Source organism: Moschus berezovskii, chromosome 4 (assembly GCF_049115385.1).
Source record: "Moschus berezovskii isolate FMDL1 chromosome 4, NW_MosBer_1.0, whole genome shotgun sequence".
In the NCBI taxonomy this organism is placed as follows: Eukaryota; Metazoa; Chordata; class Mammalia; order Artiodactyla; family Moschidae; genus Moschus; species Moschus berezovskii.
Window position 1 is genome coordinate 107,891,595 of NC_142463.1, and position 69,602 is coordinate 107,961,196.

The window sequence follows — 69,602 nt, forward strand, 5'->3', positions numbered from 1 at the left end:
AGCCGAGCCACTTTGGGTTCTTCATTGGCACTTATTGAGAGCCACTTGGTTGCCTATTTTCTGAGGCCACTTGATCTTTTAAGAAAATACCAAAATATTAAGAGAAGTAGAAATACATTAGCTGAGACTTTTGAGTTCAGTAGGAGGAGAAGGTGGGATGATTTGAGAGAATAGCATTGAGAGATGCGTTCAGTTCAGTTCAGTTCAGTCGCTCAGTCGTGTCCGACTCTTTGCGACCCCATGAATCACAGCACGCCAGGCCTCCCTGTCCATCACCAACTCCCGGAGTTCACTCAAACTCATGTCCATCGAGTCGGTGATGCCATCCAGCCATCTCATTCTCTGTCGTCCCCTTCTCCTCCTGCCCCCAACCTTTCCCAGCATCAGAGTCTTTTCCAATGAGTCAACTCGTCGCATGAGGTGGCCAAAGTATTGCAGTTTCAGCTTTAGCATCAGTCCTTCCAATGAACACCCAGGATTGATCTCCTCTAGAATGGACTGGTTGGATCTCCTTGCAGTACAAGGGACTCTCAAGAGTCTTCTCCAACATCACAGTTCAAATGCATCAATTCTTCAGCGATCAGCTTTCTTCACAGTCCAACTCTCACATCCATACATGACCACGGGAAAAACCATAGCCTAGACTAGACGGACCTTGGTTGGCAAAGTAATGTCTCTGCTTTTTAATATACTATCAAGGTTGGTCATAACTTTCCTTCCAAGGAGTAAGTGTCTTTTAATGCATTACCATATGTAAAATAGACAGCCAGTGGGAGTTTGATGTATGACCCAGAGCATCCAAAGCTGGTGCTCTGTGACAGCCTAGAGGGAAGGACCTGGGAGGGGGTTACAGGATGGAGAGGAACCATGTATGCCTATGACCGATTCATACTGATGTATGGCAAAAACCATCACAATATTGTAAAGTAATTATCCTCCAATTAAAATAAATAAATTATATATCTATATATATACATATATATGTATACTAAGACCAACAAACAATTTCCTTTTGCTAAGAAGGTTGTCACTCCATCATTGTGGAAAACAGAACAAATTTCTCACAGCCATCTTATAGACACAAATGAAGTTAAGGCCTAGAGAGATTAGCTAAGCTCTCCAAAAGCAGCAGGTTTATTTTTATTTCTATTGTTATTGTTGTTTAACAGTGGTCATCACCTTAAACTCAAGGAAAAACCCATAATGTTACAGGAGGGGTGGGTAGGTGCAGAAATAGGAAGCAGAAGGAAAAGCCAGGAATCTGTTTCCCATAGAAGAAGGCAGTTCTATTCCAGGGGACCCCCAAGAGAGTCTCTGCTGCTGCTGCTGCTGCTGCTGCTGCTAAGTCGCTAGCTAGGGACTAACACAGACTGAGCCCCCACCCACGAAGTATCAGCCAAGCAGTTTTAATCTGAGGGTACCCTGTGTCTTTATCCATGGTGACATTCAGCTCTCATTTCCCCATTCACTCACGCAAGCTATTAAACAACTACGACACTCAGGAGCTCAGCTAGACACAGAAGACACGAGAGTGAATGGCACACAGGCCTTAGCCCTTTCTAAGTCCAACTTCCAGCGGGAGGACAGTTAAGTAGACCCACAATACTTTTAGTCCATTAATCATGCCGCAAATGTTTATTGATCCCTTAGAAGCTGAGGCTGTATTACGAAATATGACAGAATGCAGTCTGTCCTCAAAAGCTCACAGGGAAATTAGAGAAATAAGTCAAAATCCAACACAACTCAAGAAACATAGCTCCCAGGGTCTCAAATGAGGGCATTTCTGCCTTGGATGACTGAGGAGGGATGGACAGGGATGAACAGCACATTCAAAGCACAATTAGAGGCACTGACCTGAAGGGTCGGTAAGTTCAGGGGAAAGTTATGTCGGCTGAGCCAGGAGAGAAACAAGGGGATGAGGAAGGCAGTGGACGCGGGCTAGGGGAGCTGAGCGCGCAGAGAAGGGCCTAGAAGGGCCTGCTGTGCCAGGACAGGATGTGTCAACTTCCTCCTGTGGGTAAAAGGAAACAGCAAGGCCTAACAGAGTGTTTTTTGTTCCTTTGCTTTCCTTTTGTTTCTAAGAAAGGTTATATCATCCCTAGGATGAGAAATGAATAGCCAATAATATGACTCATGAAGTACTTGGGTGAGAAATGATGACATTAACTCAGGCCTTGGCACGAGAAAGTAAGGGAGTAGAATCAGGAGACATTTCTGAGCTCAAAACCAGAAGACTTGCAGCTCATTGCTGGTAAATACCAGTTCCTATTTGTTGAGGCTTCTTATGCTCTTGGTTGATGTTAGCACTCCAGCTGCATTACCTCGTTCAGACCTCACAGTAGCTTAGAAGTCGTGCACTAGTATATTCTGTTTTGCAGATCTGGGAACAGAGGTTTAGATTTGGCTCCAGCTCTGTCCAGCGTATATGTATTGAACCAGTAACAATACTGCCTCCCACAGTGGATGTGGGTGGGAAAGAGGAGGAAACAGTGATAAGGATTTTCCGGCTTGTAAAAGGCTTTGGGAAAGAAGGTGCATTCACTGTTGGGCACAGGCCAGCACATGTGTGCACCTGGAGCTCAGCAAAGGATCTCGGCTGGACCCGTAGGATTAAGCTTTCTCAATAGAGAAGAGGTTAAAACTATGACAACAGGTGAGCTAGCCTGTGGAACAAGAGAGGAAATAGACAAGAAGGACCAGGACAGAACTCTGGAGAACGTTGATATTTCAAGCAGCCAGAGGACAGGACCCCGCGGAGGAGGAGGGTAAGAGGTGGTCAGCGAAGCAAGAGGAAACACAGAAGTGTATCCCCTTACTGGGACTCTCGTCAGTTTGGGTTTTCTTTGCCAAGGAAAGTTTGCTATAATCTGCAAACCTGGATTTCAGAATACAATTCCAACTATCAATCAAGTGAACAAAAAACACACTTGGCCTGTAAGTCCCTTGATGTTTCTCTGTTACTCCCAAGATAAAATTTCAGTGAAAACATTGAAATTACACCATTGTAGGGCTGATCTCAGAAATGCCACCTTCCATACTTCCCCTTTCATAAGAGCTTTGATTTCTGTTCTTAGGACCAACCCCCAAAAATGACAAAAATAAGTCTCCCCTGGTACCACATTTAGTCATTGGTATAGAATGCTGTCAATATGTGCTTCAAAGCCAGAAATACAATGTTTTCCTCAAACACAGAAAAAAAAAATGTCTGTGTTCACAAATGTTGGGACTATCTATGTAGAAAATCCCAAAGAATTGACCCAAGAAAATAAATAAATAAGCATAGCATAGTCACAGGATATAAGGCTAATATACAAAAGCTAATTGCTTTCCTATACCAGAAATGAAATGAAAATTGAATTTTACAATAGCAGCAAAATGGAGAAATCATTTAATTATAAATCTACTACGTAGGCATAGGATGTACATGCAGAAAACTGCACAACTCTGATGAAGTAAATCAAAAAATGACCTCAATAAATGGAGAGACATTCTGTGCTTATAGATTAGAACACTGTTAAGATGTCTATCCTTCTCAATGTGATCTGTAGATTTAATACAATCCCAATCAAAATTCAGCAAGCTAGTTCAGATGTATTGCCAAACTGATTCTAGGGTTTAAACAGAAAGGCTGAAGACCCAGAATAGTCAACATAATAGTGAAGATGAATGAGGTTGGAAGAGTTACACTACCTAACTTCAAGATCTGATATAAAGCTACAGCAATCAAGACCGTGTGGTACTTGCAAAAGAATGGATACATAGATCAATAGAACAGAAGACAGAGCCTAGAAGTAGACCCACGCAGGTATAGTCAGCTTACTTTTAATAAAGGAATAAAGACAATTCAATGAACAAGAGATAGTCTTTTAAAGAAATTGTGCTGGCACCATTAGATAGTCTATATGCAAAAAAAAAAACCTAACCTAAATACAGACTTGACACCTTTCACAAAAATAACTCAATATGAATCCTCGACCTAAATGTAAAATGTGAAGCTATAAACCATCTGGAAGAAAATAAAGAAAACAATCTGTATGACTTTGGGTTTGGCAATTTATTTAGACATGACATCAAAAGCACAATTCACAGAAGAAAAGTTGAAAACTGGACTTCATTAAAATAAAAAATTTCTACTTGAAGAAATGGGCTTCCCAGGTGGCCCTAGTGGTAAAATACCTGCTTGCCAATGCAGGAGACCTAGGAGATGAAGGTTCAATCTCTGGGTTGGGAAGATTCCCCTGGAGAAGGGCATGGCAACCCACTCCCGTATTCCTCCCTGGAGAACCCCATGGACAGAGAAGCCTGGGGGGCTACAGTCCATGGGGTCACAGAGTCGAACATGACTGAGCGACTTAGCACTCTGTGAATGACAACGATAAGAGAATGAAAAGACAAATCCCACACTGGGAGAAAACATTTGCAAGCCATATATCTAATAAAGGACTCATACTCAAAATACCCAAAGAACTCTTAAAACTCAACAAGAAAACAAACAATCCATTTTAAAATGGGCAAAATACCTAAACAGACATTGCATGCACTAAAAAAGAGATACAGATGATGAATAAGCATATGAAAACATGCTATCATTTGTCATTAGGGAATGACAAGCTAAAATAATAACAATGTATCACTACACATCTAATGGAATGCCTGCTGCTGCTGCTGCTAAGTCACTTCAGTCATGTCCGACTGTAGTCCATGGGGTCGCTAAGGGTCGGACACGACTGAGCGACTTCACTTTCATTTTTCACTTTCACACATTGGAGAAGGAAATGGCAGCCCGCTCCGGTGTTCTTGCCTGGAGAATCCCAGGGACGGGGGAGCCTGGTGGGCTTCCGTCTATGGGGTCACACAGAGAATGGAATGCCTAGAATCCAAAAAACTAAGCTGGTGAGGATGTGGAGCAATGGGAACTTTCACTCATTGTTCAGCGTATTGGGAACACAAAACGATATAGCTCTTTTGGAAGATGGTTTGGCAGTTTCTCACAAAGTTAGGGCTTCCCTTGTGGCTCAGCTGGTAAAGAATCTGCCTGCAATGCCGGAGATTTGGGTTTGATCCCTGGGTTGGGATGATCCCCTGGAGAAGGAAAAGGCTACCCACTCGAGTATTCTGGCCTGGAGAGATCCATGGACTGTATAGTCCATGGGGTTGCAAAGAGTCGGACACGACTGAGTGACTTTCACTCACTCTCTCACTCACAAAGTTAAGCTTGGGCTTACCATATTATCTGGCAATCACTTATCTAGGGATCTATCCAATTGATTTGAAAACATATCCAAACAAAAACTTTCATGAAAATATTTGTAGCAGTTTTGCTCATAATCAGCAAAAACTAGAAGCAACCAAGATGTCCTTCAATAGGCGAATAGTTAAACAAACTGTGGGATGTCCATACAATGGAATATTATTCAGCAATTAAAAAGAAATGAGCTATCATGTCAGGAGAAGACATGAGTGACCCTTAAACATATTTTAATAAGGGAAAGAAGCAGTGGGAACAGTTTCAGAGGAAAGAGCGAGGAGTTCAGATTTAGACATCAAAGTTGTCGATGCTACTAGAGATTCAAGTGGAGATACATGCAGTTAGAATTTGAACCTAGTCTTAAGGAAAGGTGTTTATTCTATAAATTATAAATTTGGGAGGTATAGGTGATGAGTTAAAAGAAGAATTCCAAAAGAGCATTACCAGGAGGAGACAGAGAAGAAGCAGAGAGCTGGGTCTTGATAGCAGAGGGGACTCATCACCTTCTGAGGCTGATGTGAAGGAAGAAAAAATGTGAAAAACAGTAGGTGGGAATGTGGTTGCAAGAACACTTTTTGCAAGGTCACAGGAAGTTGAAAGATCTCTTGCAGGATGGGCCCCAGTTTTCTCTGCTGAGAGTAAAAGGATGGGGATGGAAGCCTGGGGAAGGAAGTGAAACATGGGAGTATTTGTGACGACAGTGTGAGCAGAAGCTGACCAAGAGCAAGTAGGAAATTTGTCTCAAGGCAGTGCTGGAAACCCCTCCAGGAGCTTGGGCAGGGCTCCTCTCCAACCTCCAGGTCTCAGGACATGCTGTCTTGCCACTCCGCATCCTGATGTGCCAAGATTGGTCTTACAACCAGAAGAACCAGGACTCCAACACCCAACACACCTGTGCAACCAGCACTTGCGTTTCCAGCCCTCTTCCCTTCCTTCCTGCACCTGCGCCAGCTGGGCAACCTGCCTCCTCACCCAGCAGGCCCAGGCATTCAGCCCTGGCCAAGATGCACCAACTCCACACCCACCAGGGACTCCCCATGCCCCAGCTCCAACCAGGGAGTCACCTACTGGCCCAACCAGAGCAGAACTCCAGTTCCCTTCTGTTGCGGTTTCTTCATGCACCTTCCCCCGCCAAGAACCTCTGGAATTAGAACCTTTGCTGGGACCCTTAGACCCCAAAACATCTCAGATCTGGAAAATGCCCAGGTCATCTGATTCAACCCTACAGTCACAAAAAAGATACTGAGGACATTCATTCAGTCCCCTGGCATTTATTAGGCTACTATTATGTGCCAGGGGTACACCAGGGAGGTCCCTGCCCTCATAAAGCTAACATCCAGTGAGGAAGATGGGTATAGAACAAATAACAGTAGAATTAAACATTCAGTTCTGAATGGTGCAGTGCTGGAAAAGGGCAAGTTTCTGAATGAGTGTATAGCTCATGGGGAGCGGGGGTGGGGGAGGGTTTCTCTCTGAAGGCATGATATTTAGACTGGGAGCTGAAGGATGAATAGAATTTGATGGAGGGGTGGAATGGAGAGGGCAGGGAGGACATTTTAGACAGAGTTAAGCCCTGAGGTCCATACCCCATGACCACCTCACGTCAGTTCCCTGATGGGTCTCCTCCCTTACCTTGTTCGCACCTATCTCCTGATGAAGACCTCCCTAAGCTGAGGGTTAGGGGGGTGGCAGGAAGGTAATATTGGTTGCCTTTAGCTTGCTCAGTGTGAGAGCTTAGATTAGTCACTAAGTCGTGTCTGACTCTTTTGCAACCCTGTGGACCGTAGCCCACCAGGCTCCTCTGTCCATGGGATTTTCCAGGCAAGAATACTGTAGTGGGTTGCCATTTCCGTCTCCAGGGGATCTTCCTGACCCAGGGATCAAACCTGCATTTCCTGCATTGCAGGCAGATTCTTTGGTAAAGAATGGGTATTTTATACGTCAGCCTATGTGTAACGTTGCAACTTCTCCCTTTTTCCTTTAAATACTAATCTAGAAATTTTCATTATTACCTAAACTTGACAGGGTATAAAACCAAGATGATTAAATAAGTATCGTTGGATTCACAGGAACTAGAATCTAAGCCAAGATTTCCTGTGATTTTTAAGCAACAGCATGCCTTTAACTTCCTCAAACACTAGAAGTGTACAGATCATGAAGCTCCATCAACCCTCTACATGCCATGCATTCATCAGAAAAGTCTCTGTACATTTCATATTTAGCTTATTATATAAATAAATGCTATGCCCGTGAGCCTGCTTCAGTAACAGGCGGGCGTGCTCATAGTTAACTTGAAGAATTAAGGAGCCATGGTACTTGCGATGTGAACCCCATCACATGCACGTGGAAGCACTAAGAGAGGGAAGCTAATTAAGAATAGAGTTAAGGCATATGTTTGCCTTTAGTGAAAAACAAGAATAAAAATTCCAAATTTGGGGTGCATGAGAATATTGGTGGTTATTGAAATGATGCCTGTGTGTTCTCGAAAATGAAAACAGACGAATGATAGCGATGAACAATACTGTCTGCACACCACACATATGCACACCCCCCACAAACACACACATTCACACATCGCAGCCATAATGCCTCTCTCCCTCCAGCAGAGACTGAATGAGGGTATCTTCCAGCGTGTCTGTGGTTGTCGTAACGAACAGCAGAGACTTGCAGCCGGTGGAGGTAATTCCTGGAGAGACTCTACAAGGCAGTGGTGGTGCAGGCAAGCGGGCACTCAGGTTAGTTCTGGGGCAGGTCTTCTCAGTCACTCATCTGTGAAGTGGGGGTCACAGTGCCTCCTCACAGGTGCCAATGGGGCCCTGTAGGTAGGAAGGCCTGGGGCTCATCGCCCACTACACATGGATGTTTGGGGAATGATACTGAAGGATTTGAATGAAAATGCTGATGAGGAAGAAGTAAGTGATAACTCACAGTGGATGATAAAGTTAAAATTCAAAAAGATTTCAACAGAATTTTACTATGAAGAAACACTTTTAAGAGGACACTATATCAAAGCGCGCTAGAGTTCTGCATTTAGGTTGAAAAAATGGGCCTGCTGAGGGCATAATGGGGTGAGAGGTGGGTTAACAGCAGTTGTGATGGAACAGCCCAGTGGGCCAGTGGGGCTGACAGTGTGACCGAAAGGTAATGCAGCCTCGGACTGCAATGTTATTATTGATGCTGCTACAACATGGATTCAGAACGACATCATTTACATAGTTTTACATGTGTCACCCTATTAATTGAAGGGTATTGTTAGATCAAGGGAAGGAACTGCTCCAGTGAACCCTGAGTCAAGGGACCCTTGGGTGTTCTGTCCACTTCTAGTCACTAGCTGTAAAAATAGTGTGAGCACCCGGAGGATAGCCTGATTTGTGCAGACAAAGGAACAGAAACTCAGCTCAGCATCACCACGCATTAGCCGTGTAATCTTAAGAAAGTGACGACCTCTCCAAGCTGAGCCTCAGTTCCTTCAGCTGTCAAACAGGAATGACAGCTCCTATCCTAGTGACCTGTCTCGGGGATTAAATGAAATCACGTGTATCAGGTACCTAGCAGAGTCCAGAGAAAGGACCACTGAATGTTACTGGGAACCCAGCCCTCTCTAGCAGCCATGTATGGGTATTTGTTTCCAGGGTCTACTGTAATCTGGTTTGATCCCAGCAAGTTGCCTCCTGGTCTTCACACTCTGCATCCCCACCCCAATGTGATGAACCACTGAGAGCTCAGTGGGGCCAGAACAGACAAACCAGCTACACTGGCCACCTGCTGCCAGACAAGTCAATAGACAACCACACCTCCTGTCCCCCCCAGACCTTGGGATTCCACTTGTCTGGATGTTTCCTGAGCACCTGTTGCAGGGAGAAGGCCAATTCTGACTGCATGTTGGAAACTGTTTCTTTGGCTTGCTTGTATTATTATAATCATACTCAGTGGCTTGCCTGGAGGACCCTGCCCCTCTGCTTGTCTGTAAACTAAAGTGCCTTTTTTCATCTTATGGACAGATAGCTTGTCCCCGCCCACCTGTGAATAGAAGAGTCTAACACAGCCCTTCTGAGGGCTGGGCATGCCCTTGGAGATGTTTTGCAAGACTGAAGACCCTTTCACTTTACTTCCCCACTGCATCTCCCTCTCTAGTCTGCCTTTTGACTTGAGTTCCTCCTTGTTCCTATCTCTCTGACCTATAAAAGAAGCTGGCGTCCAGATTCCAATAAGAAGGTTATTTTGAGGTGCGGGCCTGCCATCTTCTCAGTCTGCTGGCCCCAATGAAAGTCTCTTCCTTGCCTCAACACCTCGTCTCGGATTCATTGGCCTATCGTGCGGCGAGCAGAGAGCATGGACGTGGCAACACAACTGCTACGCACCAGGAGCAGACAGACGCGCATGCAGTAAGCATGATCTCCGCTATCACGGCCCCTGTAATCTAGTGGGGAAGAAAGACAGATAATAAGATATGACTTGACTGATGCCGCTCAGTCGTGTCCGACTCTTTGCGACCCCATGGACTGTAGCCCACCAGGCTCCCCCATCCATGGGATTTTCCAGGCAAGAATACTGGAGTGGGTTGCCATTAGAAACACACAAAATAAATAACGACAGAGTGCCGAAGAAGAAGAGAGTAGATTACTAATTTGGGGGCCTCGAGAGATGGACTCTGAGAAGAAGGGACACGTGAGCAGATGCTGAGGGTGCACAAGAGATGCCCCAGCCCCCCTCTGTTGACTAAAAAATACAGTCACAACCTGAGAGTAGAGAGTTGTATTTTATTTGGTGGGATGTTTAGGACTCCACCCCATGGAGACAGCATCTCAGTAGCTCTGAGAAAACTGCTCCAAGGAGGCGGGGAGAAGTCAGGCTAAATACAAGTTTGCAACAGAGGGAGCAGGCAGTCTGAACATCAAGTATCAGGAATCAAGTTAAGGAATTTAGCATTCTATTTGGAAAACTGCAGGCCTCTGGGCTCACAGAATCCATTCCTTTCATATGCACCTCAGCTATCTAGGGCCAAAGCCTGTTTCCCTATTTACCTTGCTTCTTGCAATCACCGTGGAGGGGATGGGAGTGGGTAGGGTGGCAGCGTCCACTGGATCACAGTTTGGGGAGCTCTCATTCACATTTGAAGGCCAGAAATTGCTAATGGCTGTGCCATTTCTTGTTTATTAATATGTGAAGAGATATTTTCATTTCACACCTCTCTGCAGGCAGCTTCATCAACCTTGGGTGCAAAAGCTCTTGACCACCCTGAGAGAGAACCCCCAGCTTCCCACCATGTTGACACACTTCTTAATCCAGCCCACTGCAGAAAGTCCCTCAAAAGTCCCTGCCACCCCTCTCAGGGTCTCCCACCCCCGCCCACCACTCCTCCCAGCTAATCACACCTTCCTCACCCAGAGCTGACTTCTCTAATTAAAGCCCTGTCCTAAATCAACTTCTCTGGCAGAACCTGCTGGGCCAGAAACTCACCTGTCCATTCTTTGTGGCTCTAAGCTTCCAAAAAATGTGTGCCTTCCCCAGAGCCACCCCACCCCAGCCTTCCATCCTGACTTCCCCTTCCCCAGCAGGGTGCAGCCCTGGGACACAGCAGAGCTTGGGGGAGGGCAGAGTCTGCAATACTACAGCACACAGCCCACCATCTCCCCCACGCTGCCTGCCACAGCCTAGATGTTAATGAGAGCAGAAGAGAAAGGGCGAAGGCAGAGAGATACAGCAGTAGAAGGGCTATCAGAGAGAAAAGGAAAGGTACTGAGGGATGAAGAGGGAGGCAGCATGAGAGAAAGCAGGAGAAAGAGAGGGAGGGGAGGCAGGAGGGAGACAGAGGGACACTAGAGAGACAAGAGTGGGAAGAAAGACGCCAACGAGGCAGGAAGAGCCAGGGAGCACAGGAGGGGCTGGGCAAAGACCTCGGGGAGGGAGCCTTTCCTGCAGGGCCAGCTTGTGGGGAGCAGCCTCAAGGCCCCCACAGGGAGAAGGTTACAGAAGCCTCCAAGGACTGGGGTAGCACTGGTGCTGGAGAATCTCTTCCCCCCAATCTCACACGAATGGAGAGGCCACCAAAGTGCGGGAGCCACGGAGGGCTGAGAATTAAGATGGGATTAACCCGTGGCCTCTGATGTGCTACAAGAGTGGGCGGGTTCCTGGCAGCAGGCAGACACGGGGATTTTCCACTCTGTGACAAACATCCCAAGACCAGCCCAGGGAAGGGCTGCCGCCCTTCTGGGCTGGGAACGCTGCCTCTGCTTGCCCTGCCCTGTACAGATGGGGCTCCTCCCCTACCAGCCTGCAGACAGGCAGGTGCCACACCCCCACCCCAGTGCACCAGCTCTGGGCCAGGGAGGAGCAGGCACAGCCCAGAAATCCAGGTCAGAAGGGAGAAGAGAGGGGAACTGCGATGAGCCACCGAGAGGATCAAACAAAGGCCCCGGGCACCCAGTGGCGGGAGACGCCATCTCTGGGCTGGAAAACTGGTGGAACTGGGGGCGTCACAGGAGGGCAGGGACAGGTGGGCAAAGGCCCCAAGGTGGGCAATTGCGGGAGGAGAATCTGCAAATTGCCACCTAAGTCTCATTCTGTGCAAAAGGGTAAGTTGGAGTGATTGTGGAAAGCCCTAAATGCTGTGCATGCTAAGATGCTTTACTTTATTCTGTCGGAAAGGAGGGGTCCTATGTGATTTCAACCAGAGAGGGGCAAGGATGGGGCTGTGCTCAGAATCTGAGGATTCCTAGGACTTCCCTGGTGGTACAGGGATTAAGACTCCGTGATCCCAGTGCCAGGGGTCCAGATTCAACCCCTGTTCCGGCAGCTAGATCCTGCATTCTGTAACTAAAGATTCTGCATGATGCAACTAAGACCTGGCACAGCCAAACAAATAATCTCATCCCTTAAAGAAAGATCAACAAAGTTCTTCAGATTAAAAAAACAAAATAAGAATCAGGGTTCCTATTTAACTCACTGAGTGAACTTAAACAAGTCATCTGCCCTCTTTGGTTTCAGTTTTCTGGAAAATAGGCTTAAATCGAATTAGAATTCCAGAATCAAATAAAAGTTTTGTGACATATTTTTTCTTTCCAAGCTTACAGTTGTGGAAAACAGCTAACAAGATGGGCTTAGAGGCTCTCCAGCCCTGAAAGTCCAGGGTCGTGAAGCCACTGTGTCCCTCCCGTTCCAAAGGCTCCTTCACCTGTGCCCGACCTGTGGGGTTCCTCCCTGCTCTCACCAGCCTTCGCCAACTCCCCAGGAGGCTGAGACTGATGCCCACAAGGGTGTATCCTTCCTGCCAGAGCCAAACAGCAGTAACAGATTGCAACCACCATGACAGCAGCAGCAAGAACCACGATACTGTTGTAGGAAAGGGGACCACTTCCAGGGCCCGAAACTGGGCTCTTGTCTAACACTCAGAAAAGAATTGTCTGAGGAGACACGTGCTGACAAAGCAAGAGATTTTATTGGGAAGGGCACCCGGGCGGAGAGCAGTAGGGTAAGGGAACCCAGGAGAACTGCCCTGCCGCAAGGCTCGCGGTCTCGGGTTTTATGATGATGGGATTAGTTTCCGGGTGGTCTTTGGCCAATCATTTTAATTCAGTCTTTCCTGGAGGCACACACATGGCTCAGCCAAGATGGATGCTAGCGAGGGGGATTCTGGGAAGTGGACGGACACCCTGTGTCTCCTTTCCACCTTTCCCGAACTCTTCCGGTTGGTGGTGGCTTATTAGTTCCATATTCCTTATCAGGATCTCCTGTCATAAAACAACTCATGCAAATGGTTACTATGGTGCCTGGACAGAGTGGGCGGTTTCAATCAGTGTGCTTCCCCTAACAATACCACCACTCAACTTTGGCAGGGTCACATTATATGCAACCACGAGTCACAGGACTCTAAATTCACTTAATCCTCACAGCTAACCTCTGAGGAGGGATGTTAGTATGAGCTCCACCTTTTTTTTTTTTGGCCACCCCTCACGGCTTGCAGGATCTTAGTTCCCTCACCAGGGATCAAACCTGGGCCCCAGCAGTGAGAGCCAACCATCGGATCACCGGGGAATTCTCCGAATCCCACTTTAAATAATTAAAGGGGAGCTGGAAAGAATTTCTGCACACAAAGGACTCTGAAGAGACAACCGAATGGAATTGGCTGCCTCAGGATTGACCTTGAAAAAGGATTTTCCTACCGAGTACTCTGGTTTCACCTAGATTATGTGTATTTAAGACTAATAAAAGTAACTAATCTTGAAAAGACAATAATTCAGACCCTGCAATAATGCTGATTTGAGGAGGCTTGTCACCCTGCTTATTTAACTTATATGCAGAGTACATCATGAGGAACGCTGGGCTGGTAGAAGCTCAAGCTGGAATCAAGATTGCCAGGAGAAATATCAATAACCTCAGATATGCAGATGACACCACCCTTATGGCAGAAAGTGAAGAGGAACTCAAAGGCCTCTTGATGAAAGTGAAAGAGGAGAGTGAAAAGGTTGGCTTGAAGCTCAACATTCAGAAAACAAAGATCATGGCACCTGGTCCCATCACTTCATGGGAAATAGATGGAAAAACAGTGTAAACAGTGTCAGACTTTATTTTGGGGGGCTCCAAAATCACTGTAGATGCTGGTTGCAGCCAGGAAATTAAAAGACGCTTACTCCTTGGAAGGAAAGTTATGACCAGCCTAGATGGCATATTAAAAAGCAGAGACATTACTTTGCCAACAAAGGTCCGTCTAGTCAAGACTATGGTTTTTCCCGTGGTCATGTATGGATGTGAGAGTTGGATTGTGAAGAAAGCTGATTGCCGAAGAATTGATGCTTTTGAACTGTGGTGCTGGAGAAGATTCTTGAGAGTCCCTTGGACTGCAAGGAGATCCAACCAGTCCATTCTAAAGGAGATCAATCCTGGGTGTTCATTGGAAGGACTGATGCTAAAGCTGAAACTCCAATACTTTGGCCACATTATGCGACGAGTTGACTCACTGGAAAAGACTCTGATGCTGGGAAGGATTGGGTGCGGGAGGAAAAGGGGACGACAGAGAATGAGATGGCTGTATGGCATCACTGACTCGATGGACATGAGTTTGAGTGAACTCCAGGAGTTGGTGATGGACAGGGAGGCCTGGCGTGCTGTGGTTCATGGGGTCGCAAAGAGTTGGACACGACTGAGCGACTGAACTGAACTGAACTGAACTGAACTGACGAGCACTGTTGGGCGTCTACAACCCACCACCACCACCACCCCTGGGAAATCCTGCCTGGGGCAGGGGCTGGGGAGCCTAGTGAGACCCTGAGGCCAGGAATGTGCTTTGAATCAAAGGCCAGAGAACCCTCCACTTTGGAGGGTAGTAAGAAAGGGAAGGATTGGGGGCGGGAGGAGAAGGGGACAACAGAGAATGAGATGGCTGGATGGCATCACCGACATGAGTCTGAGTGAACTCTGGGAGTTGGTGATGGACAGGGAGGCCTGGCATGCTGTGATTCATGGGGTTACGAAGAGTCAGTCACGACTGAGCGACTGAACTGAACTGAACTGAAGAAAGGCAGAGAAAGCTGGAGGGCAGCTCTGGGATCATTTCTCATCACACATCCACCTTTTTGGCCACTCCCTGTAGGAAGGGCTCTGAAACTCACCCTGGACGTTGTAAGAGAAGGGAAGACACACTGTGCCAAGTAGGGGAGGTTTCACCCCTAAGAAAGGACTGGGTTGACCAGAACTTCTGGTCCAGTGACTCCCATCCCAAGGGGCTCTCCCCCTGGCTCTGTAAATCAGAAAGGGGCATTGAGGCCCCCAGGCCTACTCGACTCTCTAGATAAACAATTCCTTCCCCTGCTTATGTGCCCAGGTGGCCTGAGTATAAAGTGAATCCAGTGAGACTGGGGGACAGTCTTTGAAAAGCACAAACAGCTGTGAAAATATGAGGTTGAACCTGCTTTGTTCCAAGAGATGTGAAACACTCTAAAAGCAAAAAGACTCCTGTGAATACCAAAGGAGGGGGTAGGGAGTCCATGTTTCTCCCCTTCTTCCTCCTTTCCAGATCAGGAAAAACTACCACTAGCAGGTAGTTTCCAGTTCCAGTGCTTCGAGTAAACAGCAGTAGGTTGTTTCCCCCATCTGAAAGGCTGAGGCTTCACTTTGGGCAGGAGGAGCCCAGGGAGGGGAGGCTGCAGAGCCCCCGAGCTCTGAGTCCCTGCTCAGCTTGATGCCTAGCGGACCCAACCAGGAAAGGACAGAGAGCAGCGCTGTGGGGACACAGCCTCTGCCCTCAGGGAGCTCTGGGAGGATGGGGACATGGGACTCTGGAGACACAATAACCATTGCAGTTGAGCAGCCAGAGCAGCTCTGAGTCTCAGACTGGGAGGCAACAGAACAGGGAGAATGCTGGTGGGACAAGGTATCATCCAGCAAGTCTTCCCCAAAAGGGGGATGATAAGCAAATTGGAATGGGAAGCAAGGACTTGGCCCACTCATTCATTTATTCTGAATGAATAAATGAATCCACTTGGTCCACTAATTTATTTATTCATTTATAGCTCAGTTGGTAAAGAATCCACCTGCAGTGCAGGAGACCTGGGTTCGATCCCTGGGTTGGGAAGATCTGCTGCAGGAAGGATAGGCTCCCCCCTCCAGTGTCCTTGGGCTTCCCTTGTGCCTCAGCCAGTAAAGAATCCACCTGCAATGCAAGAGACCTGGGTTCGATCCCTGGGTTGGGAAGATCCCCTGGAGAAGGGAAAGGCTACTCACTCCAATATTCTGGCCTGGAGAATTCCATGAACTGTATAGTTCATGGGGTCACAAAGAGCAGGATACAGCTGAGTGACTTTCACTTTTCTGTATTCTAGACATTGCTGAAGAACTGAGGACACAGACATGAATGAAACTGGACAAACTCACAACCCAGTGGAGAGAATGTCTACAATCACTGCCCTGAAATGAGGGCTGCATCCAAATATGGACAAGGTAGTGTGTGAACAGAGAGGAGGGGCTGGGATGTTGACCTGGGTCACGTGTGAGGCTGGGAGCTGCCAGGCAGACGGTGAGCGAGGAAAGGAACAGGCCAAGCTGACTCCATCTTGAAACAGAAGGAAACTCCATCTTGCATTTTCAGTGAGCTTTGGACTATGTGCCTGGTAGCCATGGGGATAACACACCTATGGCCGAACTGGCCTCCCAGACTGATAAACACCAGATTCCACACCAAGATTTCCCGTCACCAAAAAGAATGTGATAATCCCCTATGTAGTCAATCACCTTAATCTTTATGGCACCCATTGGTGTAGGCTATAATGCATAGCCAGCTGACCCTTCTGATTGCGAATCATGGCTGCAACCTGATTGCATCTCCTTTTAACACTTTCCAGGCTAGTTTAAGGAATTTGGGGATGTGGGCTTGAGTAGTACACATAAGGTATGTAAGGTTTTCACAAAAGTCGGTCAGAGTCCTTGGCTCGGGCCCCCGGTGCAATAAACTGTACTCCACTATCTGCATTGTCATTCTGAGTGAGTTTGTTTCCCAGGTGGGTGCTGGGGAGGGGACGGTGAGGAGGGAAGGAGGCTGGGTGCAGACTCAGAGGGCCAGAATGCCCCGCTATGGGGTTTGATCATATGGAACTGATCATACTAGTTAGGAAATGATCATACTAACCTGAAGCAGAAGAAAGAGGATGGGGCTGGCAGGGAGGGGACGCAGGTGTTGAGTCAGGATGGAAGGTGAAGAAGGGGAGGCTCAGAAGCCAGGGTTGGGGAGGGGGTGGTATTGGAAGGAACTGGGGTTCCCTCATTGTCTGAAATGAGGCCAAGTCTTAATGATGTTGTACAAAGCCCGTCCAGGAGACAGAATATTGGTCACATCACTGTGCCCCACCAACAGGTAGTTGGGGACCAGATGCCCCTTGACCACGGAACACTGGATCAGGTTCTGAGCTGCCTCCAGCGCTGCGGCATTGGGTGGTTTTTCTGCAAAACACAGTTAGTCCAGCAATCACTAGGGTCTCAAGGTTACTTGCTTTGGGCAGGGACAAGCACCTAGCCCCGTCTCCCTCTATCCCCATCACCACCATAGCCAACAAATTCCTGTAAGTTTCTGCAGCCAGGCACATTGGGAAAACATGGTCATTGCACTCCCTGATTCTGCCTTCTAGAAAGTTCAAAACCTCTCTGAAAAGTAACCGCAGCTCAACACACCACTTCTCAACAGTCACCACGGGGCAGACGTGGCAGCACCAGACCATTCATCGCTTATGCATAAGAGAGTGGTGCTCCCCAGTGCTGTTGCCATGGTTACCAGGGAAGAAGCTACATTTGCCAACAGTGCTATGAAAACACCAAAGTTTGCAAAAGATTTTTTTTCTCTCTTGCTCCATGCTTGCATTGGGCATGGCTCTAAAGACAGATAGAACTGGGTATTGGTACAGGTGAATTTGAAGGAAATGTTCTGCCTGAGAGGGACTCCTGGGGACCTGCCTCTTGCACTGAGAGTCCCACTGACACTGTCGGGCACCACAACGCATCTTATCCCCATTGCTTCCCAGATATGTCACATAATACTTCATCATTCAGAGTCCCTCTGCCCCATGTTTACCCCTTACCTACAAAGTTGCCTATGAAGGCAATTCCTAGGCCAATATCGTTGTATCCATATGTGTGAGAGCCTTGGGTATGCCAGCCAACTCCTTCATACACACCACCATCCTGGCCCACCAGGAAGCTAAGGTCAGGCAAAGGGAAAAGGAGAAAATTACTCTGGGGAGAACTGGCTTCATTCACTCCCTGAATCACTAATTCATCCACTTACTATTACCATTACCATTACTCTTACTGTGTGTGCCAATGTGAAGAAAACAGTCCCTGAACCTAAGAGATGAAGACAGACAGTGACAAGCAATGACGCCAGCAGCATCAGCCCACTGCCACACGGTGACACTAGTAATGAAAGCTGATTTGTATTCTGACCCTGTTGGCCATGAATTTCTTGACGTGTTTTCATCCCTGGTTCTCCTGCCCTGGGACTCTGGTCTCAACCCTTCTCTCTTCTCACTCAACATATTCTCCCTGGACAACCATCCGGTCTTATAACTCCAATTGTTTTTTAGTAGCTTAAGTCATGTCCAGCACTTTTGCCTGCTTTTGACTCATAACCGCTCATGGACTGTAGCCCCCCAGGCTCCTCGGTCCATGTGATTCCCTAGCCAAGAATACTGGAGTAGGTTTCCATTTCCTTCTCCAGGGGATCTTCCCAACTCAGGGACTGAACCCGCGTCTCCTATGTCTCCTGCTTGGCTAGCAGATTCTTTACCACTGAGCCAGCTGGGAAGCCATAGCTCAATTACAAGCTCTAAAAGCCAACATGTCCAAACAAACCCATCTTCTTCCACAATTTCCTTCAGTTCAGTTCAGTTCAGTCGCTCAGTCGTGTCCGACTCTCCGGGACCCCATGAATCACAGCACACCAGGCCTCCCTGTCCATCACCAACTCCCGGAGTTCACTCAAACTCATGTCCATCGAGTCGGTGATGCCATCCAGCCATCTCATTCTCTGTCGTCCCCGTCTCCTCCCGCCCCCAATCCCTCCCAGAATCAGAGTCTTTTCCAGTGAGTCAACTCGTCACATGAGGTGCCCAAAGTATTGGAGTTTCAGCTTTGGCATCAGTCCTTCCAATGAACACCCAGGATTGATCTCCTTTAGAATGGACTGGTTGGATCTCCTTGCAGTCCAAGGGACTCTCAAGAGTCTTCTCTAGCACCACAGTTCAAAAGCATCAATTCTTCGGCGATCAGCTTTCTTCACAGTCTAACTCTCACATCCATACATGACCACAGGAAAAACCATAGTCTAGACGGACCTTGGTTGGCAATGTCTCTGCTTTTTAATATGCTATCTAGGTTGGTCATGACTTTCCTTCCAAGGAGTAAGCGTCTTTTAATTTCCTGGCTGCAATCAGCATCTGCAGTGATTCCCAGCCCCATCCAATCAACATTCACAGCTTGTCAACCATTTCTCCTGTTTTAAATTTCTCCATTTACCTCTACGCCAACAGCTGCTGTGCTGCAGTTCCAGGTCACCATCACCTGCTGTCTGAATTACTGCAAAAGCTGTCTGCCCAGAGTTTTACCTCCTTCCAATCCATGCTTAAAACAGCCCTCAGAGTGGTTTTGCTAAATACAGATCCCATCACAGGGCATGGATTTCCAGTTGTCTTTCAAATAGAGTCAGCCTGTCAGGACCAATGCCCAGGTCCCTGTGCTGTGGCTCCTGTCAGCCTCTCCAGCCTTCCATCTCACCAGTCGCCTCTCTATAGTCTGTTTTAGGTAGGAGTTAAGTTTCTTTGTGGGCGTCCCAGGTGGTGCTAATGGTAAAGAACACGCCTGTAAATGCAAGAGATATAAGAGACGCGGGTTTGATCCCTGGATCAGGAAGATCCCCTAGAGGAGGCCATGGCAACCCACTCCAGGATTCTTGCCTGGAGAATCCCACGAACAGAGGAGCCTGGTAGGCTACAGTCCAAAGAGTTGCAAAGAGTCGGACATGACTGGACAACTTAGCATGCAAGCTTCTTTCATTTGCGCTCTGTCTGGACTCCAGGCCCTTGTATGTGCTGCTCCCTCTTGCCTGGAACACTCCATACCCTTCTTTGCCTGACTGACCCCCACTCCGTATCCGTGTCCCAGTGCAGATGCCTCTCCCTGCTGAAGCCCTGCTGTGATGCCGTTCAGTCCTCCAAAGTCTTGTTAGAGGTCCACCCTGGGCACATTCTATTACTCATCCATCCCAGTGCCAACACTCACAATCATCATGACTTGTTTACTACCCTCTCTCCTCCACAAGGGAAGGGGCCAATTCATCTTGCTGAGCACCAAGCAAATAGCATTCAAGCATGCTCAGTTGCTTCGGTTGTGTCTGACTCTTTGTGAACCCATGGACTGTAACCCACCAGTCTCCTCCATCCATGGGTTTTGTCAGGCAGGAATACTGGAGTGGGCTGCCATTTCCTTCTCCAGGGATTGTACCTGCATCTCCTGCATTGCAGGCGGATTCTTTATTGCTGAGCCACTAGGGATACCCCAATAAATACTGGTGAAAAAGTAAGAAATGATGGATGAGAGGGCCCTTTGTCCATACTGAGCACAGTTGATGCCAGTGACAGATGCTGTATCCTGAGGCTGCAGCGGGAGTTGAGCACCATAACAGGCTTCCAAAGTCAAGGGACAGGAATCAAGCCAGTCCCCAAAGAATGAACGTGAAAGGACACTAACATTCCCTCAGCTCTTGGCATTTTCCATTTGGAATTTCCACACTTAATTCTTTATTAACTAAGCTTAATAACCATAGCAAGGCTGTGGAAAGTCCTGTAAAATGCAGCCACAGTTTTCTCCTATTTACAAAGGCTGTTTTTAAAATGGGAGTTCAGAGAAGAAAGGCAGCTGGCCCAGAATGAGACATGTGCTTAGTCACTTAGTCCTGCCCAACTCTTTTCGACCCCAAGGACTAGAGCCTGCCAGGCTCCTCTGTCCATGGGGATTTTCAGGCAAGAATATTAGAGTGGGTTACCATGCCCTCCTCCAGGGGATCTTCCCAACCCAGGGATCGAAGCCAAGTCTCCTTCGTTGCAGGTGGGTTCTTTACCGTCTGAGCCACCAGGACATATACCAAAGCAAATCCACCTGCTGCTGCTGCTGCTGCTGCTGCTAAGTCACTTCAGTCGTGTCCGACTCTGTGTGACCCCATAGACGGAAGCCCACCAGGCTCCCCAGTCCCTGGGATTCTCCAGGCAAGAACACTGGAGTGGGTTGCCATTTCCTTCTCCAATGTGTGAAAGTGAAAAGTGAAAGTGAAGTCGCTTAGTCGTGTCCGACCCTTAGCAACCCCACGGACTGCAGCCTACCAGGCTCCTCCATCCGTGGGATTTTCCAGGCAAGAGTACTGGAGTGGCTTGCTATTGCCTTCTCCGAAATCCACCTGAGGCTTCATAAAATTTATTATGATTAAGTCACAGCTTCCCTGTAGCTCAGTGGTAAAGAATCCACCTGCCAATGCAGGAGACACAGGTTTGACCCTGATTTGGGAAGCTCTCACACGCTGTGGAGCAACTAAGCCCATGGCCCATAACCATTGAGCCTGTGCTCTAGAGCCCGTGCTCTGCAACAAGAGGAGCCACCACCAAAAGAAGCCCGCATCGCAACTAGAGAATAGTCACCCCCTGCTCCCCACAGCTAGAGGAAACCTACCCAGCAATGAACACCCAGACAGCCAGTAAATAAACAAATAGAAAATTTTTTAATCTATTCTTTTATAGGTGATCACTGAATCACTTTGCTGTATACCTGAAACTAACACAACATTGTAAATCAACTAGATGCCAATAAAATTAAAATTAGTGCCAATAATTAAAAGTTATCATACTCTAACCCTAAATTTCTTCTATGAAAATTCCAAGGGAATGTCTAAGAAGCTTCCTACTGTTCTACTAGCTTACTGTGTTTCTTAATTATAGACCTGGCATTAAAGGAACCAAAAGAGAACTTTTTTTTTTTTTAATTTCACTTGGTATTGTCAAATAGATAAGGTATTGTTGCCCTACTGCAGAGAGGAGGCAAAAGAAGTCCAGAGAAGTTGAAGTTTCCTGTGTCTATAAATGGAGTAAGCAATACCAGAGGTATTGCAGGATTCTACCATCAGAGAGAGCAAGGTTGGGATTGGGCTCAAGGGCAGTAGGGGGTGAACAGGGGCTGGGTTTCTGGCTGGTTGGAAGGGATTACACTTAAAAGGCATGGTCTGTAGACAGCCTCCTATAAGGGTCTCGCACTCTTGGTTTATCACTATTGTTTTAACATCTTCCTTTCAGAGTCTTCCCAACCACTCATGGAGAACATGCCCAGGGGAGATAACTAAACCTTAGCTAGGCTCTGAAGAATGCTCAGTCCAGAATCCTGCACAAATAAAAAGATGATGTCTTATGTAAAGCACCTGGCACAAAGGAAGAGCTTGGTAAACACTGGCTTCCTCCCCAAGCCTTCCTTCCTATAGCCCTGAGGAAAAGGAAGGCCGAGTTTGCACCAGACCCACTTACTGATATCCGATGTCACAGAAGTTCTGTGTGTCCATGTGATAAGATTGTATATCTCGGACGCGGATCCGGCAATCCATGGATACGTTGCAGGTTGCTCCAGCGGTGTGGATGATGACAACATATCTGGCTGGGAGGCTCATTTTAGGGCAGTGTGTCTGTCTGGCTTCCCAAGCTGACCTTGTGATGATGTTGGGGCAAGCTGTGGTGAGGGGCAAAAAAAAATGAGATGCGAATTCGCCTGTGCCCCCATGTGGACAATCTCACAACTGCAGGCTGGTTACTCAGAATCCCCAACCTCTGGCACCCACTAACACATCCTAACATGCGGGATTCTGTGGGATTCTGGGAAAGTCTAGATAGGCATCGTCTGGGTCAGGCAGCTGGAGCCAAGGGGCAGAGGCAACAGTCAAGTTCTGATAACAACTATGGAAATCAGCATGTGAGCGGAGGGAAAAGACTACTGACACCTACATACTTGAATGTGCATTGCAAATAAATGCAGATGTGTGTGCTTATACAGCAGACCAATGTGCAGAAATCAGCTGACTTTCTGAACTGATCGCATGCATATGGTAACTTGAAATCTCTAAAGAATTCTACACACGTAAAAGTGTTATTAATGAAGACAGCAACAGTCTGAAAGCAAGACAAATTTTAAAGATTTGCAAGTTAAAAAGCTTAATGAAAAACATTCTTGAGTCCTAGGCAAGATCCACTCTAGCAGAGAGTGTTAAACTATTGAAAGCGCTTGTAATTGTTCTGGTTTTAGGTTGCTGCTTGTCTTTCCAAAATAGTGCGTGATTTTTATTATCCAGCTTCTTGGACTCTTCACACTCATGGCAGTGCAATCTGTGAGACCAGGTTTTTCTCAGTGTGCTCTGGTCATGTTGAAGGCTGGCTTGTTTTGCTTTTAGAAGGAGGTGTGTATGTGAGAGAGAGACAGAGTATGAGGCAGAGACTGTGTGTGTATGTGTATTCATGTAATATACACAAATATATATATTTTACCCCACCTCATTTCCATGCTTTATTCTTCCCCATAACCCTGATGTCATCTAACATCATATACCTTTTACTTATTGATTCTTCATTTTCTATCTTTCTCTACTTAAATGGGCCGTTTCATCTATTTTTTTCACAGCTACACCCTCAGTACCTAGAAGAGTACCTGGTATTCAGTAAATATTCGTTGAGTGAAGACATGTGTACATATATATTTATGTCAAGAATGGTTCCTTGGCTATATGGTTCCAGTGGAAAGGAGAGGCCAGGAAGGTGCCCTCTTAGAATTTTCCAGATCTCAGCAAGAGATGTTCTTGGTCTGAGAAACCAATGAATACCAATAAGAAAAAGCATTCCCTACTTTTGCTGGGTGGTAACTGGGAGGAGGATGAGGCAGGATGGAGAGGCTTTACCTTTTCTGGGCATCAGTGGCTGATGAGGGACCAGGCAGCTCTCTGCTTTCAAGAGAAGTGGCTGAATATACCTGGGTGATAGGTGACCCTTCTTTATGGCGTAGAAGATCAGGTCCTCTGCAGCTGATAAGGCAGTGGGGCTGGGACTGCTGCCTGAGAGAGGATGACATGGAGCATAGAACTGTTAGCAAAAAGTTCCAACCTTGTCTAAATGTAGAGGGAGGATAAGTTGACCCCTTAGCCTAAATGACTGACGGATGAGAAGAGAAAAAACCGGTCCAGTAGCCAGGACAGAGAGGCTAAGAGACGAAGAAGTACTTACACACAGCTCTCAGAAACCAAGTTGGTGACTTCTTCCAACGCTTTATTTATCCACCCCATCACTATGTGGAGTCACTCAGAGACAGTGAAAGCTACATGTAGGAGGCCCACCTGACCAAGTCAGGAATGCCCTAGCTTGGCAGAAAAGGTGACTGTATTTATTTAATAGCTTCCACAATCAGACATGAGGCCAAGTGCTCTTCACATCCATTAACTCACGTAATCCTCACAGAAAACCTCTGAGATAAATGCTATTACCAGTCCCATTTGGGAGATGAGGATCCTGGCAGGTGCCAGTTATTTGTCATTGGCTCGTTTTTTTAATTTGTTTTAATTGGAGGCTAATTACTTTACAATATTGTCGTGGTTTTTGCCATACATTGACGTGAATCAGCCATGGCCTACTCTGTGCTCTCCTGTGCTTTGCAGAGGACTAGAAACCTGTGAACTACATTTCCCAGACTTCCTTGCTTGCTGGCCACTGGTTGGGCTCTACCAATGGGTGACACCGGAGGAAGAAAGAAGCCATGTTTTTCTGCCTCTGCCAGTTTCTAATTATCAGCTTCAGGGCTTCCCTGATAGCTCAGTTGGTAAAGAATCCACCTGCAATGCAGGAGACCCTGGCTCAATTCCTGGGTTGGGAAGATCCCCAGGAGAAAGGAAAGACTACCCACTCCAGTATTCTGGCCTGGAGGCAAAAAGTCAGACACGACTGAGAAACCGTCACTTTTTTCAGACTCTCCCATCCAAGTACTAACCAGGCCCGACCCTGCTTAGCTTCTGAGATCAGACAAGATCGGGCGCGTTCAGGGTGGTATGGCCGTAGACTTTTTCAGACTCTCAAAGTGATGGCAGTAACTGTGGGCTCAAGCAGTATCAGTGGTGGCTTTGGCAGCCTCACAGGAGTACAGACCAGAGAGGAGAAAGAGAACTCCAAAAATGCCCCATCATAGAATCCAAGGGAGGAAAGAACTTCAAGAGAGGGGCCATCATCAGAGAGAACAACATAATGTGGGCTGAAAAGACAAGAGTAGGTGACGGAAGCCAGTGTAGACAACTCCTTGGTAGAGGGTCAGAGGGGTGACCATTACCTAGGTTATGCCCAAAGAATGCGAGGCCCAGGGAGATGTTGTTGTAGCCCTGGGTGTGCATGCCTTGGATGTTCCAGCCAACACCTTCGTACACCCTGCCATCGTTCCCAACCAGGAAGCTGCCAGGCAAGGAAACACGATTAAATGGCAAATTTCTGTAATAGAAAACTTCTCACCCATCCTCAGAATACAAAAAGTTCTAGAGTCTCATATGTTACAATGACATAACAGTGAGAGGGAGTGGAATAATGCATTTTAAACTTCTAAGAGATGCAGGAATATGTCTTTAATTTTCTTGTGACTTAGTTTATCTGTGTTTCCCCGAATCTCACTTTAAAAATACTCATTTGGTTCAAAGTAGAATTTCAATGTGTGACTCTCAAGAACCTGAGAACTTTAGTTCAACACTTTTCAAGGGCATGAGAATCCATTCATCATGTTTTTAAATTATAGGACCAAGCACTTGTACATTGAAAACAGTTGACCAGAATTTAGGGATTCCTTTGCTGCTGCTAAGTCACTTCAGTCAAGTCCGACTCTGTGCGACTCCATAAATGGAAGCCCACCAGGCTCCCCTGGCCCTGGGATTCTCCAGGAAAGAACACTGGAGTGGGTTGCCATTTCCTTCTCCAATGCATGAAAGTGAAAAGTGAAAGTGAAGTCGCTCAGTCATGTCCGACTCTTAGCCACCCCATGGATTGCAGCCTACCAGGCTCTTCCGCCCGTGGGATTTTCCAGGCAAGAGTACTAGAGTGGGGTGCCATTGCCTTCTCCGAGGGATTCCTTTAAGTTAATGCTTTCTTCAGCTTCTCCTTAGGAATCCCTAAGCTCTTTTTTATCACAGAAATTTGGTTCAGATGTTCCTTTTCCCAGTTTAGTTTTTGAAGCCAAAGTATTTTTTTTTCCTTCTACCTCCTCTTCTCTTTATAACTTTCTCGTCTTCCACATTCCAATTACAGTTTTAAAAACTGTATTTTCACAACTCTTACATGTTCAGCTTTTAACAGGTCATGAATTTCCACAGCAAACTGAGCACAGAAAGAACATTTCCCCGAAGTCACCAAAGACCCCAAATGAAGTGGAACAGAACTCCTACCCTGCAGTGACATCGGCCTAAGGACCAGGCAGGGGCCTCACTGTGTCCACCGTGTCCCTGGCTTTGCCACAGTACTGTCAGGTACTGAGGTACTCTGTCCCTGCAGCCTTTGGTCAGTCCAAAGTGAATAGTCCCTATGGCTACAGCAACTGCATCGTACAAACTAGAGACTGTTGCACTGTCACCCCAGAAACCTGACTGCGAGATGCAGTGGCTGAAGTAGGCAACCCAGCAGTGACAACGGCAGAGCTGTGGGGGCACTCGTGGGAGGCTCAGCAGCTAAGCTGTAGTGAACATGGCACCCACAGAGGGCAGACGGGAAGACCCCCAACCCTGGCCCTCTGGGGCTCTGGTGACTACAGTGGGGGCTTCCAGCTGCTCTTACTTATTTGCAACCTCAATAAATCAAGGATAGGACATAGGTTACCCTTTCCAAAGTGGATAATTCAGAAAGCATTTATACTTGTCCTTAGAATTCAGGGAGGAGAGCACCATTCCCTCTCTCTCTCTCTCTCCTTCTATAAAGAAAAAAGGGGAAAGAGGAGGTTGTGGGCATCCACTCCACTGATAATCCTCAGAGAGCGCACTCAATACACAACCCAAGCCTCTCCTTGCCTCACACATTTGCAGACCCTCCTCCCTGCATCCCCAGTGGCACATCTCCTATGGGATCCCAGTCTCACTATGAGGTGGCCCTTCAGGGTACCTGATGGAGAACGCCCTGTCTGTGAGCAGAAGTGGAACAAGGCAGGACTAGTAGGCAGCCTGGGAAGAGTTCTGAGTTCACACTCCTTCTCTGAGTGACTTTCAGCAAATTCTCTAAATTCTCCAGACCACAGCATCCTCACCTATGACACGGGTGGTAATATTTCTCCTGCACGTTTCTCAGGGTGGCAGGGAGAGAATACTTGAGTAATACTTGTAAATACTTGTAAAAGTACTTCATAAATTGAAATGTTCTTTGAGCTTCAAGGGGAAGACTGTACTTATCACACAACCTCCTTCACTTTTTTCCTAGCAGCCAAGACCACATACGAATATATGGCTCACGATGGTCCTCCTCATGAGCCCTGGGAGACTTTGTATTCTGTTTATATTAGCATTTTTTATTCATTAGAAAAGCAACATGAATGGGAGATTAAGAAACGCAGAGAAGGGGGAACAGGAGACCCCCTCTAAAGGGGAACTCAAACATGGGCTCCAGGGACCCCACCAGCCTCTTACTTGTAGGCCACATCACACCAGCCTTTGGTGTAGACGGAACGGGACTGCAGGCCCCTCAGCTTTTGACTGCATGCGTTCTGCTCCTCGCATTCCATCCCCGTGATCTGGTCCATGATGACATAGGCCACAGGCCGGGTCAGCTGGGCCCTGCAGGTCAGGGATCTCGCTCCCCACTCCTTGCGGGAAACAATGGTGGGCACACCTGGGAGCAGGGAGAGGGGAAATAGGCTGGCATGCTGAGGCCCTGCCATGCCCTCCATAGGCTGTCCAGGCCATCCTGAATCCTCTGTGATGGGAGAGACCCCAGAAGGAGGCCTGCACCACCACAGCCTCCCCTTCCCTTCTCCATCTCTTGTTTGAAAGTAAAAGTGTTAGTTACTCAGTCCCATCCAACTCTTTGCAACCCCATGGACTGTTGACCACCAGGCTCCTAAGGAAAGTTCTGCCACTCTCTTCAAACCAGCAGCTCCCCAGCCAGAGCCCCCAGGAAGCCCCGTGAACACTGGGTTGGGGAATTCCCTCTTTCAGATGAACACGCACTGTGAGCAAGGCTGTAAGAGCCCCACCCAGGACCCCAGGACCCCCAAGGGCTCCCTCATTATCCTTACTTGGGAGCTCCCGGGAACTGCCTGAGTGAAGTGGTATCTCTACCCTGGGAGCTAGCAACTGAGATCCTTGTCTTTTTTCCCTGGGTTTCCTCTCCCTTCTGGAACCCACCTTTGCCTAAGGACTGAGAACAATCCATGGGAGGAGTTGTGGTTCTACCCTACCCCATCCATCCCTCCCAGCCATAGTGAGGTTCTAAGAAACACTTCTGTCTCCCTAAAAAGCCCCAGGCAGCTCCCCCAAATGCCTCACCATTGCGACCTGTGTGAATGAGCTGTGAGATGCCAACAAACAGGTCCAGAAGCTCCTGTGACAGCCCCCTGGCTTGGGTCTCATTCCAGGACAACTCCAGGGAATCCCCTGCAAAGGAACACTGCACTTGCTGCTGGTCCTTGGAAAATACCTGGACCAGCTCAGAGGCACGGGCTCCATGTTCTTCCTATGACCCCACAGCCTCCCGGTCTCCCCAGATAACTTCCCAACTGACCCACCTGACTTCCTCTAGGAAACAAGAAAGAGGAAAGCCACAGATGCATCTGGCCTCACCCTGCCTCTGCCTCTCACACCTGCCCCAGTGAGGCCTTTCCCTCCTCCCACCCTCCCCAGCCTCCCCCAGCCTCCCCTCATTTCAGGTTCAATGCAGTCTCTCTTGTCTCCTCAGCTGGGCAGCTCATTCCCGGTTCACCTGTATATGTATTAATAGATTAGAAAGTCACATACCAAGATGGTCATCACGTTAACATGTATTCATATGTTAAGCACCTAGTGATCCAGGCAAGGTTCTTGAAACACAGAAATTTACAGATCGTTGTGACTGCCCTACCAACTTAATTTTTTTTAAAGATAGGATTAATGGAGGATTAATCACCACTAATGGGATTCCCAGATGGCTCAGTGAATAAAGAATTCTCCTGCAATGCAGGAGCCTCAGGTTCGATCCCTGAGTCCGGAAGATCCCTGGGGGAGGGCGTGACAACCCCCTCCAGTATTCTTGCCTGGAGAATCCCACGGACAGAGGAGCCTGGCAGGCTACAGTCCATGTGGCAGCAAAGAGTCAGAGCACAACTGAAGCTACTGAGCACACACACACATACACACAAAATCATCACAAATATCCTCATTCCCCTCTGTCTGTTCAGTACCAGAGGTCATGGGGGCAACGTCACTGGAACAACAATGTCACCCACAGACCAGCTCTGTAGTTAACAAAGCATTTTCAAGGGCACTATCACATTTGTGGCTTAAAACAACTTTGTGAAATAAACAAAGCAAATTAACTACTCCCTCTATACAAATGAGAAACTGAGGCTCGGAGAGGTTATTTGTCTAAAATGATATGGGTTTTAAGCTGTGGACTTGGATTCCAAGCTAAGCTGTCTGACCCCAGACTCACGTTCATAACCACTAGACTCTGCATCTGCTCCCAAATTTTCAGATGACCAAGAGCAAGTCACTGCCACAGTGGGGCCTGTTTCTCTGTCTACAAGACTAAGTTGTTAAGGGTCTCCATCGTGGTTCTGAGATTCTGTCCTTCTGTGAAATCAGCAGGAGCAAATGCCTGACCATAACACTGACACCAAGCTGTACCGGGCAGGCTGGAGAGACTTCTGAGGACTGGAGCCCGTCTCAGCTGGGGAGGGGGCACCTGAGCTGGACTCCGATAGGGAGCAAAACCAGGCTGGGGCTGATGCCAAAAGCACTTGTGACCTAGTAAAAGAAAACTCACCCCAGACGGCGAGATCCAAAGCAGACAAGACAAGAAACCACAGCAGCATCCTCATGGTCCTAGGTCACCAACAGGGATAGTATGGATCACAGCCCTGGGAGAGGCACCAATAGTTAGACCAATCATCCTCACCCTTCAAACAGAGCACCTACCAACTGCATGGCCCCCATCTGCCTCCTTGCCAAACTGAGAGCCTCCTGAGCCTTCTCAAGGTCCTCAGGACAAGGCTGACCCTTAGCAGATGCTCAATAAAGGTGAGCTAACACCTCTGTCTAGCCACCAGCCTACTATTACCCTGAGAATTCATGGTCCCTCCTAGGAGCCTGGTGCCTCATCTGCAGATTCCAGCACGGATGATAACAATTTCTGAAACTCTTGAGTAGCTATTTGAATAAACTCTGTGTGGATATTTTTACACCTTAGTGCTGCTATTTTATATTTAATTCTTATAAAGTTCCCATAAGATATTTGTAATCCTATTTTTTTATTTTTATATTTTTAATTATGAAAGTATGATAACAGATTTACAAAAGACTTGGAAAATAGAGAGCAAGGTTACATATAGTTCCACGATATATTAAATTATTTTTAAGTAAATAAATTAAGACTTTTAGTTGGAGTTTAAGTATCAAACTCTCAAAAATTAACAGAATGAATATATAGAGATATAGAAGGTTATAGCAGATCTTAAAAGCCCTGTGAATCAATTGAACATAACTGAAATTTATACAATTTTCACACAACAGTAGGACACAAATTATATTCAAGTTCTCTTAGACTGTAAGCTAGGAGACATACCCAGGGACATAACCAAGGTGCAAAAATTTCATGGTCTTGAAATCAAATGGAGTCTGTTCTCTTATCGCTGTGAGATTATCAAAATCTCATTTTTACATGTGACAACACTGAAGCTCAGAAGAAGCAAACTACAGTAGAGGCAGGGGTGGGCTTCATTCGCAAAGTTATGCTCACCTAACTTCTTCTCAAGTGAGAATGGTAATAATAGCAGCATTCACCAATTACTGATCACATCCAATATTCCAAGTATTTACTGAGCTAGTGGTGGTAGTTTAGTCACTAATTCATGTCCAACTCATGACCCCATGGACTGTACAGCCTTCCAGCCTCCTCCGTCCATGGGATTTTCCAGGCAGGAATACTGGTGTGGGTTTCCATCTCCTTCTCCAGGAGGACTTCACAGTTATTCAGTATCTTCACAATGGCCTATGAGACCTGTACGTATCATCAGGAAACTGGACTTCAGAGATGTTAAGTCACTAGCCCAAAGTTACCCAGTTAGAAAGGGCAGATCTGTCTGACTTGAGAGCCTCTGCCTGGAACTTCTCCACAATCTGCTTGAGTTTCTGATGATGGAGATTCACAACAAGGGCTCAAGAGGTTAACCTCCAGTATTATTATGTCCTTTCCATTGCAGAAATATTTTCTGCTGTGTCAGGCAGAAATGAACTGCTTACTTCAACTCAATCAAATGAAATACCGACTCCCAGAGATGTCAACCAAAACATCAACTGTTCTCCCAGCTATCCTACTAAGAAACTGTAGAAAGAGGTTTGAGATCAAATGGGGTAGATGACTGCCCTCAAGAGACTTTAAGTTATCATCAGTAGTTCCCAGATGGAAAATGTTTAGTTTAAGATGAGCACACAGGAGCTTTCTGGATCAGGAAAAGCAACCTCTCGGCCATTAACACCCAGGAATACATTCATTCAAGAAAACTGTGTCCTGATGACAAATGAGCCCTCCACAAAAGAAAGCAGTCACTTAACGTGGAAAAGTGTTGTGTTCCCTCTTTGGTCAAACAAGAGGCAAGGATTCACTTGCCCAAAATGGAAGCCCCATAGGCTGGCCTCCCAGGAAAGAAGCTGGCATCTTGCAAACTACCTAGAAACCAGCAATCATTTCTGGTCAACAGGAGGTCTAGACTCTGGTCACTTGATCATGGTGCTTCCCCAACCATGAATGATAATGTAGCGAATCTTGTCCCAAGCTTGTCACATCACACAGCTGGAGTAGAAAAGCTTGAGCCCAACCCCTGATCATGCCAAGGCAGGGATTTCTGGTGTCTTCCACCTCTACCTCTAACTGCAAACACTGAGCCAGCAGGACAGGCTGCAGCCACAATTCGCCCACCGTGGCTCACATTGCTATATATTCTCTGTACTTAAAACGAAGATGAAATATTAGAACAGGAAACAAGTGAGATACAATAGATAAGGATTCTAGGCTAGTCAGAAAGGAAAGAAATTGGGTAGAGTTGATCCCAGGACACACAGCCTCGGCAAGAAAGATCCAGGCATGATGGAACCAAACCCATTTAGAACAATTTATAGAGTTTTCTTTCCTTTTTTTTTTTTATTGGAGGCGAATTGATGCTTTTGAACTGTGGTGTTGGAGAAGACTCTTGAGAGTCCCTTGGACTGCAAGGAGATCCAACCAGTCCATTCTAAAGGAGATCAATCCTGGGTGTTCATTGGAAGGACTGATGCTAAAGCTGAAACTCCAATACTTTGGCCACCTCATGCGACGAGTTGACTCACTGGAAAAGACTCTGATGCTGGGAAAGGTTGGGGGCGGGAGGAGAAGGGGACGACAGAGAACAAAATGGCTGGATGGCATCACCAACTCTGTGGACATGAGTTTGAGTGAACTCTGGGAGTTGGTGATGGACAGGGAGGCCTGGCGTGCTGTGATTCATGGGGTCTCGGAGAGTCGGACACGACTGAGTGACTGAACTGAACTGAACTGAACTACTTTACAATATTATATTGGTTGGTTTTGCCATACATTGACATGAATCTGCCCTGGGTGTACATGTGTCCCCCTTCTTGAACCCCACTCCCACCTCCTTCCTCCCCTTATCCTCCCTCTGGGTCAACCCCGTAGAGAGTTTTCTTATTTGGAGGAAGAGTTCAAGCGGCGATCAAGGGAACTTTCCCCACCATGTTAACTTTGCAACCTGATAGAGTCCAATCCCTCCGATAATAGAGGGGGTTCTCAAGAAGACACATACACGCACACTCAGAAATACCTGTGGGTCCCTTGCTGTCCCAGTTCCGCAGGTCAAGCTGCAGCCAGCTCACCCCTCATTGGCTGGCAGGGCCTCCCTTCAGGCTTGGCCTCTGGCCCAGCCCTCTCCTCGGCCCTCGCCCTCCCAGGCACTAGAGAGCACCCTCCCAGGCACTAGAGAGCACGCTCTCGCTGGGAACAGAGACTGGGCCCTGGCTTTCCAGAGAGAAGAGAAAAGCCAGGAGCCTCAACAAAAGGGGGAGAGGAGGAGGGAGAGGAGGGCCAGGCTCTGCTCTGTCCACAGTCTACGGCTCGGAGAGGGAATCAGTGAGACCAGACAGGCGCTGACAGCAGGGGACCCGCCCTGTGAATACTCCCAGGTACCTCCTCCCTGGGAAAGGGCGCGGCTGCCCAAGGCTCCCCAGCGGCTTCCTCAGCCCCAGCCTCCGGGAAGCCCTGCCAATCGGTTACGCCTTGCACTGGCTAGGTGTGTGGAATCCAGAGAGGAAGAAGACACGGTCCCCACGCTCAAGGAGCTCAAAGTCAGAAGTGGGAGGCTAGGCCAGCACACCAACAACCACCCTACAAAGCAGAGGCTGCACCTGACTGCTTGGAGACATGCTTTATTGGGCTTGCATATTATTTTTAGTTTTGCATTTGTCTATTAAGATAGACATTATTATTCTAAAATCTAGAGATTTAAAATAAAATATGAGGTATATAGGAGTCTTAGCTTGGGGTGCCATAAGATATCTAGACTGAATGACTTAGACAGAAATTTATTTTCTCAAAATTCTGGAGGCTAGAGTCCACAGTCAAGACTCCAGCATGGCCAGTTTTGGGTGAGGACTCTCTTCCTGGCTTGGAGCTGTTAGGGGAAAATCTGGTTGAAACCATCCACCCTAGCCAGGCACCATAGCAACTCATCTGCATGAGTTATTTTATGACAGGAGGTCCTGGTAAGAAACACAGAACTAACAAGACATCACCATCCAGAAGAATTTGGGAAAGGTCAAAAGGAGATGCCATGTGTCCCAGCAACCTCCCAGAATCCTACTTGCTAGAATCCATCTTGGCTGAGCAATGTGTGAGCCACCAGGAAGGACCCTGGGTCAGAATAATTGGCCAGAGACAACCTGGAAACTAATCCCATCATCATAAAACCTGAGACTGTGAACCACACAGCAGAGCAGTCCTCCTGGCTTCCCTTACCCTCCCACTCTCTGCCCAGGCACCCCTTGCCAACAGAGTCTTTTGCTTTGTCAGCGCATGTGTCTCTTCAGACAATTCATTTCCAACTGTTAGACAAGAGAACACTCTCAGGCCCTTGGATATTCTCACTGTGTCCTGACCTAGTGAGGGGAAAGAGAGAGTGAGAAAGCTCTCTGATGTCTTTTCTTATAAGGACCCTAATATCTTCATGAGGGCCCCACCCCCATGATCTCATCTAGCTTTGACTACTACCTCCCAAAAGTTCTATCTCCAAATACCATCACCTTGGAGGTTAGGGCTTCAACCCATGAATTTTCAGGGAGACACAATTCAATCTATTTTGTTGTTCAGTTGCTCAGTCGTGTCTGACTCTTTGTGACCCCATGGACTGCAGCACGCCAGGCTTCCCTGTCCTTCACCATCTCCTGGAGCTTGCTCAAACTCAAGTCTATTGAGCCAGTGATGCCATACAACCATCTTATCCTCTGTCATCCCCTTCTTCTCCCGCCTTCAATCTTTCCCAGCATCAGGGTCTTTTTCAGTGAGTCAGTTATTCACATTAGGTGGCCAAAGTACTGGAGTTTCAGCTTCAGCATGAGGACTTCCAATGAATATTCAGGACTGATTTCCTTTAGGATTGACTGGTTGGATCTTGTTTCAGTCCAAGGGACTCTCAAGAGTCTTCTCCAAAACCACAGTTCAAAAGCACCAATTCTTTGGCTTTCAGCCTTCTCTATAGTCCAGCTCTCACATCCATACAGACTACTAGAAAAACCAATCTATAGGAAAATTCAATCTATAGTAACTGGGATATGAGGAGATCCTTCTCACAACCCAGAAATCGAGAACATTTACACATTGATTTGTGAAACAAATATTGAGCTACCAGGGTGACCCAATGGTCCTGACACCATATTAGGAGCTGGGGATATGCCAGGGAGAAAAACACACCCTGTGTCTGCCCCACGATGTCTACATCCTAGTGGGAAAGAGAGACACAAAGCAATCGAATGAACACAACATCTCTAATGATGATGGTGCTGTGCAGAAAAAGAGCAGGGCACTGAGCACATGTGTGAGAAAGTGATGCCGGATTGGGACATAAAAGATGAATAGATGTTTCCCAAAAAGTAGAGGGGAAGAGTGGATGCATATGAGAAGACCCTGAGGTTCACAGCTCCATTACTCTTGGAGCACAAACCACCTCCCTCCAGCCCTCTTCTTCTCGCAAGGAAGGATCACTCCTCTTGAGGAAGGGAGGAACTTGGTGAATCAGTATGTCAGTTCCTTGGCAAGTTCTCCTCACTCCAGAGCACCTACAGGTGAAACGACCATGGACTATGTGAAAGCAAGAGGTTCATCTTTACTCTAAACACCCTAAAGATATTTAGACATCTGATTCTTTATCTTAGTATATCCACAGTGTTCTAAGTTCTTACTTGCAATGTAAGTTCTCATCCGTTCTCAACTAGCCTAACCCAAGGTATTTCAGTATCATCATTATTTGATGTGAAAGTAAAAAGAAAACATATAAATTTGGCCTCACAGTAACTAAGATCTAAGCCCAGTTTCCCCAACATTTCTGCAGTGATAGGGACACTCTGAACTGTCCATGTATCTTGTATATTTCTTATCCCAGACTTGGAGTCAATTATTTCTCCAAGAACCTCTGTACTCCCATCACAAGTAACGATCAACCCACAGTATCCTTTACAAATGTCATGTTATAAGGGTAGTGCTAAATGAAACACACGTGGCTCAGTAACTGGTTAGTGTCTGACATTACTTTGAGGGCCTTTTCACCAACCACCAGGAAATTTACACTTGAAGTGTGAACATTTGGTGAAGTTTGGTGAAGTTTCTCTACCATTGGTTATTCACTTGTGTTCTTTGTATAGGAAGAGCAGAATAGGTGCTTTTTTCTTTCCCCTTTTTACAGGTTTTCAAATAAATAAGTGGATTCAGGTTTTCCAAAGGTGATCAGTTAGGCATTTTGTATAATTATGAACTTATGAATTTAAATTTAATGAGCTCAGACCAATAGAAATTATTATTGCTCTCAATGCTCAGCTTGTCCCATTGGGTAGATAGTAGACATTGGAATTCTCCCATTAGGCAGCAGTCTCCCAAGACCTTTTGACCCAAACTGAGAAAATGTTTTTTGACTTCATTGTTATCTGATATGAGAAAATGTTTTACACTTATCTTGCACTTATCTTACACATTTTCTATCCCCAGACTTATTTGAAAAGACCCTGATGCTGGGAAAGATTGAGGGCAGGAGGAGAAGGGGACGACAGAGGATAAGATGGTTGAATGGCATCACCAACTCAATGGACATGGGTTTGGGTGGACTCTAAGAGTTGGTGATGGACAGGGAGGCCTGGCATGCTGCGGTTCATGGGGTCGCAAAGAGTCGGACACGACTGAGCGACTGAAATGAACTGAACTGAACTGACACAAAATCAGTTGTTTCTCCAAGAACTTTTGATTTCTTTTATTGGAATATTATAATTTCAGCTCACAATCTGGTGCTAACTTATTGCTACTGGATTGATCAGAGTTTCCAGACCTCTTCACCAGATAGTGGCTAAAAATGTTAAGATGAAACACTTCATGAGTTCACAAGTATCTTGTGAGTTTATCCTTATATTTTCAATCCAAATCCAGGGCTCTGGTATATTACTTAACCTCTTCTAGGTTAGTCTGAATCTCCTCTGAATCTTACTTTCAAAACCACTGGGGATGATGAAATTAGAATATCACATATTTACTCATTTGTTTGACCCCACTTCTCACAGTAAACTTTCATGCAAAAATAATACAAAGATTAGCACCAATAATATAATTACTAAAATAGTTTAAAAGTAAATTTGCAGACACTCTTCTCATTCCCTCCACATTTTTTTTCCAGTTCTGTAATCTGCTACATTGTTAGCACTCATAACCATTATATACTATTCTTTCACTTTGATAATCCTCATTTAGTCTTAATTTACAAATACACATACATTAATATTCATCTCTGGTCATTATGTTAATGTCTTATTTTGGTTGTTTGAGGTCATTATCTTGTAGACTCCTAAGGAAGGGCTCATGAGACTACATTCCCAGAGTTCTTATATGTTGATGAGAATTTATCTGTGACCTTTGTATTTGAAACTCAATTTTATTGACTATAAAAAACCTTGGATCACATTATCACACTTTTCCTTACATTTTAAATATATTCTTCCATTTTTTTCCTAGCTGAAAATGTTGTCAAAAAGCCCAATGACATTTTTCTCTCTTATTTGTCACATTTTTGGTTTTTATCCTGAATGCCCAAAGGAAATGTTTTATTGAAAATCCACTAGTTTAATATACCCTGTAATTCATCTTTGCGAGTCATTATTTTTAAATACAAAGCAAAGTAAAAGCAAATTTTCAAAACTTTTTTTCAGGAAGGTTTTCTAGAATTTCAGTTTTTAGTATTTGTCCTATTTTTTATTTTAGTTTTCTTGTTTAGGGACTTCAATTATACAAAACTTGTAACTTCTTTGCTTATCAACTATAGTGGTTACTTTCAATCTAGTTGTTTTACTCTTGTTTTTTATTTCTTTTGGATTTTTAAGTTTTTCCTTCATTTGATCTTCGTTTTCTTCTAAGGTATTATCTGTTATGTGCATTTACTTTTTATCTTCCTTCTTTTACCTGGTCATTTCTTAGATAGTTATTATATTTCTTACTCTCTCATGAGTTCTATTACCCGATTTCTCATATCTTACACTTCTAGTTAATTTTCTTTCCTATCTTATATGATTTTCTTAATATTTTTAGCTGGATCTGAAATGCTAGTTTATAATTTTTTATCTATGAGCATCTCCTATGTGGGGAGGTGCTGGGTGGCCTTGTGGACACAGCCTGGGCCTGGGCCTGGAGTAGTGCACGGTCCTGTCCTCACAGGGGTATGGCAGGATGGGGACACGGGACCCTAGAGACACAGCAGCCATTAGAGACAAGCAACCAGCGCCAGTTCTGAGCCTTCGGATTGGAAAATAATAGAACAGAGAGAATGCTGGCAGGATGGAGGACTGTCTGAGGTCCAGGAAATCTTGCCCAAAGAAGGTACGTCCAGCGAGTTGGAAAGGGGAGCAGGGACTTGGCCCACTCCCCTTCATTCATCCATTTCTCCAATAAATGTCTGTCGCATCTTCTGAATTCTAGACAGAGCTGAAAAACTGAAGACACATGTATGAAACTGGACAACCTCACAACCCGGTGGAGAGAATGTCTCCAAACAATCACTGCCCTGAAATAAGGGCTGCATCCAAATTAGGGCAAGGCAGCGTGTGAACAGAGAGGAGGGGCTGGGACACTGACCTGGGTCACATGTGAGGCTGGGGGCTTCCAGGCAGACGGCAGGGGAAGGCATAGCAGGAGAGGGGTGTGCAGCAGGGGACGAGAAAGCGCACCTGGCTGAAGACAGGGGTGGCAGGGAGAGGACGGAAAGGAAAGAGGAAGACGGCCCAGACTTGGAGGGCTGGGAGCATCCACCTACAGGGTCTAAGCGACGCTGGGAGGTGCTGGCAGACAACGATCACACCAACCTGAGACAGGAGGGACAGGATGGGGCTGCAAGGAGAGGATACAGGTGTCGAATCAGAATGGAGAGGAAGGGGAGGAGCAGCAGGTGGGGTTGGGGAAGGGGGTGGTCTTGGAAGAAAAGGGGGCTCCCTAGTGTCTGAAATGAGGCCAAGTCTTAATGACGCTGTACAAAGCCCGCCCAGGAGACAGAACGTTGGTCACATCACTGTGCCCCACCAGCAGGTAGTTGGGGACCAGGTGCCCCTTGACCACGGAACACTGGATCAGGTTCTGGGCTGCCTCCAGCGCTGCGGCATTGGGCGGGGAACCTGCAAAACACAGCAGACTCATCAGTTACAGGATCCCGAGTTTGTTCCAGGGCAGGACACACTCCTAGATCCCCCTAACCCACCTTTACCACCAAACTGGTATAGTCCACGTTACAGAAAGATAGAAAACCAAGTCAAGACTTTAGATTCATCAGCACCAAAGTTCTTCCTGAATCAGAAGAGCAGAGCCTGAGATACAATATACAATCATTCTGGGGCTATACAAAGCCTTTAGCCTGGTAGTTCTACAGGGGACTGTCTAACCCCCCCCCCAGGGGACATTTGGCAATTTCTAGAAACATTTTTGGTTGTCACAGTGAGGGGAAGGATGTAGGTAACTAATGGGTAGAGGCCAGGGATGTTGCTAAATACCCTACAGTGCACAGGGCACCCCAATGAATTATCTGAACTGAAATGTTGATAATGCTGTGGTTGAGCAACCTTGCATTAGCCATGTAGTGTTTTCTTCACCTTCACATGCCCAGCATCATCCCCAGGCATATTCCTGGCTCACCCCTTCCCTATCCAAGGCCCGATTTAGTATTAGCCCCCAGTGACATAGCCTTCTCTTCCCAGAGATTCCACAAAAGGCCCCTGAGCTTAAACAAACTCTGATCAAATCTCTGAGCAATGGCCATTCTCAGCGTGCACTCTGGATGCAGAGACAGGGCTCATCTGTGCGTTTGGCAAATAAGGCAAGTGTCCACACGTGGATGTCATGGTAAAAACTTATCGGAAACATACAGAAAGATCTTCTTTCCTTGTCTAATGTGTCTTGGATATCAGAAGAGAGAGGCATCTGTTTGGGTGTGAAAGATGTAAATTTACGGTGGAATTCTGTCTCAGAGGCCGCCTCTCACGCTGAACTTAGTTCAACATCAGATCTGAAGCTGGGTAAATCCAGCACTGCTGCTGCTGCTGCTGCTGCTGCTAAGTCACTTCAGACATGTCCGACTCTGTGCAACCCCATAGACGGCAGCCCACCAGGCTCCTCCGTCCCTGGGATTCTCCAGGCAAGAATACTGGAGTGGGTTGCCATTTAAATCCAGCACACACAGCCACTAAAATGATGCCTGTGTCTTTCATGTCAGACACTTTCCCTCAAATACCACACAATGACCACTACTGCCCGAAGCATCCACTTACCAGAGAAGGTGCCCATAAAGGCGAGGCCCAGGGCAATGTCATTGTAGCCAGGGGTGTGGGAGCCTTGGACACTCCAGCCTACTCCTTCATAGACGATGCCATCCTGGCCCACAAGGAAGCTAGAGGACAGCCGGGGAGACGGAGAAGGGCGTGAGAGAGGCACTCGGAGACTGTTCCATTCACTCAGTCATTCTTGTCTGCTCATCAGACATCGATTAGCTTATCAAGTTCTAAACACTGTGTAACAAAGAAAGAGTCCTTGCCAGTGTCATGCTGGTCAGCCAGCTCTCATGGGCAAGGGACAGGGACCACAGCACTGATCTGTAGCTTTTATTGATCTCCCACCATGGTTGATCTCAGCCTACCAATGATTTGGCAAAATTCTTAACAACAATCCTCTCTCATGAGCCCATGGGCCTCAGCACAGCACCACTGTCGCAGGTAACTCACAGACTAGGAAGAGTGACAGCTTTCAACCCCTGCATCCCTACCTCACCAGTGAAACTATTGCCCACAGGTGACCTACACCTCCCCACAACTAAGGACACATGAAGAACACTTCCCCAACCTTGCTTCCCTGGCCTCTCTGTTCGGGAGGCCCTGCCAGTCCCTGCCTCTTCAAACATTCTTAGCTTCCGTCGCACTGCACTCTCCCAGCTGCTTCTTCTCTGGCTGCTCCTCATCACCTCATCTTCCTGCGTCCTTCCCTGCACCTGGGGGCTTCCTCGGAATGCGGCCCTAACTCCCCTCTTCTCACCTGACACAGTGTCCCAGGACTAACCCATCTACTTCCTTGGCTTCGGCTGCCATCCAGAAAGACCATGAACCCACACCTGGACCCACCTATTCCCCTTGCTGGCCTCCTGATCTTGGTGAAAAATCCCACCATTCCCTCCTGCTACTGGGAATAATTCTGCATAGCAGGGCCCAGCAAAACACATCCTGATAGGTAATAGATGTTGGAGGAAAAGTTTCCTCCTATCTTGAAAACGATGTTACTACCAGGGATTGGAGAGAGGAGAGGCAGCCAGCCCAGGAGCACATATCAAGCAGTGGTAAATCCATCTAAGGCAGGGTCCCTGCACATAGCTGTCCTGGGCTTGGGGACAAGTAGGGACTAAAATCCAGCTCCACTAGGGCTCCTTTGAATCACATGCACAAATATGCCATCTGGGTCAGCAGAGACCCACCCTAAGATTTAAAATTCAGTGCAGTTGTTTCTGATAGGACGTTGCTGTTGTTCAGATGCTAAGTCCAAGATATTAGATAGTATCTAACCCCAAACATCTTATCTTCAGTCTCTGAAAGCATCCTTCAAGAAGTCTCCACTCTTCTGTTAGGTCAGTGTGTTCTTTATAAAAGGATTACAGACTTTGCCATTAGAGAAATCCAAAGGTACTATCTGGACAGGAGAACACTTCCCCGACCTTGCCTTTCCTGACCTCTCTGTTCCAGAGGTCCTTAGCTTTCGTCGCACCACACTCTCCCAGCTGCTTCTTCTCTGGCTGCTCCCCATCACCTCATCTTCCTGTGTAAGGAAAGATGTCCTCCCCAAGGAGGCTGATACTTTCCAGATGCAAAGGAGAGTCTAACATGAGAGAGACAAACTTCAGGTTGGGGCTGAACTGAGAGACAGAGCCTAAGCTGAGTAGTGGGAGGTGATTATGTGAAAAAGGCATAATCTTTAGATGCTCCTTTCTACAGGTTTTACAATCGTCCCTGCATTTGATGTCCTACAGTACCTTTTCAGAAGAGCCTTGGCCTCCATCATGTCAATATCTGACCTTTCAAAAGGACACACATTTACACTTCTGTCCATAAAGGAGGAAACCAACAGGGACCTGCTGTACAGTACAGGGAACTATACTTAATATTGAGTGGTCATAACAAACAGCCTCTTCCAACAACATGAGAGATGACTCTCACATGGACATCGCCAGATGGTCAACACCAAGATCAGATTGACTATATTCTTTGTAGCCGAAGATGGAAAAACTCTATACAGTCAGCAAAAACAAAACCAGGATCTGACTGTGGCTCAGACCATGAACTCTTATTGCCAAATTCAGACTTAAATTGAAGAAAGTAGGGAAAACCACTAGACTCTTCAGGTATGACCTAAATCAAATCCCTTACGATTATACGGTGGAAATGACAAATAGATTCAAGGGATTAGATTTGATAGATAGAGTGCCTGAAGAACTATGGATGGAAGTTCATGACACTGTACAGGAGGTGGTGATCAAGACCATCCGCAAGAAAAAGAAATACAAAAAAGGCAAAATGGTTGTCTGAGGAAGCCTTACAAATAGCTGAGAAAAGAAGAGAAGCTAAAGGCAAAGGAGAAAGAGAAAAATATACTCATCCAAATGCAGAGTTTCAGAGAATAGCAAGGAGAGATAAGAAAGCCTTCCTCAATGATCAATGCAGAGAAGGAGAGGAAAACAATAGAACGGGAAAGACTAGTGATCTCTTCAAGAAAATTAGAGATACCAAGGGAAAAATTCATGCAAAGATGGTCATAATAAAAGATAGAAATCACATGGACCTAACAGATAACAGAAGCAGAAGATATTAAGCAAGAATACATAGAAGAACTATACAAAAAATAAGATCTTCATGACCCAAATAATCACGATGGTGTGATCACTCACATAGAGCCAGACATCCTGGAGTCCGAAGTCAAGTGGGCCTTAGGAAGCATCACTACGAACAAAGCCAGTAGAGGTGATGGAATTCCAGTTGAGCTATTTCAAATCTTAAAAAATGATTCTGTTAAAGTGCTGCAGTAAATACGTCAGCAAATTTGAAACACTCAGCAGTGGTCACAGGACTGGAAAAGGTCTGTTTTCATTCCAAGCCCAAAGAAAGGCAATGCCAAAGAATGTTCACACTACCACACAATTGCACACATCTCATACATGAGCAAAGTAATGCTCAAAATTCCCCAAGCGAGGCTTCAACAGTTTGTGAACTGAGAACTTCCAGATGTTCAAGCTGGATTTAGAAAAATCAGAGGAACCAGAGATCAAATTGCCAACATCTGTTGGATCATAGAAAAAGCAAGAGAGTTCCAGAAAAATATCTACTTCTGCTTCATTGACTATGCTAAAGCTTTTGACTGTGTGGATCACAACAAACTGTGGAAAATTCTGAAAGAGATGGGAATACAAGACCACTTTGCCTGCCTCCTGAGAAATCTGTATGTAGGTCAAGAAGGAACAGTTAGAAATGGACATGAAACAACTGACTGGTTCCAAATTGGGAAAGGAGTATATCAAAGCTGTATATTGACACCCTTTTTATTTAACTTAAATGCAGAGTACATCATGAAAAATGCCAGGCTGGATGAAGCACAAGCTAGAATCAAGACTACTAGGAGAAATATCAATAACCTCAGATATGCAGATGACACCACCCTTATGGCAGAAAGTGAAGAGGAACTAAAGAGCCTCTTGATAAAAGTGAAAGAGGAGAGTGAAAAAGTTGGCTTAAAATTCAACATTAAAAAACTAAGATCATGGCATCCAATCATGGATCTATTTGCAAATAGATGGGGAAACAATGCAAATTGTGACAGACTTTATTTTCTTTGGCTCCAAAATCACTGCAGATGGTGACTGCAGCCAAGACATTAAAAGACACTTGCTCCTTGGAAGAAAAGCTATGGCCAATTTAGACAGCATATTAAAAAGCAGAGACATTACTTTGCCAACAAAGGGCCATATCATCAAAGCTATGGTTTTTCCAGTAGTCGTGTATATTTGGGTTGGACCATAAAGAAACCTGAGCACTGAAGAATTGATACTTTTGAACTGTGGTGTTGGAGAAGACTCTTGAGAGTCCCTTGGACTGCAAGGAGACCAAACCAGTCAATCCTAAAGAAAATCAGTCCTGAATATGCATTGGAAGGACTGATGCTAAAGCTGAAGTTCCAATCCTTTGGCCATCCAATGTGAAGAACTGACTTATTTGAAAAGACCCTAAAGTTGGGGAAGATTGAAGCCAGGAGAAGGGGGCAACAGAGGATGAGATGGTTGGATGACATCGTGGACTCGATGGACATGAGTTTGAGCAAGCTCTGGGAGTTGGTGATGGACAGAGAAGCCTGGCATGCTGCAGTCCATGGGGTCTCAAAGTGTCAGGCACAACTGAGCGACTGAACTGAACTGAATAACCTATAAGCGAAAAGAATCTGAAAAAGAATATATATGTATGTATAAAACTGAATCACTTTGCTGAACACCTGAAACTAACAAACATTATAAACAGCTATACTTCAGTTAAAATAATAAAGACACACATTTTGAAAACGTGCTCAAGGGAGATGACCACCCCTTAGCTACATCCTAAATAAGGCCCACCCAGGGCTTGGTGAGGAATCCGTGAGTGAGAAGGACCACCTCTCCTATGCTGAGCTCTCAGTAAATATTAGCTCCTCTTCCCACTCCTTTCACAGGTTCAGTATCCACCCCCATGGGAAGAGAAGCCTTCACAGCCTCAGGAACACTTACTTGTACCCAATATCACACGAGTCCAATCTATCCATGAAGAAGGACTGGATATCTTGGACCAGCACACGGCATTCATCAGACTTGTTGCAGGTTCGCCCCGCGGTGTGGATAATGATGACATACTGAGCCGGCTGGTTCATCTTGGGGCAGTGGGCCTCCCTGGCATCCCAAGCAGACCGCTGGACAATAAGTGGGCAAACTGTATTGGGGCAAAAACAAGAATGTGAGGATTCATTGTGCCCGCTCAGGTCACCCACCTCACTACTGAACATCCCACCCACCCTCTCGGAATCCTGCCCTGACCATGACTATGGACCTGGAGAGCCCAGCAGCCCCCCGTGGCCCATCTGGGAACAGGAATTGTGTTCAAGATGCAGGAGCCAAGAATTACCAGTTACAACCCCAAAATTCAGAACCCAAAGGACAATGGGAATGTTGATCTTGAGGGGACATGGATGCTTTATCCCAAGTGCCAAGTGTACTTATTTATCTCAACAACTGTCTTGTCCATGTGCATGTGTGTGTGTGTGTAACAGGGTCTTTTGGAGAAATCAATTGAATTTTCATCTGAAAACAAGCCTTTAAGAATCACTTGTAGTCCACAAAACTCTGTCAGTGTAAGCAATTATTAATACTGACAGACAACACCATCCAAAGGCAGCAATCAAATTCACTCCAAGGTCTAATATAAAATTCCAATTTTCTTTAAAATTCTATTAAATCCAAGAAAAGGTTAATAGTGACTATTAACTATACTGTTTGTTTAGGCCACACCATATGGCTTGTGGGATCTAAGTTCCTTAACCAGGGATCAAACCGGGGCCCCAGCAGTGAAAGCACAGAGTCCTAACCACTGGACCGCCAGGAAACTCCCTTCTAACTGTACTGGTTTTGATGCTGCTGCTTGTTAAACTCCAAATCTGCTTTTAATCCTCCTTGAATTATGTTAAACGCTTCCTTTAAGCCAATACAAGTAGTACCTGAAGCTCTTTGGTCTGTTAATGCAGCTCTATTGATGGTTTTGTATTTCAGAAAGATGTGCATTCATGCCTTGTGTTTGCATATCCTGTCCCTCTCCAGGCTTTTTTCCCTTCATTGCACTTCTCACCATTTCACCATGTAATATACCAACTATTTTACTTGTCTGTGTTCTTACTGTGTTTCTCTACCATCTTGGTTAAAACTTAATGAGGACACTGCTGTCGTGTGTTTGCTTTCTCGATACATCCTCAGTGATGAGCGGGTGCTCAGTAAATAACTGATGTAGAAGTGCGTTAACACACGGTGACTATGCAGAGTGCCACGCCTGTACCATTCTGGGAATCTGAGGGACAAGTAGGTGACCTGGAGGGTCCCTCTCAAGGTTCGCCAGCCCTAATGTTTCAGGGAGTTGGGTGACCAGTTGCCCAGCAGAGGACTCAAGTGAAAAAGACAGCTTCTTCAATAAGTGGTGCTGGGGAAACTGGACAGCTACGTGTAAAAGAATGAAATTAAAACACTTCCTAAAATCATACACAAAAATAAACTTAAAATGGATTAAAGGCTTAAATGTAAGGCCAGAAACTATAAAGCTCTTAGAGGAAAACATAGACAGTACACTCTTTGACATAAATTGCAGCAAGATTCTCTCTGACCCGTCTCCTAAATTAAGGGAAATAAAAACAAAAATAAACAAGTGGAAACTAATAAAACGTAAAAGCTTTTGCACAACAAAGGAAACTATAGACAACATGAAAAGATAAAACACAGAATGGGAGAAAATAATTGCAAACGAAGCAACTGACAAAGGGTTCAGATCAGTTCAGTTCAGTAGCTCAGTCGTGTCTGACTCTTTGTGACCCCATGGACTTCAGCATGACAGGCCTACCTGTCCATCACCAATTACCAGAGTTTACTCAAACTCATGTCCATTGAGTCAGTGATGCCATCCAACCATCTCATCGTCTGTTGCCCTCTTCTTCTTCTGCCCCCAATCCCTCCCAGCATCAGGGTCTTTACAAATGAGTCAGCTCTTCGCATGAGGTGGCCAAAGTATTGGAGTTTCAGCTTCAACATCAGTCCTTCCCATGAATATTTAGGACAAATTTCCTTTAGAATGGACTGTTGGATCTCCCTGCAGTCCAAGGGACTCTCAAGAGTCTTCTCCAACACCACAGTTCAAAAGAATCAATTCTTCAGTTCTCAGATTTCTTTATAGTCCAACTCTCATATGTAAGAAAAAACGCCGCGGCAAGATAGTAAGAAACGCCGGAATGAGTGATCACAAAGGCTTTATTGGGCAATCGCTCTCGGGCAGCACTCCCAAGCGCGAGCAGGCAAGGGCGGGAGCCTGCAATGGGAACAAAGGAGCCTGGCACTTTTATACCCCTGCGACTGGGAATGTGGCAGATCTTTATTATTTATGGTATAGATTGAACTGGGTGATGGGGGGTTGGTTCTTTTTGACCCTGTGTGGGTTTTTAATTGGCCAACGCCGAGATGCCTTTATGCCTGTCCGTTGACCTGGCAACAGGCCACCGATTGGTGGATGTTTTCCGGAAATACTGACGCTCTTCCGGCCCGGTATAGTGACACTCTTCCGGCCTGTGTATACAGACGCTCTCCTGGCCTGTGTATACGGACGCTCTCCTGGCCTGTGTTTCTCGCCCGCTGTCAGCGTGACCTTTCATCATATCCATACGTGACCACTGGAAAAACCATAGCCTTGACTAGATGGCCCTTTGTTGGCAAAGTAATGTCTCTGCTTTTTAATATGCTGTCTAGGTTGGTCAAAAATTTCCTTCCAAGGAGCAAGTTTCTTTTAATGTCATGGCTGCAGTCACCATCTGTAGCATTGACTTTGGAGCCCAGAAAAATAAAGTCAGCCACTGTTTCCCCAAAGGGTTAACCTCCAAAATACATAAGGAGCTCATACAGCTCAATATCAGAAAAACAAGCAACCCAATAAAAAAAAAAGGCAGACATTTCTCCAAAGAAGACATACAGATGGCGAATAAACACATGAAAAGATGCTCAACATCACTCATTATGAGAAAAATACAAATGGAAACTACTGTGACGTATCACTCATACCAGTCAGAATAGCCATCATCAAAAACTCTACAAACAGTAAATGCTGGAGAAGGTATGGAGAAAAGGGAGCCCTCCTGCACTGCTGGTGGGAATGTAAATAGATACAGCCATTATGGAAAACAAATGGAATAGTATGGAGATTCCTTAAAAGTCTAGGAATAAATCTACCATATGACCCAGAAATTCCACTACTGGGCATATACCCCAAGAAAACCACAATTATAAAAGCCACAAGTACCCCAGTGTTCCGGAGAAGGCAATGGCAAGCCACTCCAGTACTCATGCCTAGAAAATCCCATGGACGGAGGAGCCTGGTAGGCTGCAGTCCATGGGGTCGCTGAGAGTCAGACATGACTGAGCGACTTCACTTTCCCTTTTCACTTTCACACATTGGAGAAGGAAATGGCAACCCACTCCAGTGTTCTTGCCTGGAGAATCCCAGGGACGGGGGAGCCTGATGGGCTGCCGTCTATGGGGTCACACAGAGTCGGACACGACTGAAGTGACTCAGCAGCAGCAGCAGCACCCCAGTGTTCACTGAAGCAATGTTTACAATAGCCAAGACATGGAAGCAACCCAGATGTCCATCAACAGATGAGTTTGTATAAAAAAAAAAAGTTGTGGTACATTTATAGAATGGAATATTATTCAGCCATAACAGGGAATGACTCTGAGTCAGTAGTAGTGAGATGGATAAACCAAAAGCTTCTTATACAGAGTGAACTGAGTCAGAAAGAGAAAAATAGGTATCATATAGTAACATATAAAAATGGAATCTAGAAGAATGGTACTGATGAACCTAGTGGAGAACAGACTTGTGGACTCAGCAGAGGAAGATGATGAGGGTGGGACAAACTGAGAAAGTAGCATTGACTTATATACACTATCATCGGTAAAACAGACAGTGGGAAGTTGCTGAATAACTCAGAGAGCCCAGCCGGCACATTGTGATGACCCAGAGGGGTGGGAGCGGGGAAGGAACATATATACTTATGACTGATTCACACTGTTTTATGGCAGAAAGCAACACAAAATTGTAAAGCAATTTTCCACCCACAACTGAGCGACTGAACCGAACTGAACTGAAAAGATAATTAAAAAAATAAAAACTCCAGTGAGAGCCTGACTGAAAAAGTCACATCCAGTAGCATTTGGAAGTGAGTGGGAGCGAATCTGGAGGGAGATGCAGTAAGACTCAAGGTCTTGCGGACTTCCCTGGTGGTTCAGTGGTTAACACCCCATCCTTCCACGGTAGGTAACATGAGTTTGATCCCTGGTCAGGGAACTAAGATCTCACACACCATGCAGCACTGCCAAAAAAAAAAAAAATTTTTTTAAGATTGAAAGTCTTACCTTCCTTGAGACTTGCATTCTGCTGAGGGGACAGGCAGCTCTCGCCTTTCACAAGGAGTGGCTGAACATACACGGGTGACAAGTGGCCCTTGCGGACAGCAGAGGAGATCAAACCATCCATGGCTGACAGGGCGGCAGGGCTAGGGCTGTGGCCTGGAAGAGAGTGATCGATCCTTAGGAAGCCTAGATCTGCCCTGAGTTGTGGAGGAGGACGAGATGTCCTGCCATTCGCCGCATAGCTGTTGAAGGGGGAGGAAGGGGAACAGGCTCATCCTGAGCGTCGGACAGCTTGGAACACAAGGGTCAGCCTGGACAGAGCTTTGGTGACTGGAAAGACCTTTCCCAAAGACCCACCGAGACTTCATTCATCTGTCTCCCTGGGGAAGAGCTGGATGGCAGCCCCATGCTCACTAATGCCCCCTGGCTGCATTAGGGTTTCCCATCAGTAGGGCCCTTCCAGGCATGTGCCAGCCTCTCTGTCTGCAGTGACTGCTGTAATCCTCACATCAAACCTGTGAGGCAGATGCTATGATGAACCCCGCTCTTCACAAAGAGAACTTGAGGTTGCCAAGAAGTACTGAGCTCAAGATCCCACAGCTCACAAGGTAACACCCGGGGACAAAGAGTGGTCATGGAAACCAATCAAGTTGAACATCAAGACTCCTCTGGCAAATCGGAAGCTGCCCTGGAGCAGAGATGGAAGGGATGAGCTTGTACTCTGATTCCTCTCCTTATGGCTATGTCACCTGGGTCACTTACCTCTCTGAAACTTAGGCTGTACAATGGCACCCCACTCCAGTACTCTTGCCTGGAAAATCCCATGGACGGAGGAGCCTGGTGGGCTGCAGTCCATAGGGTCGCGAAGAGTTGGACACGACTGAGCAACTTCATTTTCACTTTTCCCTCAATGCATTAGAGAAGGGAATGGCAACCCACTCCAGTGTTCTTGCCTGGAGAATCCCAGGGACGGGGGAGTCTGGTGGGCTGCCATCTATGGGGTCACACAGAGTCAGACATGATTGAAGTGACTTAGCAGCAGCAGCAGCTGTAATAGTAGTCATGAAACTTATCTGGGAGGGAGCCGTGAGAAACTAGATGTGCAGAGGCTTTGCTAACTGTTGTTATTTAGTCACAAAATCATGTCTGACTCTTTTGAGACCCCATGGACTGTAGCCTACAAGGCTCTTCTGTCCATGGGATTTCCCAGGCAAGAGTACTGGAATGGGCTGCCATTCCCTTCTCCAGGAGATATTCCCAGGAATCGAACCCTCACCTCCTGCATTGTAGGTGAGTTCTTTATCACTGAGTCACCAGGGAGGCCCACTTACTAAATGTAAACGTTCAGAAATTCAATGGATGTATGTTGGGATGCAGGTGGGCAGGGTGGCAATAAGACTAGAGGACCGTGGAAGGGGCTTGGGGTTTGGAGCCCCAACATGGCTTTTAAAAATTGCACAGAAAATCTCAGAGAGAGAGAGAAAGAGAGAGAGGTGGAAGGAGGAAGTGGCTGGCCAGAAGCCAGGCCTGCTACTGCAGAAGCGTCTGAGCTAGGGAGAAGGTGTTCTAGTCTTTGATGCAAGAGCAAGAGTTGGAGCCTGGATCCTCCCAAGACCAGAGCAGGAGCAGAACCAGGGTGCAGGAGGAAGGATGGAGAGCCTTCCCTGAAGGGTGGCCGGGGGGTGAGGAGGCTGGGAGGAAGCCAGAGCAGGAGGAGGAAGACCATTGACCGAAGTCAGGGGAGAGGAGGATTCCAGGAGAGGGTGTGTTATCACCAGTGTGAGGAGGGCGGAGAGACAAGGGGAGTCAAAGAACTAGCTAACTCTGTGGAGAAGGGCAGCTGGGGTGACCATTACCTTTGCTGGCGCCAAAGAAGGCAAGGCCCAGGGAGATATTGTTGTAGCCCTGAGTGTGCACACCTTGGACATTCCAGCCGACACCTTCGTACACCCTGCCATCGTCCCCAACCAGGAAGCTGTGGAGAGGGAAAGCCAGGCTTGGTGGCTGACCCCAGGCACACTCCTGCAAGATAAACCCCAACCCAGCCTCCTGAGGAAGAAGGGCCAAACCAAGTTCACCGGAGGGAATTTGCATGGATTCATCCAAGACGATGGATAGACAAAGTGACTTACACTCATCCTTAGAAGGACCACTCCCATGTTCCTCTCCCCATCCCCAGTTCAGATGCTGGGTTTCGTATAAATCATCCTGCACACTTGAAAGGGAAGGGGTCCTGGAGCTGCCACCCAGAGGCTCCCCCAGACCCAACCAAACAATACAAGATTCCTCTCAGCCTCTACACTTCCTCAAGCATGGCTCTCCTCCTCCTTCCAAAATGCTGTGTGTCTGCGATCTCCACACAGGCTGTTTGTGGGATTTCTCTCTGCCAGGGGAACCTCTTATATAGACTTCCCAGGAGGCACCACCTCAAACAAGGATGTGGACGCAGGCAGTTTATTTGTGAAGAGACCCCAGAAGCCAGACTGAAGGGGCCAGGGGAGTGAGACAGGAAGAAACTCGACAAAGTGTGAAGAATTGGGTTGGCTTCCCCATGGACACCTGGGGCTCCGCACCCCGCTCCTTGACATGTGACCTTCCAAGGAGAGAAGTACTTAAAATTGTCCCTTCAGAGGGCTGGGAACTAAGACGTTAGCCACAAAACCTGCCCTCCGGGGGGTTCGCCATCAGGGACTTGGACGAAAGCCTGAAGCAGGAAAGCAGACAGATGCAGGTGCTCTTGAAGTGGGAAGCCATTCCCACACACAGGAATCGTCCACAATGAACTGAAGTCAGAGGCAGGCTAAGGAACCTGGTCCTGGGCACTGGGAGGGCCTGCTAGAGTGACCCTCAGGGGAAGGAGTGGATGCCTCCCTCATTGAGGTGAAAGCCCCAACACGCACAGTAGTGTAAGGATCAGAGGTCAAAGGGGCAATCCTGAGCCAGCTTGGGCCACACCTTGATCCCTTCCTTGGTCCCCCCGCCTGCAATGTGGAGATGGTGACACCTGCCCAGCCAACCTCACACTTTGTCGGGGGGCAAACGCACCCATGCACCCACATACAGGGAAGCCATTCCTAACCTGCGATGTGCTGCGTGAACCATTAGGAGGCGAACAGAAAGTAGAGTCACCACTTAAACTTCTTTGCTTCCTTTTAAGGGAGCTCAAAGTCAAGAACCTCACAGAAAATTTCAAAGACTTTGGAATTTTATAGGATGCTTTTTCATTGCATTCATTATTAACCAGGTACAACCACAACCCAAAAATGAGGGAAACAGAGAAGAGAAGGGGCAAGGGAGGCACCCTTAGGAGCGCTGGGTCACATGCCCCCAGCCCAGCCTCTTACTTGTAGGCTACGTCACACCAGCCGTTGCGCACGTGATGGCCCTGCAGCTCCCGCAGCCTCTGACTGCACGAGGTCTGGTTGTGACAGTCCAGCCCAGGGACGTGGTGCGTGACAAGGAAGCCCACCGGCAGGGCCAGCTGGGCACTGCAGCCGACGGCATCTGCCCCCCACTGCTGGCGAGAGACCATGGTGGAGACGCCTGCAGGGGAGCCATGCGGGTGTCACTTGGCACACCTGCTCCACTGTCGCCACCTCGGGCCCCTGGGCCACACGCACCAGCTGAGGCCAGTTCTGCCCCATGGTGGCTGCAGAAGAGCCGCAGGAGGAGGCCTTCTGTGGGCAGGTGGGCACACCCTCCTCTGCTTGCCTCCATGTTTCCATTTCACTACTCACTCCAATGCAGGGACTGCGCTGCCCAGAGCAGCCGAGGTGCTTGGCCCCATACCTGGATGACCTTCTCTGATTGAGGGTCCCTCCCTGCTCTGCTCCAGAAAGCCTTTCGTGTCACCATTTGCCCCAGCAAAAGCCCCCAGGGGCCCCTCTCAGTTTCACGCCAGCGCTACCGCCCTCCACGAGCTCCAAGCTCCCTGACAGTTTCCTCTGGGACTCTGCTTCCTTCGCCCTGCTCCCAGCGCTCCCGGAGTGGGCCATCTCTTCCTCAACCTGGGGGGCCCTCCAGGTAGGGCCAGTGACTCCCCTTCAGTCTGAGGACTCCTGAGGGCAGTGTGAGTCTCCAACCTCAGGCTAGGGGGCCTGAATGCACAGACTGCACCTCCCCTTCCTGGGTTTCTGGCCCCTCCCAGCAGCACTCCCACTTCCCCTTCCTCCCTTTCCTCCCTGCCAAGGCCTAAGACAACCCACGCAGGTGTTCCTGTGTCTCAACCCCAACCACCCCATCCCACCATTAAGTGCCTGGTCCCAAGAGAAACCCAGCTGGCCCTCAAACCTCCTCACCACTGAGACCCCATTTGTCTTTTTCAATGAGCTGGGAAATGTTGCCAAGCAGGTCCTGAAGCCCCTCGGACAGGTGTTTATCTTGTGCTTTATCCCAGGAGGAATCACCTGTAAAGGAACATTCCATTTCTCATCAGCCCTCACATAGCCCCAGTACCAGTCCTTTCCGTGGCAGGGGCTCAGGCTCCTCTCTACAACCCTCTGCCTCCCCAGATCTCTGGGTCCTTTCAGGAAGCCCCTCTGGGGCCAGAGGACCATCTCTAGCAGTACCATGAGGCACAGTTTTCTCCAACACCAGCTCCAGGTAACCTCCTAGGAAGTTAGTTAGACAAGGGCAGGGGGTCAGAAATATTGTCATTTTCTCATGAGCCACATACAATTGGCAAAATCAACAACAGCAAAAACCACCTGGAAATGCATCCAGACTCTTCAAAACCACGAAGTCTTTCCTTGTATGCATTTTGCCTAATGGAAGCAGTGGGACAGATTGTGCACAGAAGGGACTGGAATTCCCTGAACAAATCAAGTCAGTTCCTCCGGGGTTGATTTCGGGAGCATTTGCTATGCCCATGCTCCTGTGGGCGGGACTCTGGGGATTTCAACAGATTCCCACACCGAAGGAACTTTCTCTTACTGACAACCATAAACCCCAGTCATAGGCTGACATAATATTGCAAATAGAATCATTGCCCCATTGCTCAAGTGCTAAGTCCTTCCAGCAGTGCATTTTCCCATTCTATTCTCACAATGAATATAGATCATAACCTTATCTCAGTCTTCAGGTGGGAAAATTAAGGTTTCAAGAGGTAACTGCTGCTGCTAAGTCGCTTCAGTCATGTCCAACTCTATGAGACCCCATAGATGGCAGCCCACCAGGCTCCCCCGTCCCTGGGATTCTCCAGGCAAGAACACTGGAGTGGGTTGCCATTTCCTTCTCCAATGCATGAAAGTGAAAAGTGAAAGTGAAGTCGCTCAGTCGTGTCAGACTCTTAGAGACCCCATGGACTGCAGGCAAGAGTACTGGAGTGGGGTGCCATTGCCTTCTCCGTAAGAAGTGACTAGCTTATTTAAAATCATTGCTGGAGGCAGGGCAAGGATTTGTAGCTATGTCTACGGACTCCAAGTTCTGTGCTCTAAATGCAAAGCTGTCCTCCTCCTCCTGCTCTGGCTTCCTAGCAGCCTCCTAAGGGAGAGCAGGCATTTAAAGATTTCCTATTATGAGACTGTAGGATGATCCTCCTTAGTTACTCTCTAAGCCAATGAAGAAAACTCACCCCAGGCCCTGAGACCCAGAGTAGAGAAGACAAGAAGCCACCACAGCATCTTCACGTGATTCCAGGACACAGACAGGAGAGACCTCGGCTCTACGAAAGACAATGATGGTTACCCCAACTGTGCTCACCCCTCAAAAGAGGCACCCACCCTACTGCATGGCCCCATCTGCCCTCCTGAAGGCTAGCACCTGGATAGGCTTCTCTGGGTCCCCAGCACATGTCAGGCGCTCACTGGATGGGGAAACACCCCCATCCTGTTTCCCTGGGCAACCGGATCTCATTGAGTGCCTACCATGTGTGAGACCTGAGCAGACACATGCTTTATTTAACCCTCGCACCAAGCCTGCAATCTAGGGTTGCTAACCCCCACTCTTACAGAAGAGGGCTGTAAGGTCCAGGGGTAAACGTGAAAGTGAAGTTTGCTTAGTCATGTCCTACTCTGTGCAACCGCATGGACTGTAGCCAGCCAGGCTCCTCTGTCCATGGGATTCTCCAGGCCAGAATACTGGAGTGAGTAGCCGTTCCCTTCTCCAGGGAATCTTCCCGACCCAGGAATCTAACCAGGGTCTCCTGCATTGCAAGCGGACTCTTTACCAGTTGAGCTACCAGGGACCGGGGATAGCAGAATGGAAAACTACAAACTCACTTCGATGGGTCTAATGCAGAGAACATCTTCCCAGCTGGGGATAGACTGCGATTGGGAAGAGGAGGGGATATAAGAGCTGAGGAGGGGGCGGGTCCTATTTCCAGAGCAGAGCAAAACTCCTGACCTTTACACTCCATCTGGTGGAGTCCAGTCCTTCTGATAAGAGAGGGCTTCTCAAGAAGAAACACAGCTAAACACACACACACTCAGAAATACCTGTGGGTCCCTTGCTGTCCCAGCTCCGCAGGTCAAGCTGCAGCCGGCTCACCCCTCGTTGGCTGGCAGGGCCTCCTTTCAGGCTTGGCCTCTGGCCCTGCCCTCTCCTCGGCCCTCGCCCTCCCAGGCACTAGAGGGCGCTCTCTCCCGGAGAATGGAGACCGGGCCCTGGCTTCTCAGAGAGACGAGAAAAGCCAGGAGCCCTAACAAAAGGGGGAGAGGAGGAGGGCCAGGCTCTGAGCGGCTCCCTCTGTAGTCCACAGCACCGAGAAGAATCAAGACCAGACAGGTGCTGACGGCAGGGACCCACCCTGTGAATAATCCCAGATACCTCCTCCCTGGGAAAGGGTGCGGCTGCCCAAGGCTCCCAGGAAGCCTGGCGAACCCAGGAGCGCCTGTGGGACCTGGGGGTCACATCCTGACCTCTGGGAACTTTCTGCCTGTGAGGACGGATCTGCTCCAGGAGTCTGAAGGTTCTGGATGGAGGTTGCTCCCCAACCCCCACCTCCCACCCTTTTCCATCAGCCCCACCAGCAGCGGGCAGATAGAGTAGAAAAGCACATCCCAGGAGGTGATGCACATATGTCCTTACCACTAGAACTGATTCCCACTCTGTGGCCAAGGGGACCATTCACCCACCACCCCCACCTCAGCATCAGACTGTCACCCACCCAAGAAGCCTCCCACAAGCCAAGACACTCCAGCCCCTCAGCCACTCTCAGCTCAAAGCCACAGCTATCACCTCACATGTTCCACGTCTACTCCAAGGTCTGAGGCTCTGGTCTTGGGAGCCCTTGAATCTTCGAGGAGCGAACTTCACGTGACACCTTGTGTGCATGCAGTAGGACCTGTGTCTCCATGGGGACCTGCAGGGGCTCCCACCTCTCCATGGGTGGAGCAGCCTCCTGAGATACATGAGGGGGAGGGAGACCTGTAGCCTGGGGACTGACACTGCAGGGCCTGGGGGTTTCCTGAACCTGTAGGCTGTCTCCCAGGCCTCCACCTCCCAGGCCTGACTGACAGTGAAGCTCTCCGAGAGGAGGCCTGTAGCCCCCAGAGCCTCAAGTTAGGGAGAGGAGAATGGTCCTATTCTGCAGACAGGTTTGGGAGGCGGGAACCCTGAGGACAGACTGGGTGGGTGGTGGCTACCTGAGAGAGGAGGGCAACCAGGTGAGCCCAGGTCCATCCTGAGACCAGCAAAGTCTTGGAGACTAACAGGCTGAGGGGCTCTCTGTGGGAAAAACCCTGTTCTGGACAGAGGGTGTCAGGAGGGGGAAGAGAGTGGTGCGGCCAGTTCTCTCTAGTTCTAACTGGCCTGCTAAGTTGAACAGGATGACCAGATGACCTGGTCATCTCCGCATCTCTCACCCGCCTTGGTCAGAGCAACTACCTTGCTGAGGGTCCCTGTCTCACGCCTCCCTTGGGCCAGGAGGCCCCACATCCAGCCTGGCTTCTTCCAAGAGACCTTCTGTGGAAAAGAAGGAAGGAAAAAGAAAAGCAGACAGATACACAGGCTGCTTCAAGTAACGTATTGCCTGAGACAGTGGTTCTCGAAGAATGTTCCAAGAAACCTGGGGATTCCCAAGACCCTGCAGGGGCTCCATGAGGTCATGACTATTTCCAGTCATGATATAACATTGCAGTCCATAATAATATACCCTGAACCACCCACCACAAGAAGTCTCCCACCAACCAAGTACCCCCAGATCCTTCCCTTCCTCACCGTGCTGATATTTACACCAGTGACCCTAGAACAACAGCAGGTCAGACTATTAGCATCTTAGCGGGAACCAGGGAGATGGCAGCAAACTGCACTGGCCGTCATTGTATTCCTCGTGCTGTGTTCTTTCAAAACGAAAATGTTTTTCACTTGAGAAATGTTCTTGATAAAGCGATCAAAGCTATTCATTTTATTAGATCTCAACCATGATTGTCTCAAGGAAAAGCACTTGCGCGATTGAAGGGTAAGTTGAACTAGCCACTGTTTTCATAGAAACACCTTTTTTACTTGAAAGAACAAATAACAGCTCAATTATGGATGCTCATGCTATGGTATATAAGGCAGACATTTATCTTGAAAATGAACAGAGTTAAACTTTTACTTCAAGGAAAACCAACAGGATGTGTTAGTGTAATAAACCTGGAACTTTCAAGCAAAAATTAAACATTGAAAAATTTGGCTCTGCCACCATGAGTTTGACAGTCTCTCAAAACGTAAAGATTTTCTTGATGAGATCAGTGGTGATGATATCAATAAGTGTGATTTTTACATATATATATATATTAGATAATGAAATGTATCAGCATTTGGAAGATGCGGATAACCCAGTGAATCAGTCTTTTCCAAATGACCAGTATATTAAGTTACAGAATCATAGGAGAACTATTTCTATTTCGTGATAGACCAACAAATTCTAATGTAACAAAGAATTCATTAATATGGTCTGAGATTCTAGGTTAACCCTTTCAAAACGTCCGCTTGTTGAGTTTTGGTGAATTATCAAAGAAGAATATTCACAACAAATTTTATTGTAATTATTTATATGAGTGTAGGCTCAGTCATATTTGACTCTTTGCAACCCTATGAACCATAGCCTGCCAGGCTCCTCAATCCATGGGATTTTCCAGGCAAGAATACTGGAGTGGTTTGTCATTTCAACAACAACTTTTAAAGACTATTAATATATTTTCCTCTTTCCAACTACTTATCTGTGTGAGGCTTGATTGTCTTCATATCTTCAAACAAAAGGCAAATATCGTATATTAACACATATATATGGAGTCTAGAAAGACGGTACTGATGAACCTAATTGCAGGGCAGCAGTGGAGACACAGACGCAGAGAACAGACACAGGGTGGGGTGGGGTGGAAGGAAGGAGAGGGCAGGGCGAATGGAGAGGGTAACACGGAAGCATCTACCCCACCACATGTGAAATAGATAGCCAACGAGGGTTTGCTGTGTGACTCAGAACTCAAACCGGGGCTCCGTGACAACCTGGAGGCCTGGAATGGGGAGGGAGGTGGGAGGGAGGTTCCAGACAGAGGGTACGTATGTATCCCTATGGCTGATTCATGTTGATACATGGCAGAAACCAATACAATATTGTAAAGCAACGATCCTTCAATTAAAACTAAATTTCAAAAAAGAAAAGAAAAATAAAACAACACATACAACAAACTGATTACAGAAGGAGGAAAGTCCATTTGTCTTCATATAAGCCATACATTAAAGAGGTGCACAAAAATGTAACCAACGATATCGTTTTTCTCACTAGCCTTTTTTTGAAAATATAGTTATTTCTTACTTTAAAAATATGTTAATAGATCATGGTTTTACTGATACTGTTTAAGTGAATTAATAAGTAGTTTAAATTGTATAATATTGTATATAATAGTAGATGTAACCCATATAAACAAAAACTCTTTTAGATACTCAGTAATCTGTCAGGTGTGAAAGGGCCTTGAAAACCGAAAGGTCAAGAATCAGGGCCCAAGGAAGGCAGCAGGCTGTCCTGACGCAGGTAGGCCACAAGGGGGCAGCACGACTCTGATCACGCCAGGCTGCCTTTCACCCGCGGAATCTCCCTCATCTCCCTATCTCCACCCCTCCCCACTTCCTTATTTTCTTTCTCTGCGTTTTCCCGAGCTACACAACTTCTTAATTACAGGAAATGATCGTCTTCTCAGCGTAGTTTCTGTCAAGCCATGTAAGTCACATTACTCTGCAACCGTTTATCAGATGCCTCTCAGATGACGTTAATCACCCAAGGATGACTGCAAGGAGTTAATGAGCTAGTGGGGGAGAGGGGCCCCAAGGCCAGCCATCAGAACGCCAACGTGGCGATAATGGGACAGCCCTTTATTTCCTGTTTCAGAGGGATCCCCGCGAGGCAGAGGAGGTCAACAGGGACACATTGAGATACTCATCAGGAATTTCTGGAAGGCTCTGGAACTTCAGGGACACACTGAGAACAAAAACCAGGTTCCACAAGAGGCAGGAGAGGAGAAGGACTGGAAAAACGGGAGCCAGGGAACAGAAAATGGGGAAAGAAAATTTCCCAGAAATCACAGAGATTATGAGTGAAGACAGCAAGAGGGAGTCCGGGGAAAGGATTGAGACTTGGGAACCCTGCAAATGGGGGAGAGACACTGACCCCTCTTGGTCGTGGCCTCAGGGGACCAAGCTCACTGATCGGTCTCGAGCTGCTGGGTGTCTGCCTGCTCTCTCGTTTGCTTGTGTGTTTCTAAAAGAGCTGAGGAAGCCGTACCTACTGTCCAGAGCCAGGAAAACTGTCCCGATTCATGCCCACGCAGGAAGCTCTGAATGTTCGTCAAGGAGAAGACCCCACTTCCCACCACCCTTTCCTTCCAACCTCTGGCCTTGGTTGTCAGTGAGAAGGCTGGGTGGGATCCGGGCACTTATTGACCAAGCCAGAAATAGCCTGCCCAGGTCACAGCCTCTACAACTCAACCTCAGCCTCACCCAGGCCTGGGTTAGCTGGGACCATGAGGTCTGCCAACTAAGGCTTTTATTTTATTTTTTTTTTTTTGGCTGCACAGGCTCTTAGTTATGAGATCTTCGATCTTCACTGGGGCATGTAGTGTCTTTCAGTTGTGGCATGGGAACTCTTAGCTGTGGCATGTGGGATCTAGTTCCCAGACTAGGGATCAAACCCAGGCCCCCTGCATTGGGAGCAGGGAGACTTAGCCACTGGACCACCAGGGAAGTCCCCTGCCACTGCCTTCTGTCATGAGGGAACTCACTGCCAAAGCAGGACCCCAAGTGTGGACCCCTTCTGTTTCGAAGCCCTGTCCAGCTGCTCACTCCACCAACCCCTGACCCTACTCTCCTCCTCCCACCCATTCACTTCCATCCTAACCAACACTGTATGGTCCCAGCCAACATCTCTGCGGAAAGTCACAGGGCAACAAACAGACCTGTGTGTATTGCACACTCCTTCATTCCCCCCGTTTATTTGTGCATTCCTGCATTTATTAATTCAACAACTGTTCATTCTACACCTACCGAGCAGGCTCTTGCTCCATCCTGGAACCGCAGAGGTGATTCAGGCCACATGCCTGGGTCAGGGAGCCTCAGCAGAGTGGAGGAAAGAGACCCGAAAGACGAGAACTTCAGGCGCTGGCCTGCACCCATGCTTTGTTCAGCGCATACCATGTTTCATAGTTAACGTTTTTATTTTCCTTTAAAAGTAGTTGACGAATCTTATAAGCAAGAGTTTTCACAGAAAAAATCAGATTTCCTGAACCTTTGGGAGATCCATTAACAAATGCTCCACTCTCTCACGGGGCTGCCTTCCCCTGAGGATGAGTGACAGCGGCCCCCTCAAGTGAGGAATGCTCTCGTGTGCCACAGTCCCCACCAGCCTCTAGTCTCTCCAGCCCTGAGACTCCATGTCTGCTGTCACAGGTCACACTGCCAACGATGCTTTTGGTGTTCTTCAGCCCACACTGCTTCACCACTTGGCTGCAGGTCCCTAGCGCCTGTAAGCTTGGGTCTCGGGTCCTTGGTCCAGAGCGAAACATGCCCTGATGGGGGCAGCAGAGGGCGCTGTGGACGCACACACGAGAAGCACCCAGGCGAACTTGCCCCGATGGCCTAAAACAGAGATTTCCTAACTGAGGAGGACCGCACAGGATGGCTGCAGGCTGTCATCTGCACTTCCTCCATCAGCTCAGAGGAGGCAGACCCCTCGCCCTCTTAAGAGTCAGAGCCAGGCAGGTGCAGGAGGGCTCAGCCATCCTTGCTGGGCTGCCACAGGGGCAGCCAGAGTGGGTTGGCCCCCTCGGGGGTCCTCAGACCCCCACCAGCCCCTGGCTATCACAGGTGGGAAGCACACCCTCGGTGGTTGTTGAGAGAGGGGACCTAGAAGAGAGGCAGCCTGCTTCCCACCTCACTCAGGGGGGACAGGGGTGTGAGGTGGAGGGGAAGTGGCCTGAGCAACCAGCTTCCTCCCAAACCAGCTCCGGGCCAGGGCTGGGAATTTCACAAAAAGTCGAAAAGAGCTCTGTGAACACTTCCTGTCCTGGCCCAGCCCCCTTCCTGGCAGTGAAACTGCCCAGCCTGGGCTTACCACATAGGCTCACCTGTGAAGCAATCTTCACCAGGGAGGGCTGAGTGTCTCGATCAGTGGTGTATAAAAGCTGGGCCCGCATCTTGCTTTCAAACCCTTCTGTGTGGCTCTTCGGCTTGGGTAAGTGAGCTGCCAGCTACCCCAGGGCCGGAGCCTGCCCACTGACTCTGCACTCCCCTGACCCATCTTCCTTTCAAACCTGGGAGCCCGCCTTGACTGACTGCTCACTTTAAAGCTTCCTTCCCTTCTTCTTAGGTCATGCTCTGCTGCAGTCTCCTATCCTCAATGGCTCTCTTTTTGGGCATTCCCTGGACATTCTACAAGCCATTCCTCTCATGTCTGGAGCTGGGTCATCTCCCAGTTCAGTTGCGGTCCCCAATTTCTTTCATTCTGTATTTTCCTCTTCCTTCCTGTATGCAGACAGTAGGAGGGTCAAGGAAGCTTGACAGTCTTCTAAGCAGCCTACTCCATTGCTCCAACAGAAGGCAGGAAGATGGCGGACCAATTGTCACAAATGGAATGCAGCATAGAAGCCATCATCAACATCTTCCACCAGTACTCCGTGCGGCTAGGGCACCCGGACACCCTGAACCACAAGGAACTCAAACAGCTGGTGAAGAAAGAGCTGCCAAACTTTCTCAAGGTAAGGCTGGCTTCCTGGCAGGCCTGACTCCTCCTGGGCTGAGGCTGGAGGACGGGGATGCAATCTGCAACCATCAGGGAAACTGTTCCCGCCCCTCAGCCCAGCATCCAAAGGCAGTGGGGTCCTTGTTTGGAGCCGGATGTGGACCCTGTCACTAGAGGTGGCCCACAGGAGGTGGCACCAACAGCCTGAGCTTGTGCAGTGTGCTAGGTTCCATCCCAGGCAGGGCCCATGGTGGCCAACAGGGACCCGCTGTCTTGAGGGGAAAGACATGTGGCACACGTGCTGACCAATCAGGAACACAGATCAATCCACTGCCAGTGGAGCGCTGTGGGCAACACGAACTGGGCAGGAGGGAGGTAACTAGTTAAATGCGGGAAGGGGCCCTCCCAGGAGGTGACCTCTGAGCTGAAACCTGAGTGTTGGGAAGGGGCTAGGGGAAGCAAGTGACAACGACCCTTGGAAGGAAGTTAATGAGCCTGCAAGCATCAGATAAACTTAGAAGACCCAAGAGGACTTTTCTAATCCAAAGGCTCTCTGGTAGGAAACAAATAGCATGTGGGAAGGGACCCAGCCCAGCATCAGTGTGGACAATGCACTCCATAACATGTTAGTTTATCTCCCTGATCTGAAAATGATCTGGCAGCTCTAAGAAAAGGAAGATACATTCCACTGGATCTTTTTGTTTTCTTTGCAATTTTGGTGACTTGAGGAACACAGATGCTGTGCTCAGAAGGGTGGGACATGTAAGTCCCAGCCTCAGTTCCATTCCTGGAGCAGGAGAGCCCAGAATAGGTGGCCAGCCCTGCCTGGGGCCCCTCCCCACCTTGGTAAGGTGGAGAATTGCAGTGGAAAGAGTCGGGGGGACGCTGACAGCTCCCAGCAGGGGCAGAACTCAGCAAGCCAGACTCTGGGTCGGGGAGACAAGAGATGATACAGCCAAGAGGTTGTGTGGGCAAGGTTTTCCTCTATGTGACCCCTACTCCACCCCATCCACCACCCTCCACGTACAGAGCAGATAGGTCAGGAGGGAAAGCCAGGCCCCTGCCTGGGGGCTGCTCAGGAGTGAGAGCTCTGCCAGGACAATGGCAAAGGTACAGAAGAGGAGATCATGGTGAAGCATTGCAAGAGGAGACTCAGCAAACAAAAGTGCCCAGCCAGTGGGCAGTAGAGCTGGAGCCCAGGGGGGTCTGGATCCTCCCCTCATGCCCTTCCTTGCACACTTATCACACCATCTCATTTCCCTTAGACGCTTCCTTACTCTGCAGGCTGAAACGAGGGTCATTAGCCTGGAGAGGGAGGGGTGGGGAGGGCATGATGCTGATGGAAGTGGTGAGAACGGGACAAGTCCAGGCTCTGGGTCAGATCGTAACGTGGGTGTCCTCCCTTCCACTTCCAAGCACGAGCTAGTTACCCTCTGCAAGACCATTTTCTTAAGTGTTCCTCAGGGAAGATTCCAAGTCTGTCTATAATTGCTGCAAGAACCCAGTGAGGAGACATCGCTGTACTTCCTGCGTGACTTTGGGCGAGCACTGGACCTCGGATCCTCTCCTGTGTAAGGGAGAGAATCATGGTGCCCAGGCTGTGTGCGGAAGGAATTAGGAAGTGTTTAATAGATGCTGAAACTGAGGCCCAGAAGCCCAGTGTCCCTGCGCCTCTGCTGTCGGGTCACTTGCAGTGCCCCTCCCCGTCCCCAGCCCTGGCCACACCCAGCCCTGACACCCTGTGTCTCCCACCTGCAGAAGCAGAAGAAGGATGAAAAAGCCATCAACGAGATCATGGAGGACCTGGACACAAACCAAGACAAGCAGCTGAGCTTCGAGGAGTTCATTATGCTGGTGGCCAGACTGACGGTAGCCTCCCACGAGGAGATGCACAAGACCGCACCCCCAGGAGAAGGCCACAGGCACGGGCCAGGCTTCGGGCAGGGTGGCTCGGGCCCATGCCCTGGCCAGGGTGGCCCCGGCCACAGCCACGGAGGTCACGGCCACAGCCACAGCGGTCACGGCCATAGCCACTGATCAGGAGGCCAGCCGCTGCCCACCCAGGGCCTCAGGGCTGCCTTTGCTGTGGGGCAGGGCGATGGGGGTGAAATAAAGTCTTCCTCCGAGTCGGTGCTCTGAATGCTTCCTCCCCCTCCCGCCTCCCAACCTGACCTTCCCAGAAGTCTGGGCATCAGACAGTCATGGGCCTTAATAGGGCCTCCACTTCTTCATTCCGTAATAACAAAAAAGAAGCAGAGAAACTGTGAGTCTCTTCTGGGTCCCTTGGGCTCATCTCCTGGACCATCTCCTCCCCCATGACTCCAGACCCCACTGCTCAGGCGCCCCTTACCTCACCCCAGCTCAGGATCTCCCAGTCCAGATGGTCAAGTTGGCTATTGTCACCACAGAAAGAAACAGGTGTTATACCTTCCCCTCAACCTTTCAGCTATGTTCCATCCCAGCCCTACCCTCTCTTTACCCAGCGCTGCCCACACAGCCCTCTCTGTCCTACTAGAACCTTGAGTGCGTGAGCATTGTGAGCTGTCATGTCTGACCATTCGTGACCCCATGGACGGTAGCCTGCCAGGCTCCTCTGTCCATGAGATTTTTCTAGGCAAGAATGCCAGAGCCAGTTGCCATTTCCTTCTCCAGGGGATCTTCCCAACCCAGGGGTCGAACCCGCATCTTCTGCATTGGCAGGTGGATTCTTTACCACGGAGCCACCTGGGAACCAGAACCACTCTGGAAGTCCTCCAGACGCGCACACAGAGCGAGTCTGAGGAGGAACGCTGGCGTCAAGCACAGATGGGATGTTACCCACAGATGGAGTTCTGAATCCATGGGGGCGCTGGGCATCTCTAACAGACCCAGCGTCCTTCCCGTGGACACAAGGGAAGGTGTGCACACAGGTGGGGAGCAGGGCCCTGGCCCCAGGAGGGTGGGAGCATGAGAAGGGCCCAGCCTGGCCGCTAGAAGAAACCAGAGCCATCCCTGAGTCTGCAGTCATGAGGCCCAGCCACTGCCATGAGGAGGGACGCTGGGTCCGGGGAGCCTCTAGGGCCTGCAGGTTCTCATCCTAAGACTCCAGGGCAAGCTGAGCTCCTGGAGGGGGCGGGAGTTCCTCCGGGCCTTGTCGGTAGCTAAGAGCTCAGGTCAGCAGAAGCCCTGGCTGCCCTGTGAACCTGTAGCTTGGCCTGGCTCCCAGGTTCCCTTCCTCAGCAGCCTCCAGACCCAGGTGCTCACCTCAGAGACACCCAAGTGACTCCCCTGCCCTCGCTGCTTGCCCTGAGCGTAACCTCTCCCGGGTCATCACTGGCCTGGGGTGAGCCTTCTGAACACCAGAGCCTGAATCAGGGTCATCCTCCTGCCCTGTGCTTTCAGCAGAGAGAGAGAACTCTTGACAGGATTAGGATGGGGCACAGGGCAGGAAAAAATGAACAGCATCCATCCCCTGGGTTACAAGTAAAGAAGCGAGGCACAGCGTGGAGAAGGGTCAGACAGTGGTGGTTGGTGAAGATGGCAGACAGCCTTGAATCCATCTTCTCTGCAGCCTGGATCTTGCAACTCATTCCCCAATGCTGAGCACGAAGCAAGGAACCATGCTCAGATTCCAGCTCCCTGCAGCCTGCCTGCCATGGACCTTGCACATCCTGTTTTAAGAGCCTTTGCTATGGCAACAGGGATGTCAGGGCTCCTGCTTGAGAGTATGGGGGTGTTTCCAGGAAGCACTCCATGCTGTGAGCTTGGGAAGCAGAGTTCAGAAGGTCCCAGTCCCTTCCCTGCCTAGGACACCCTGTAAGTGGGGAGACATCTCCTGACAGCTGTTCTAAGCCACCCTCAAGTCCCTGCCATGCAGCTTGGTGCAGGAGAGAGCTGGCCTGGCAGTTGGGAGGTTTTGCATTCTCTAAGCCATGTCCGACTCTTTGCAACCCCATGGACTACAGCACACCAGGCTTCTCTGCTCTTCACCATCTCCCGGAGTTTGTTCAAATTCATGTCCATTGAGTTGGTGATGCCATCCAACCATCTCATCCTCTGTAACCCCATTTTCCTCCTGCCCTCAATCTTTCCATGTCAGGGTCTTTTCCAATGAGTCAGGTCTTCACATCAGGTGGCCAAAATATTGGAGCTTGAGCTCCAGCATCAATCCTTCCAATGAATATTCAGGGTTGATTTCTTCTAGGATTGACTGGTTTGATCTCCTTGCTGTCCAGGTGTGACTCTCAAGAGTCTTCTCCAACACAATTCAAAAGCTCAACTCTTCCGTGCTCAGTCTTCTTTATGATCCAACTCTCACACCCGTACATGACTACTGGAAAAACCACAGCCTGGGTTCTGGCCCGGACCAGATGCCACGGATAGAGTAGGCTCCACCCCCTCCCCGCCATCCACCATCACCTATTGCAATGTGCCAGAAATATGTCTCTGACTTTGCTTCCCCACTGCACTGGGAACTCCACGAGGGCAAGTCATGGCATCTGTCTTATTTTCTAGTTTATTCCCAGCACCTGGAGTAGTGACTGATACACGGTAGGCTCTCAACCAATACTGACTATACAGACATCCTAAAATACACTACACGCTCCATGACCCCTCCTTGGGGGGTAATGTGAAGAAAGGAGGGAGAGGAAGTAGGATTAAAATCAGCAAAATGTCCCCAAAGCCTCGATCACCGGGGGAAATATCGAAGGTTCTGTATAACATCACCGCATCTCCAGCTGGAAGGTAAGGGCAGTGAGGGGACGGGACTCTGCAGCCCTCCCCAGCTTTATTCAGTCTTACCAGTTCTGCCTTCACCGACTGCACACTAGAAGCTTCCATCTGAATAAAGGAGTTTGTCCTGAAAAAAGTTTGAACGTTCCTGGTTTAACCCAACCTGGCCCACCTTCACACTTGAGTGATTCCCTGACAAGCAGTTGGCCCTACCCTGCCCGAACTCCTCCAGGAAAGGGAGCATCCTCCTTTGGTGCCGACACTTATATAGTCTTCCTTTCAGTTCAGTTCAGTTCAGTTCAGTCGCTCAGTCGACTCTTTGCGACTCCATGAATCACAGCACGCCAGGCCTCCTGTCCATCACCAACTCCCGGAGTTCACTCAAACTCATGTCCACAGAGTCGGTGATGCCATCCAGCCATCTCATTCTCTGTCGTCCCCTTCTCCTCCCGCCCCCAATCCCTCCCAGCATCAGAGTCTTTTCCAGTGAGTCAACTCGTCGCATGAGGTGGCCAAACTACTGGAGTTTCAGCTTTAGCATCAGTCCCTCCAATGAACACCCAGGATTGATCTCCTCTAGAATGGACTAGTTGGATCTCCTTGCAGTCCAAGGGACTCTCAAGAGTCTTCTCCAGCACCACAGTTCAAAAGCATCAATTCTTCGGCAATCAGCTTTCTTCACAGTCCAACTCTCACATCCATACATGACCACGGGAAAAACCATAGCCTTGACTAGACGGACCTTGGTTGGCAAAGTAATGTCTCTGCTTTTTAATATGCTATCTAGGTTGGTCATAACTTTCCTTCCAAGGAGTAAGCGTCTTTTAATTTCATGGCTGCAATCAGCATCTGCAGTGATTTTGGAGCCCAAAAAAATAAAGTCTGACACTGTTTCCACTGTTTTCCCATCTATTTCCCATAAAGTGATGGGACCAGATGCCATGATCTTAGTTTTCTGAATGTTGAGCTTCAAGCCAACCTTTACATCAGTCAAAATCTGTCTCCTCGTGCCTGCTGAGCATTAACCCTGGTTTCCTCCCACACCACTGGGGGCACAGAATAAATCTCACCCTGTCCATGCACACAGCTACCCAATCAGTTCTTCAAAACGTTTTCCCTAAATCACATCCCGACTTTCCCCAGGCTCCACACGATTGCACCAGGAATGCTCTCCTCACCTTGAAGCCTCTAGTGAGTCCCTTCACGGCCATGAGGGCCTAGAGCCTGTGTCACCGACCCCTCCCCTTTCCTGACCACCCACCTTCCTCAAGCACATGGGGGCTTGATCCTCCAGGCCCGTGAGACTCTCTGATATATCTTCCTCTGCATTTGCAATAGGGAACTGTAACCCCTTATCCAGAGGCAGGGGCAATGGCTGATTGCCCCCAGGTGCCAGCATGGAATAAACTCTCAGGAGCATTTTGAATAAGCAAGGGAAGTTATGATGGTCCTAGGGCCCCATTGGGGCTGGAGGGTGAAGTTGGAGCTGTCTTGGAGAGAGGGTGAGGTGGGGACCGCTTTGGACATGAGGGGTGTACCAATGGTCTGGCGACCTGAAGACCGAAGATTGTGGAGTATCTGGGCTCAGAACAATAGGGGACAGAGCTTCTTAGATACCAAAGGTTCCACTTTTGCCTTATCTCTTTGTTAGCTCGGTCTGAGAGGAGCAGGCTGCCCTAGATCCCAAGCGGGAAGGTGTGACAGCAAACCGCTCTCGCAGAGTCCTGAGGGATTTTGTTAAAAGAGCTGACCTGATGGAAGGGGGGCTTAGCCCTTCCAACTGATTCGCTTCTCCTATTCCAAAAAAGCAATTCTATGCAGTAGAGCGGAGTCATCTTCCTCCCTCAGACAAACAATGAGAGTGTCAGGGTCAAGGTTAAGATTCCCACTCCAGGTGAGAAATGCTGACTACCTCTATGATTAATGAGTCCCTTCAAGAAACAAAAGCTTTGGGGTTTCCCCAGCATTATGCTGATTGAAGAACAGGAAGCCTGTTGTCAGATGCCTGTTCCCCGATTCCTGTAAGAGGGAGTTACCCTCCTTGGCAGTGGAGTCTGAACTTCTACATACCTTTCTGGGAGGGGTGAGGAAGTACAGGGGCACCCCCAGCTGCAGGACACTGCACAGAGGCTTAACGATGCTCAGAGTATGCTCTGGGACCTGGGCGGTGCCCAGAGGCTCAACGATGCTCAGAGTATGCTCTAGGACCTGGGCGGTGTGAAATGCTTCCAGAACTGGGCATGGAGATTAATTCGTTTGTCATTCACTTGTCTTCTTATTCACTCGAGAGACAATAACTACAGACATATTGTATGTCAGGATCTGTGTAAGGCTCTGAGGGGCCCCTGCAGGAAATAAGGCTTCACTCTGTCCTTTAAGGAACTCCCAGGACTGCAGAGCAGACAGACAGCCTCTTAAATGAGTCTGATACAGAAAATCAAAGGCCAGAGAGGGATAAAGTTCTGTGGGGCTTTGATGGGAGGGCTGTCATTCGCCTGGTGGTCTCCTGGAGGGGTGAGTTAAGGCTAGGGGCTGCAGGCATCCTCAGATAAATGTGCAAGTGCTTCAGAAAAAGAGCACACGTGCAAAGGCCTGGATTAGAAGAGAAGGAAGTGGGAGATGAAGAGGAGAGCGGGGAGATACTAGGCCAGGGAGCTACACTTTCCAGAAAACAGAGGACAGAAGCATCAGTGGAGATTTGGAGAGGGAAATGATATACTCATACTTGGGGAAAGTCTGCTGTGTAGGGGA

General features: G+C 48.1%; 3 protein-coding genes across 4 annotated transcripts; 1 reads left to right on the forward strand and 2 right to left on the reverse strand.

Annotated features, from left to right (window-relative positions):
• Window positions 1-12,414: 12,414 nt before the first annotated feature.
• On the reverse strand, window positions 12,415-32,957 carry PGLYRP3 (peptidoglycan recognition protein 3). The gene is made up of 9 exons (XM_055403258.2): window positions 32,819-32,957; window positions 29,770-29,863; window positions 28,296-28,403; window positions 27,438-27,639; window positions 25,118-25,236; window positions 23,706-23,858; window positions 22,291-22,489; window positions 17,812-17,930; window positions 12,415-17,179 (listed from the first exon to the last, which is right to left on the reverse strand). The coding sequence occupies exons 2-9, from the start codon at window positions 29,822-29,824 to the stop codon at window positions 17,001-17,003; spliced, it is 1,134 nt and encodes a 377-aa protein (XP_055259233.1). The 5' UTR covers window positions 29,825-29,863; window positions 32,819-32,957; the 3' UTR covers window positions 12,415-17,000.
• Window positions 32,958-36,553: 3,596 nt separating this feature from the next.
• On the reverse strand, window positions 36,554-55,661 carry PGLYRP4 (peptidoglycan recognition protein 4). Its single transcript, XM_055402478.2, has 9 exons — window positions 55,420-55,661; window positions 54,558-54,647; window positions 53,284-53,391; window positions 52,330-52,528; window positions 50,842-50,960; window positions 48,989-49,141; window positions 44,564-44,762; window positions 40,050-40,168; window positions 36,554-38,903 (listed from the first exon to the last, which is right to left on the reverse strand). The coding sequence occupies exons 2-9, from the start codon at window positions 54,604-54,606 to the stop codon at window positions 38,725-38,727; spliced, it is 1,125 nt and encodes a 374-aa protein (XP_055258453.2). The 5' UTR covers window positions 54,607-54,647; window positions 55,420-55,661; the 3' UTR covers window positions 36,554-38,724.
• Window positions 55,662-61,484: 5,823 nt separating this feature from the next.
• Window positions 61,485-64,264, forward strand: S100A9 (S100 calcium binding protein A9). 2 transcript variants are annotated; one of them, XM_055402194.2, is made up of 3 exons: window positions 61,485-61,631; window positions 61,994-62,154; window positions 63,897-64,264. In XM_055402194.2, the coding sequence occupies exons 2-3, from the start codon at window positions 62,005-62,007 to the stop codon at window positions 64,173-64,175; spliced, it is 429 nt and encodes a 142-aa protein (XP_055258169.1). In that variant the 5' UTR covers window positions 61,485-61,631; window positions 61,994-62,004; the 3' UTR covers window positions 64,176-64,264. The 2 variants fall into 2 exon arrangements, with proteins under 2 accessions (XP_055258169.1, XP_055258168.1); XM_055402193.2 differs by having other exon boundaries at window positions 61,494-61,631; window positions 61,932-62,154.
• The last annotated feature ends 5,338 nt before the right edge of the window (window positions 64,265-69,602 follow it).

Bases quoted from the DNA above. Each gene is read 5' to 3' on its own strand.
- PGLYRP3 (XM_055403258.2), bottom strand. From the start codon at position 29,824: ATGAGGATGCTGCTGTGGTTTCTTGTCTTGTCTGCTTTGGATCTCGCC. The intron at 25,237-27,437 runs GTAAGAGGCTGG...CTTGCCTGGCAG, and splicing joins TGGTGTGATGTGGCCTACAA to CTTCCTGGTTGGGAACGATG. The intron at 22,490-23,705 runs GTAAAGCCTCTC...CCCTCACCACAG, and splicing joins GCCACTGATGCCCAGAAAAG to CTTGCCCCAACATCATCACA.
- PGLYRP4 (XM_055402478.2), bottom strand. From the start codon at position 54,606: ATGCTGTGGTGGCTTCTTGTCTTCTCTACTCTGGGTCTCAGGGCCTGG. The intron at 49,142-50,841 runs GTAATGGTCACC...ACTCTCTTCCAG, and splicing joins CTTCTTTGGCGCCAGCAAAG to GCCACAGCCCTAGCCCTGCC. The intron at 38,904-40,049 runs GTAAGTGGATGC...TGTGTTTTGCAG, and splicing joins CTTTATGGGCACCTTCTCTG to GTTCCCCGCCCAATGCCGCA.
- S100A9 (XM_055402194.2), top strand. From the start codon at position 62,005: ATGGCGGACCAATTGTCACAAATGGAATGCAGCATAGAAGCCATCATC. The intron at 62,155-63,896 runs GTAAGGCTGGCT...TCCCACCTGCAG, and splicing joins AGCTGCCAAACTTTCTCAAG to AAGCAGAAGAAGGATGAAAA.